Source organism: Wyeomyia smithii, chromosome 2 (assembly GCF_029784165.1).
Source record: "Wyeomyia smithii strain HCP4-BCI-WySm-NY-G18 chromosome 2, ASM2978416v1, whole genome shotgun sequence".
Lineage (NCBI taxonomy): Eukaryota > Metazoa > Arthropoda > Insecta > Diptera > Culicidae > Wyeomyia > Wyeomyia smithii.
In genome coordinates this window covers 186,821,056-186,882,003 of record NC_073695.1, presented here as the reverse complement: position 1 = coordinate 186,882,003, position 60,948 = coordinate 186,821,056, and the positions used below count along the sequence as shown (strand labels likewise).

The window sequence follows — 60,948 nt, the reverse complement described above, 5'->3', positions numbered from 1 at the left end:
TGACCTCACATAGGCAATATACAAAGTTTTGATAGTGTACGGGTCTTGAAAATTGTAGCAGAAGCGTTTGATAAACCCTAACATGTTGTTTGCCTTGTGTATGATAGTGTTATAGTGGTCGAGTAAATTAAGTTTAGAATCTAAGATTATTCATAAATCCCTAACTTTATCACATTTTTTCACATTCTGATCCCCTAATGCAATTACAATTTTGGGCGTTGTTAATTTTCTGCTAAAGGATATTACATTGCATTTTTTTACATTTACTTCAAGTAGGCTTTTCTTACACCAGATGTAAAATGTGTGGATTTCATTCTGAAATATATTGATGCCTTCTTGATTTTTTATTTCCAAAAACAGCTTCATGTCGTCGGCATATATTAGAACTTTATTATTTTTGAGGATGAAGGAAATGTCGTTTACGTACAAAATAAAAAGAAGTGGTCCTAAGTGGGAGCCTTGGGGAACACCTGAAGTAATTTGAATGGGATTTGGCTTTTTTCCATTAAATTTTATTATTTGTTGCCTGTTTGTCAAGTTTGATTCAATCCACTTCAGGAGACCAGACTCAATTCCAATTTTTTGCAGTTTAAAAAATAGCATTGGTATGTCAATACGATCAAATGCTTTGCTAAAGTCTGTATAAAGATGTAGAGCGGCCTTTGAAGAAGCCGTGTTGTTTGTCAGTTATCCGATTTTTGACTTGAGCAAATATCTTTTCATTGACAATTGCCTCAAAAAGTTTCGGAATGTTCTATCTTATTACTGTGCTAAACTGTCGCGTTATTGCTAGTTATTGTCATTTGCCATAAACTTTGATGAGTTTTCGACTGTTGGGATGTTGTGTACTTATGTTATACTTTCGGCTGAGCAGTCACAAAAATTTAGAACTACTTATTTTATACTATCCGACGTTTCGTCACTGGTCAGTGACATCTTCAGGGGAAACTGCGGGGATTTATTACAAAATTAGAGGCTTTTTAGCATAGTTTTACAAAAAGTTATAGTCTAGCTGATTGTCTGTGGTTATTGTGTCTGTGACTTACATATTATTTGTTCGTTCCTTGTCAAGATGCTTTTTAAAGCTAATCGTCAATACTGATTGGGGCGATTTTGGGTACATGCTATAGTTTTGGTGGTAACAAAATTGTTTTTAATATTAAATTATTTTCGACAAACCAATATTCTAAATTAGCTTACAACTCTGTTTGCTGTGGACCTATTGCGATGGCGGATGGGAACTGATGGGTACTAGTTTGGATTTGAGAGGGGTAGGAAATCGATATTGTTGGTGGGGAGATTGAAAGAAAAGAGAAAGAACTAATTGGCTGAAGTGTTTGTGTTGGGTGCGATACTTGACAAAACTGCTGCGTAAGCTGTGTTGAGTCCGTCGAGATCAACTCGTTTGTTGACTGTGTTGGGTGTGTTGTGTATATGGCACATTTCTAGGAATGGGAGTATATGGGTACGGTTGCTATGGTCTACTATCACTGTTCCACTGAAGTCGAAGTTGTGTTTGTATAGTATGCAGTGATTGATGAGTGCCGTCTTTTCCTTCAACTCATCAAGCTCTCGTTTGGTATTAGTGTTTGTGCTAAGAATTTGTTGCATTTTGTTTACATTCGATTTGTGTCCTGATATTCGCATGCATAATTTGTTCTGTGTCATTCCTATGTAGCAATTATTGCAATCGTTGCAAGGAATCTTGTAAATTATTTGGCTGTGATCTTCTTTTCGTATCGGGTCTTTAACTATTGTGTGCATTCGCGAGATTTTGTTGTGTTGTCTGCTGCTAATGGTGATGTGTGAATAATCCGGAATTAGTGTTTTCTGAGCGATATGTTGGTCGTTGTGATGATAGTGTTGCTGCATTTGGGCTTACTTGGTGAGGTGTTGGTTGGATGGCTGTTTCTTGGTGCGGTGGTGGCTGTCTTGAAGATTTTTGGTGAGGTGTTGGCTGGCTGGGTGTTTCTTGGTCCTGTGCTGGTTGGCTGGTTGTTTTTTGGTGCGGTGGCGATTGACTTGCTGTTGCTTCTGTGGTAGCTGCTTGGTGGTTTGCGTTGGATGGTTGACTCGGAATGTTATGATGATTTTTGTTGCTATGTTGTACGTTGTGTGGATGTTTTGGCTGGTTTTCTATTTCTGCTGTGGTTGATGCTTGGTTGGATGGTTGACTAGGAGAGATCTGGTGACTTTTGGTGCTATGTTGTATGCTGCGTGAGTGCTGTTGTGCTGTATAGGCGGCCGGGTTGGTTGGTGGCTGGTTGGCTACTATGTGTTCGCGATCTGGGTTATTTCTCCGTGCTCTCTGTTGCAGTAATCGGCTAATCAGGGTTCTCGGATAGCAGTTTTTTTGTAGTTGTTTGTAAATAATTGTTTTTTGTTCGTTGTAGGTGCTTGCTGTGGATAGTGTTGTGACTCTGTTGATGAAGTTGCTGGCTGTGTTTATTTTGTATCTCAAGTGGTGGAAAGAGTTATAATTCAACATCCTTCCAGATGCGATTGGTTTCGCGTACCAGTCTGTTGCTAGTGTTTGGTTTTTGTTCCTTATTACCATCAAGTCTAAGAATGGTAATCGTCGGTGTTCCTCAGCTTCCAGGGTGAACTGCAATCGAGTTTCTTGTCGGTTAAATGTATTTAAAACGATTTCGCTGGCATCTTCCGGTATGGCTAGTATCAAGTCGTCTACATATTTTCTAATGAACGGAATGCTGAATGGTAGTTCATTGATGGCTCTTTCTATAACGGAGTCTAGTACTATGTCTGCGAGGATTGGCGAGAGAGGACTTCCCATAGCGGTACCGTATACTTGAGAGTAGTGTATGTTGTTGTATCGGAAATAACAGGTATTCATACAGAACTGTACTATCTCCAAAAACAAATCCAGATTTATGTTAGTTTTGATTTCGTTCCATCGGCAAATAATAGTACTTGTTACCTCGGGACGTTGGTGAAAATCATTTCAGAATGCGACAGTCGATAAGGCGAAGCGGCCGGAGATCGGCACAAAAGACCATCCCTGTTGGTTTCTAGCCACACGAATCTCTCAAATAGAGAAGCGTACAGTTGAAAGTTGCTGTCACAGTCTGCAAGAGAGGCAACAGTCTTTTCGGTGCGGTGTTATGAAAAAATGTCAACTGTTCGACACACTGACCGAATCTACTATAGTGGCGGCAAAACAACGGAACGGGGCCTCGTAGTGCTGAGAAATCAGATAACAAGAGTCATCCGATGGAGGCCTGTAGAAGATATATATATATATGCGTGTCAAGGATTAAGAGCAAATTCTTCAATTACAGTTTCATAAACACCTACGCACCGAAAAACGGCAAATCCGATGACGTCACAGATGAGTTCTATGGGAAGCTTGAACGAACTCGTGACGAGTGGCCAAAACACGACGTAATAGTCGTCATCGAAGATGCAAACGCACAGGTTGGGAGGGAGGAGTTCTTCCGTACGGTCATTGGAAGGCATAACCTTCACTCGTCAGCCAAAGAAAATGGCCTTAGGCTGATAAACTTTTGCGTGGCCAGAGGGTGAAAGGCCATATGTAACTCCTATATTCCACGTTTGAAGTCTCGGAAACACGAGGAAACACCACCGCATCCAAATGGAGAAGCCTGCTCCCCGAGCGTACTGGTTGACCATCGGTACCTTTCAGGGACCAAATATTGACTTTGACCATTTTCTTGTCGTTTGAAAGGTCCATGCACGGTTGTCGAACGTGCTGAAATCTCGCACTGGGAGGACAATGCGTTCCAACATACGGCGGTTGAAAGCTGATGGCGTGACAAGAAAATCAGCTAGATCAATGGATCGCAGAACAGGAGGAACGAGTGGAAAATATAAATATGCTGTGGAGTAATATTTACGTTGCCATTTGAACGATGGCGAGATAGGCGGTAGGTACTACGCGTGGAAGAGGACTAGTTTGATGCTGAGTGCTAGAGAGCGGTATGCTCACTGCGGTTACGCGTCGGAACACAGAGCAATACAGGGAGGCAAGAGCTGTCGAAAATAGAGTCCATCGTCGGAAGAAGTGCGAACACAAGAAATAGCTGCTAGCCAGCGCAGAAAACAACTTTTTTAGAAACAACGTGCGAAGCTTCTATAGAACAGTCAATGGAGTTAGAAGCAGAAATTTCACTGTGCCGGTCATGTGTAACGACAAGGACGCTAACCTGCTTATTGATAAACCGACGGTGGGAGCCAGGTAGAAGGAGCACTTAAACGGTGAAGAGCGAAGGAAGCAAGAGTGGTCCCCGTGGTTCTGTGGTTAGCGATGTCGGTCGGCTAGCTCTCCCACACGGTTGTGATATCGGATTCGATTCTCGATCAGGTTGAGGATCTTTTCGAGCTGAAAATTTTCTCGACTCAGCACTGGGGCACGGCGTATCGTTGTTCTTATCCTACAACATGCAAAATGTGCCGAAAAAAATATCGATAACGAATTCTCTCAACTAATCTAGTTGATCGAGACCGCATTAGCCCCCTAGGCAAGCGTGCGATATTGTTATTGTTTGCGAGGGAAGCAAAACAGGAATAGGATGAGGATTATGAAAGACGAACCAGCTGTGGAGCCACTAACACAGGAGGAGGTTGGAAAGGCGATTAGTAAGTTGAAAAAACGACAAGGTCGCTAGAAAGGATGGTAATCCGGCAGAACTTCTAAAAACGGTAAGCGAGCGGCTGTACTATGCGATTCACCTGATCATACTAGGGATCTGAGTAAACAAATGCCGAACGACTGTTTGGAAGGCCTCATATGCTCAATAGGGTGGACAAAAAATAAATGTTAGCTCCCATGCACTTTTCGTGTTCCTTATGGGTCCCATAACAACTGTGTAACTTTTCAGATCGATCGGTGAAACACCCGATTTGCGCCCGATTTTTAAAGTTTCCATACGATTTTATATGGGAAAATTCACTTTTTCAAAACTTATTCTCTAGAAATTCCCAGTTGGGTCCTAAAAATATATCGATACATGATATTTGTAGGAAATTTTCCTGGAAAAAACTCTTCTGAAGACCGTAAGGCGCTGCGATGCTTGTAGAAACAGCTATTCACCCCAAACTGATTGAATGTCTGACGGACGGCTCACAATTGAAATTTTCCAGCAACACTGCTACAGCATGCTGCTATTGCAAACTTGCTTAAGTATGAGAAATAATTTCGCGTGGAATTGATTTTCAAAGTGTGATTTTTGCTCATAGTATCTTCGGGGAAGCCTCCACGATAAGTTTAAGCGATATCATTCCTCATCACATGGTTGAATTTGCAACAGCAGCATGCTGCAGCAGTGTTGCTAGTAAAATTCAATGGTGAGCCGTACGTTAGACATTCAATCAGTTTGAGGTGAATAGCAGTTTCTACAAGCATCGTAGCGCCTTACGGTCTTTAGAAGAGTTTTTCCCAGGAAAATTTCCTACACATATCATGTATCGATATATTTTTAGGATCTAACTGGGAATTTATAGAGAATAAGCAGTGGTGGGCACCATTCCGCTAATACGCTAATTCGCTAATTAGCGACGCTAAAATGCAGTTAGCGATTTAGCGATTTCGCTAATTTTTTAGCTGGTTAGCAAAACTGTTAGCGTCGCTTAAATTTTGGCCTTCGAAACGCTAATCGCTAATTCGCTAAATTTTGTAGAGAAGCGACAATAGAAATATTTAGAAAAACTGTGAATTTCTGATGGCTTACGAAAATTGCTTCGAAAGTTGAACATACTTTACTGCGAAAGTTACTTTTGTCAGTTTTTTTACCCTAGAATGGAGTCCCAGTTATCGTACAAGCCACAGGAGCATTTTGAAAAACAAGCACAAGGTCTAGATTGAATTTTCGGCACACCAAGAACTTTGGTAAATTGCAATGCGCTTTAAAATTATGACAACTTTGGTTCTACTTTTTGGATTCAGATAATAATTGAATTTTTATGAAAACATTCCTAAGAGTGTCTATTTTTAATGCAAGCTAAATAACTTTTGTTATTCTTGTTTTTACAAAATCAAATATGAATACCGTTTCGTGAACCTCTTACTGTAAATAGCTTTAAAAAGTAATTGTTTTCGTTTGTTTAACCAAAACAGATCAAAGTGGTCCAAATCTGACAAAACACGAGCAATAAATATAGCGATATGACTATTTACCTATTAAAAAGTTAGCGATTAGCGATTAGCGAAAGTTCCGCTAATGTGGGTTCAGCGTTTAGCGTTTAGCGATTATCGAGCTAAATTTTCCGGTTAGCGACTTAGCGATTAGCGTCGCTAAATTTTCGGTTAGCGGTGCCCACCACTGAGAATAAGTTTTGAAAAAGTGAATTTTCCCATATAAAATTGTATGAAAACTTTGAAAATCGGGCGCAAATCGTGTGTTTCACCGATCGATCTGAAAAGTTACACAGTTGTTATAGGATCCATGAGGAACACAAAAAGTGTATGGGAGCGGAAAAATAACATCATCGCTTTTTTTTCCATATAACCGTGTCCCAGTCTAATGCTCAATCTACAAGAAAGGTCATCGACTGGATTGTTCCGACTATCGAGGTATTTGGAGTGTGGCGCAGGGGCATAAATCACTAGTAGTCAGTGGGCTGGACAGGTAGCCAGAATGCCTGACGAGAGAACCGCCAAAACTATCTTAAATAGAGAACCAGGAAGAGGCCGTCGACTCCGTGGTAGGCTTCGCACGCGGTGGATGTGCGCGGTGGAAGAAGACGCACACTCTGCTGGTGTGAAAAGTGACTGGAGAACGGCGACCCAAAATAGAAGAAGCTGAGCATCTCTAATTTGTTCGGCCATAGACCGGTAAACGTTCCGTCGGTCAACAAAGTAAAGTAAGTAATTGAGTTATTGTTAAGGTCTCAGTTGAATATTACAATATTGTATGAAGTGTCGTTGCTGGCTTCATTCTTCAAATTTAATTTGATTCATATCTGTGGTATAATGAATTTCTTAAGCAGGCATTAGAGGAAGCAAATATTTGCTATCTTTGGTACGAATTTTATTTGCACAAAATAAAATTTGTACCAAAAATACAGTAAACTCCCTAGTAAAGGTCGCCCCACATCAAATTGCATCACGGGAAAAGCGCTGTAGAAAATTACCCATTGAAGAGCGAATTTTGACGGATTCAAGGAAATGCTCGGATTTGTCGATGGAAACACTGCGTTGCACCACGTTATCTGAAACTTTCACGTTCACTTTCTCCCACTTTCACAAGCCTATCTAACCTCTCTTGTTACTCGTTGGATTTTCCGACGGGGCCTGCAGCTGCTCGATCTTCTCTTCTTAATCTCCACAATTAGGCTAGCTGTTCGACGCTGTCTCTGCAATTTATTCCTGCCGTTCCTGCACGCGTTTCCTGCGGCCTTTCCCGCCAACTCTTTCCCACAGAGCGTAACCGGACCGAAACTCGGGGTGCTGCTGGAGTGGAGTGGTGGGTTGAGGTATCGTTCCTTTCTAAAAACCGCGGGGTTTTGTCGGATACAGCTTGTTCAATTCCGTTTTATATTCTGTGGCGAATAGGACATTGATGGAGGTGAGGAAAATGATTTATCTGACTACCAATTACGACTAGGGCACGCTATGCTTTCGCGAATTCAGGCGTAGCGGATTCAAAATTACTGTCTCGCTTGACTATTGGAATACAAATGTTCGAGTCAATCCTGCTGTGCTCACTTGTTTGTCTAGGTCATTGCCCTTCGCAAAAGGTCGCTGGCCTCGCCCTGTCGTTGATGATTGCCGATCGCGTTTTCGCCACCCCCGCTCGACTGTGAGCGATCTCCCGGATTTCACTTTGCATTTGATTAGACGGGTGGTGGGCTGCGTGCTTAGGGTCAGAGGACAAAAACCAACTATTTCCTTTCCTTCAAAAAACAACACGAAATAATTACAAAACACAAAATATGTCCATGAAACCAGAAGTGCACCGTTCGTGACTACCGAGATTGCAAATGGGGAGATCTACCTCAAGGAGTGTCTACAGAAGCGTCTGTTTCCTCTGGTCTAACCTAGCTAACCTCCTGAAGTGGCACGAAGCCAACGAGGCAACTTTCGTATCCAAGGATATGAGCAGGGGGGTTTGCCCCCACCGGACCTAAGGCCTATCGAAAAATGTTTGGCTGTTATAAGGCAGACACTACGAAAGCATCCCAAAGAGGTCAAATCTGAAAAGGACATGAGAAAAAGTGGGTTTCCGTGCAGAAAAAACTGCAGCCAGATGGTATACAGAACCTAATGAGTGGAGTTAAGCGGAAGGTGCGACCATACGGTTATGATTTGAATGAAATAAATAAAAAAAGCTTACTTATGGGTTATATTGTATTGTCTGAAAGTTTGGAAAGAATCTACTCTGCTCGGTAATTTTCTACAACATTTTTCCGTGATGCAATTTGATGTGAAACGCCCTTTAGAAACAACGAACAATTTTGTGTCAATCGTTATAGAAGTCAGTTGTTTTATAAAACATTAACTTATGGTTTTTAATGGTTTCATGGGATATTAGGAGGCACTTCAATGATCATAAGAGCTATTTGAACTGATTTGACTCTAAAGGTACTGTGCACAGTGGGGAATCGCTGGCCATCGACCCAAAAATGAAAATGCGAATTTCATTTTAATTATATTTTTCCTAAAATTGTATATTATTGAAATGTCAGAATCCAAATTTTTAGAGCATTACGACAAAATTTGAATTTTCTATGATTTTTCAAAGTGTACTGAGTCAGCGTTTTTTAGCGTTCTTGAAAAAAATGCCATGTTGCGAAATTTGCTGGAGCCTCAAGGGTAACTTGTATCTTGATGACGTCTAAGGAAAAGTTGTCTGTAAAATAGTGGAGAATAAATCTTATCATTAGATAATGTATAATCTCATTGTAGTACTGAAAAAAATTAGGCGGAATCAAAAAATTACTTATTTTTTGTATAAAACAGCGTTTTAAGTTTAGATGGCAGGGTTTGAGACTATTGGCACTAGTGTTAAACGATAGCTTGGAAAAAATTCTTTCAAAAGCATATAGTCTGATCCTGCGCAGAGTAGCGCAGAGTACCCTTCTTTCGAAGAGAAACAACAAGTATTCGGCACATATCGGATTTTAAAAATGTAAATTTGCACTGCAAACAGTCAACAGAATAACAAATGGCTCGTATTAGTCTGATAATAACAACGTTTTCAAACATGTTTTCATATTACCAAGTTTAACCCATAAATATTCCGTTATTTAACGCAGTATCAAAAACTGGTCATTGTTTATGTTTCGTATCACCAGCACTGAGTACCAAAATCATAATTTAAGTTTGTATCGTACCAATCACATGTAAAAACAATCGTGTAAACACAAACCATGACATAAAAAATCGCCTGCTAATTTCTACAGACAAATAGTGAATTGTTAGTTTGACGTTAGAAACTGTATTTTGAAAACTCTCCTTGAAGATATTAAAACTTTTTTAAAAAATGAACACAAAAATGAAGATGAAGATGGAAGTGAATAAAAAAAGAATGCGATAAAAAAAGCAATTTAATATAGTCACTTTGAAAAAAACCAAGTCAAAAGTAATTTTCATCACGAAGCATATTTTTCAATTGTTTTTTTTTTAGTTTTCTTAATAACTGAATAATATTTTTATGTTATTTATGGCATATGAAAGTCTTTCAAGCATCATGCATTTTGTTCTCCAAAAAATTGAAACCGACGTAAAATCCTCATATAATATATATAAAAAACATGAAAATTTCCCTGGCGTCGAAAATACACATTTTCATGCAAAAATAACATCAAATTCGGACTTATATAAAAACCATGTATTTTCTATGATTTGAAGAGATTTTTTTGCTTGGCCAGCATTTGTATGGAGTCGCCCCACTGTGCTGTGGTTCCACTTCGTTCATTCTTTACATTCGGTTTGTAAAATTTTTTAACCTTTATTGTATAAGTAACAAAAAAATTTTACAATATAATTTCAGTGGAATAATCGTTAAAATTCAAGAAAGTGACCACTATCGAGAAAGGCTCAATTATAAATGAATATATCTTACATGCTGTTGAGGAATTTAAAATCGATATGTCTATATTCAATTTAGATACGAATTTGGTATTTAATATTTCTACGCTAATGCGAATTGAAAACCAAGGCTATTTACCTAATTTTGATTTGATGATACAAAAAATAATCCAGCATATATTTTAACACCAAAAAACTAATCTTCCAACCAAAACTAATGAGAACATTTTCCAGATCAGATGTCTGCTCGTTAATTGTTGAAAAACTGCTTGCCATCTAAAAAAGCACATCGCCCCGGCGGATATCTTAATTCAGTTATTAATTCGCTTTTGTTATCACAGCAATTTCTCACACGCCTTAGCGCGCTTTTGGTGTTGGCAGGTGGAAAGCGTTTTTGATTAACAAATATAACACATTAGCGCAACACACACAAAAAAACGGAAACAGACAGCTATCTTAAGCGAGCACAAAGCGGAATCGCGTATTGGGTAAGCCACCGAGCATCAGCAAACGTAAGATGAGGAATATTTAAATTTATAGTGTCAAGACCATAAATTTTCGTTTTCACCAAATAGTGCGCCACACGCTGTTTAATAATTTTCGTATAACTGTACGGGGCCCACGAAGAACCGCATTGACACAGCACATCAACATGCGATGGGAATTCGTTGGTCTAATGTACTGAAATGCATCTTTCCCGCCGATAATGCAAATTTAATGCGAGTGAGTGCATTAAGCCTGCCACTATTGAACGATAGCTTTAATCCATCCAGGAAATACCAAATTTGGCTTTAATCGTCTGCGGTGTTGCAAATAAAGACTGCTTGTGTCGTGAACGGATCAGTAAACGGTCGAAACGATCCTAACCTTGGACGCGGATTTTGAGTTCACCACGAGAGGAGCAATTATGATGGGAATCTGGTATTTGGAAGGAAGGTGCGGGTGCGAGAAGCTTGCGTTGCGTTTCTACGGCACGAGGTAGACAACAGTCAAAGACCATAATCAACGCCATTTGTAGGTATTTGTTGTAAAGCTGCATACGCGATTTCGGTGCGGATCTGGCTTACTCCTTCCTTCAGGTATGAATTGTTGTGTGCGATAGGGAATAGTGAATGCTGTGTCTATTTCGATTAGCTTTAATTTTTTTTTTTTCATTTGATCAGAAAACCCACAAATTCAACGAATACTTTATTTAGACGATCCCAATCTTAAGACAAAAATCAATATAATTGTTTAAATTTGACCGCTTTAGAGAGCGTTGCTTGTCACAGTTCTTCAGCTAGTAAAGTTGGCTTCTTTTACCGTTTATCGACGAGAGCGGTTACGGTGCATCGGTTTGCAGTAGCGGCATGCATAGACGCGACGTGTGGATTGTCATTTTTGTTTTTATATAAGGCAATAACGAGTATCTTGCTCCTCGTTTCGATACCTACTGAAGCTGAGTGTGTATTTATTATTTGCTATAGCAGACAGCCCATCGTACAGCACAAGGTGAACGGAAGGTAGCGGTAGAAAACCAGCTAAACACCCACGTGCGTTTATTATTGTTGCCGTTTCGCTTTCGCGCGGGTTGGTTTCTTTTCCTTCCATTCTGTTGGTTTATTGTTTCGTCGCGATCGCGTCACGATGTGTTGACTAGTCGGACGCGGTGTTCAGGTTTCCTGCATCACAAATTTAGCTGCGGAATCGCCACCGGGATCTCAACTGAACCTAATCGGACGTTCTATCTACCTGTAAATAATAGCAGCGAAATTAATATAGATTAGTGGGTGTGGATTTGAAAAAAAAAGGTTCGTTCGGTTTTACAATAAATCAAACCATAACAACATCCATGAGTGGAATTCATAGTGTTGGTAATTAACTACAAAGCTATAATCAGAAGATCAACCTAAACATTTTGTATATGAAGTTCTAACCATTGTTATAATGCAAAACAGGACGCTCAAGTCATTCAAAGAATAAACACTTTTTAAAATTAGCGCACTCTTGTCTCATTTGATTTTTTTAAATATATAAATACTATGTATTATATTTGCAATTGAACATTTATTAAAGTAATAAATAAAAATAGCGACTCGACATTTTTTTTTCTATTTTTTTAAATTTTTTTCACCAAGGTATTTTCCTAATTCGTCATAATTCACCGCCAGAGCTAAAAAACAACAATTTAGCACTCACATAACATAGAACGTCTAATTTAATTCGGTGCTCCTATATTCAGTCTAATATTAGCCTGAGAGGATATAAACTGCTTCTAACCAGAAACTTCATTAAAGCCTCATACATCAGCTTCTCATAATAATTTCCTGAAGATTAAAAATCATGTTTGCTAGCGAGCAAAATCAACCCAAATGATCTATCGTCGAACATGGACCATTTTTGATTTGAATGAAACTTTGAACACATTTTTTACTCAGCAAACTGTGTTCCGAGTGTTTTCCGCTCGTGCAAACTTTTTTAAGCATTGTGACTCAGGAATCCGTAGTTGTACAGAAAAACTGTCTGAGAATGAACTGTATGAAATGGATGTTGATAAAATTCGGAATTAACTCTAAATGAAAAGCAGAATGAAATGAGACTTGAAAGGACTTACCTACTATACTTCACTTTTATGGCGACAGATCGTTGAGATCCTATGCCGAATTCAGAATACGCCTCCACAAATCTCGGTCATGGACTGCTCCTCTCCAGTCTTTCCTTACTGCTGCTCTGGCATGTTCGTCGACAGCACACATTCAGCGCGTGCGAGGTCTGCCACGAAGTCGTCGGCCTATATCCGGTTCTCTGCTAAATATTATCTTTGCCGGTCGCTCATCCGCCATCCGTGCTACATGACCAGCCCACTGTAAGCTGCTGTGTTTCATCTGCTAATATCAGCGTGTTTGTATAGTTCGTACAGCTCGTGATTCATGCGCCTGCGCCACACCCCATTTTCTAGTTTGCCTCCGAGTATTGATCGCAGAATTCTGCGCTCGAAGACCCCAAGCGCTCGTCGATTGACCTCCTTCCACATTCACGATCCATGTTCGTAGAGCGCTACCGGGAGGATCAAAGTTTTATAGAGCGCAAATTTCGTACGGATCTGTAGACTACAAGACCGAAGCTGGTTACAAAATCCGTAATAAGCCGTATTCGCTGCCGCAATACATCTCTTCACCTCGCGGCTCACTTCGTTGTCACATGTCACGAGAGTGCCAAGATAAACAAATTCGTCAACCACTCAAAACTATCCCCAACCATCTCCACCGGAGACCCATGTACTTCGTTTTGGCAGTGTGAGTCCAATTCTCGCAGCTTGCCTTCTGAGAGCCGTAAAGGCCTCCTCAACTCCTTAAAATGTCGTCCGCGGAGCCCAGAAGCATGTGAGCCTTCGTGATGCTGATGTCGCTCCTCTGCACAACTACTCTTCGTGTTGCACGTTCTAAAGCTATGTAGAACAGCAAGTCCGAGAGCCCGTCCCCTTGCTTCAGACCATCTAACGTCACAAACGCATCCGAAAATTCGCTCACTATCCTGACGCTTGATGTGGAACTGTCAAGCTTCGCACGCAACAGTTTAATGAGTTTTGTTGAAAAAAACATGTTCAAGCATTATTTGCCACAGCTCGTTGCGTTTCACTGTATCGTACGCCGCCCTCAAGTCTTTAAACAGATGTGTCTGCAAGTTGTGTTCTCCATACTTGTCGAGGATCTGTTTCAAGGTGAACATCTGGTTTGCTGCAGATCGTCCCGATCGAAAAGTGCATTGGTATTATCCAACAAAGGCTTCCTGCAACGGCCTCAGTCACTAGAACAGGATACGGGAAAGAATTTTATAAGCGGAATTTAGGAAGGTCATGCCACGTGCGCGTGCAGTTCGTGGTTCATGCACCGTCGGCATTCTCCGTCGTCCAAAATGAAAAGTAGGCACGATTTCCAGCCTGAATGCGTCTCTGGATCTCTGTGCTGGTGTTATTGTCGGCGATCCGTTCCGTATTTATATCTGGATTGTTCGTAGTATTTAATATTCGGTATGCTGCCTTACTAGGGCTGCGATACCTAGTCTCGCGACGGGGCTGCCGTCTTTGATATAGCTGGCAAGACACCACGTTTCATGATTCAGCCGTCCTCTCCAGATCAGACGCTGTTGTACGCCGCCCCTAACATGGGGAAAAAGTCGCGTCGGCGATCACCAATGACCTAAAGAACACGAACTCGTCTACAGAGACTAGAGTTGGGAGACTGATGTCTCCTTGAAGACTTTCGCTCGCATGTATTTAGTTTGCGAATTTTTTACACCCATAAGTTACATTCTAAAAGGGCGTATGCCTTTTGGCATAGGTTTTATTCGAAGCATTGTAGCCCAGAAACCGTTGGTTGTATAGAAAAACTGTCTGAGAATGAGTTGTAGGGAATTAAAAATGCACCATAAAAAAATATACACTGTACAAAAAACAAGTTTTTTGACTAAAAAAAATTAAAAATAAACATTAATAAACAAATTTCAATTTAAAAAAAAAAAAAGGTAAAATTATTTTTTATTTCTTTTTCAAAGAAACGTGACGTTAATACGCAACTTTTAAAAAAAAAGTCCAGGATGGAGAAATGAAAAATAATTTTTTATGGTAGATTAATTTTTTTATAAAAATTCTAATTTAAACATTTTTCAAAATATTTGTATTCTGATGATTTTTAAAGATGCAGAGAGTCATTTTGAATCAAAAAGCTCTTGGTAGTAAACATTCTAAAGTCATCGGTTTTCGAGTTATTTTAAATTTGAGCTCAATAAATTATTAATATTTCGGAAAATACACGTTTTTCTAATTTGTCCATGGCTCTCCAGCAAAAACCATACGTTCATTGGAATGCTTGATCAAAAATATACAATTCATTCTTTAACAACAAAACGATTGGATAAATAACTCAAGCGCTAAACCTTAGCCTACCTACGCGTTCCCCCTTGCCGAATGTTTTATAAAAAATATGTTTGCCGTGCAACACTACCTACTTGTTTACTAATAATAACTGTTTGTAAAGTACACAACCAATAACTACTGGGTTACCTATGATATCTGTTTTCGTATATAAATACGATTGCACTACTCCAGATGTGTTAGTAACAGTTTGCATTTTGTGAAGATGAATAAAGTGAAAATGGAATACACCAAGCCCAAATGCTGTAAACCCTTTCCTGATCATCGGTGCTCATCAAGCTTACGCAAATTAAACGAAAAAGTTATTGCAAAATTAAAAATATTGAACCGTCAAGCTCATATTAATACGTCTTTATCAATTTGTGATTCGTGTAGTTATTGGAATGATAGTCAAGTCACCATTTATCCCTTCGTTGTTTACTATTCAGAATCTGGAATACTTAAGAATATCAGCTTCATCATAATATCGGAAGTACTCCATCATGATACTGTTGCGGTTCAGGTGTTCATTGCCAAATTAATGAGTTTTTTGAAAACAACAATAGAGTTGAAAAAAGCGATATTATTGTCTGATGGAGCTGCCTCACAATATAAAAATAGAAAAAACTTTGCAAGTCTTTGCAAGTTCAAAACAAAATATAAGGTCGATGCAGAGTGGCATTTTTTGCGAACATCCCATTACAAGCGCAAAAGAATTGTATGATTGTAATAAAAATTCATCAAAAATGTCATTTAGTTGGGTATCATATGAAGAATATGAACAAGGAGTAACAGAATGGAGCAATATTTTCAAAAAATCTATAATAATAGCTGCCACACAAAAGTATTACTCTTTTGTTCCGATTTCAGAAAATAAGATACAAACGAAGCTGTTTTCAAAAGATGACGAATCATTTACTTATGATGTATATAAAATATAAGGTGAAACTAGTTCTGTGAAGTATCTATGTCATAGAAAAATATGTTCCTAAGATAATAAAACTCGAAAATACATATTTGATTCTTATATATATTTATATCACTTAGAACATTTAACTCTTTTCTTGAGAACCGTTCGCCCAATCGTTTTGCTGTCGAAGAATGAATTGTTTATTTTTGATCAAGCATTCCAATGAACGTATGGTTTTTGCTGGAGAACCATGGACAAATTAAGAAAAACGTGTATTTTTCTAAATAATTAAAATTTTTCGAGCCTAAATTAGAAATAACTCGAAAACCAATGCCTTTAGAATGTTTACTACCAAGAGCTTTTGTATTCAAAATGACTCTCTGCATCTTTTAAAATCATCAGAATACAAATATTTTGAAAAATGTTTGAATTAGAATTTTCATAAAAAATTAATCTGCCATAAAAAAATTATTTTTCATTTCTCCATCCTAGACTTTTTTTTAAAAGTTTCGTATCAACGTCAAGTTTCTTTAAAAAAAATTTAAAAAAATTCAACTCTCTTTTTTTAATTTAAATGTAATGTTTATTTTTAATTTTTTTTTTGGTCAAAAAAAATTTTTTTGTACAGTGTATATTTTTTTTATGGTGCATTTTTAATTCCCTACAACTCATTCTCAGACAGTTTTTCTATACAACCAACGGTTTCTGGGCTACAATGCTTCGAATAAAACCTATGCCAAAAGGCATACGCCCTTTTAGAATGTAACTCATGGGTGTAAAAAATCTCTCCACCTGTGAAAAATGCTCAGTTTGCTAAGCCAAATACGTGTGCAAAGTTTCATTCAAATCAAAAATGGTCGATTATACTTTCGCGTATTTCCAGGCGATTTGAAATGATTTTGCTCTTCCAACGCTTGGCCACTTGCGATTTAACGGTAATCAGGTTCTCCTCTGTCATTGCAGCTGGATGGAGGATGTGCTTCCACTGCTCGTTCAGGTCCTCTCCAGCTGATTCACCGATCCATCTATCAACTTTCCGAGTATACTCCGCAGCAACTCCTTCCGCTGATAACTTCAGGATGTCCGAGCGTATCTTCCTCGTCGATCTCAATTTATATACGTTGGACTCCCGGGTCCGAATCATACCTACCACGAGATAGTGATCCAAGTCGATGTTTAACCCTTGAAAGGACCGCACATCTATGACGTCCGAAAAAATCCGTCCGTCGATCAGCATGTGGTCAATCTGGGAGCAGGCCTCTCCATTGGAATGTCTCCAGGTGAGCTTCCGAATGTTCAGACGTGCGAAATGGGTGCTACAGATGGCCATTCCCCTGGCCGCGGTGAAGATCTCGAACCTCAAGCCGTTGTCGTTGGTGGCAGAGTGAAGGCTTTCGCTACCAATAACGGGACGGAAGAACTCCTCTTGTCCGACTTGTGCGTTCGTATCTCCGATGACGATCTTTATTTCATGTTGTGGGCACTCTCCATACGTACTCCTCCTTACTTCGTCGGTTTGATCGTTTGACGGTGCGTGCACGTTGATAAGGCTGTAATCGAAAAATCTGCCAATGATCCTCAATACGCATTAGATTAATAGGCCTCCACCTAATGACACGCTTGATTTGGTTTCCTAGTAGCACGAAACCGACGCCTTGTTCCGCTCTGTCGCTGCCACCGTAGTAGATGTGGTACTTGAAAGAAGTGCCAGCGGTCGGATTAACCGCCCGGAATTCACGTTCTCCGGTTTTAGGCCAACGCACCTCTTGTATGGCTGATACCTTTACTTTTGCCTTCCGTAGCTCTCTGGCCAAGATGCCCGCGCGTGCCGGTTCGTGAGTGCCGATATGTGAGGACTCTACATGCCAAGTGCCAAGTTTCTAACCGTTGTCCTTTTTCGTTTGCCTAGGTCCATACTGATTGTTCCGATTCGTATTACTCTCTGAATTGTTCGTAGTATATTTATTTCAGTATGCCTTACTAGGGCTGCGATGCCTAGTGTTGCGACGGGAACTGGGGAACAGACGCTCAGGCAAGAGAACAACTCCCCCTTTCCTGTCAACAAACGACCAAGTTCCCATCGATTCACCGATCTTCCCTTTGTTGCTCGTAGCTCAGTCGGTATCACGTGTAGGTAGGGATAGGAGGCTAGGCATTGCTTTGGACCACACTGGGGTCTATTTCATGCCAACTAGTACGGGTGTACTGCCGGTACGCACTGCCCAGCCGTTTACCAACCCTTAAAACTAAAACTAAAATTCACGAAAATTCACATAAATGATTGAAAATTTGTTATCCTTTATTTTTTTCTAATTTGAGCTCTGCGGCAAAACCTGTGTTTACCGTTATCATAAACCCTTTCTTAATCATGGGGCCACCTTTCGATTATCTTATATTGTAGTATACATTAACTTGTGGTTCGATATATGAGGAAGGTTATCGCTTACTTTCAGGTGAATTCAGGCAGTTCCTGTTTTCGTTTGCCTACTTCCCGCTGTTGGTTACAAGACTTACCAATTGGTGCCGTTCGTTCCATAAACAAGCAAGTTGTAAAGTGGCTCGGTTCGTGTGTAGGAAGACTTCCCAACAACTTGAATATGACTGCCAATTCCAAAATTGGCAGTTAATCGGCACCCTCGCCTCCATTGCATTTCGATTTTTTACACTCTGAAACAGACCGAGCTTACTGCCATCCACAGCGAGGTTTTAAGATAAACTACTAACTTACTCAAGCCTGGGTTCGAAGGGATGATATAGTACAGTAAACCATTCGAAAGTTTTTCAAAAATGGAAAGCAACAATTCATTTATCAGAACGATAAAAGTAATTAATCTGAGTTTGGAAATAAAATTGAACCAACTTTTTAAAATAATTTTGTCCATAATAATATTTTACCACACATTGCGAGGAACCACTTTCATTGAACAAGATGTGGAAGCGATTTTATTTTTATTGTGCTTAATTTTTATACTCATTTATATTCCCGACTCATTTCGAATTATACCTTTCATACCATTTCGAACCACGCGAAGGTGGAAATGACCGATATGAATCAGTCTGTGACTAGCACTAGTGTGAATATCTGCTTGATGGACACCGTTAACAATCCGATTAAACTGACATCGACTCTTTTTTTTCGCCTGCTTCGTTGTCGCTAACACTAATTTTAATAAACTTCACATTTACAGCAGATTTTTAGGGGGAAGTAGGTAAAGACGGACACTGCGGGTAAGATGGACACTTTCAATATTTCACAAACTAGAATGTATTATGATAGTTGAGTGATGCGAATACCTTCTTTATAGTGTGTTAATGCTTTTGAGTTGCATTATCGGTTTTCAGCAAGCAAACTGTCAAATTTGTAAGTAAAACAAAGAATATTTTCGTGAACGCGCAATTTCATGTAATTTTTATTCCACGGAAAATAGTGAAAAACTCGTGAAACTTACGTGTTTTCATTTGTTCACAATAGTAAAGTGATTAATTAGTCTTTCCTCGGTTTTCTAGTGAAAATCCAGCAGATTTTCGATGTTCCGATGAAGAGCTACGATCGTTTGAAAAATTTACAACCAGGTCGGGCAAGACGGACACACTAAGGTAGGGAAAGATGGACACACGGATTTTCCAAAAATTTTCACATGTAGCATCTGTTGTGTACTACAGATGTTCACCAAGTACACCCGCGAGAGAAACCAGCAGATATTAATCACTTAGCAGTTAGAACAGGCCATATAGGCGGAGAATTTTCGCCTTCATCGAAACCCATCCTCTCAAACTGTTCACGTGATGTATAGATGGACTTTAATAACGTAGAGTAATGTATGGCCATCACTTAACACATAAATCAAAAGAATACTTAACGTACTACATCTTTTTTGTGAGTGTCCACCGTTACCTTCGTAGTGTCCATCTTACCCACCCCAAGTGTCCGTCTTTCCCAACCATGTCAAAAAACAGCAATTTGTAGTCTTATTTTTGAAGACCCAAAACACATAAAACTTGGAGGAAGTTCACTAATACCAAAAATGATTATGAAAACAAATGACCTGAAGTTTCAATTTGTATGACTACTGCGATCTAAATAGCAATACCTAAGTAATTATTTAGATTAAACCTTAGGGTGTCCGTCTTTACCTACTTTCCCCTACATGCAAACTCTCTTTAATGTTTAACGTTGATTTAAAAGGTCTTTAAAACTCCATATCAACTATCCTTGGTGCAACTATTTAGGCTCAAAAACCATGCTGCAATATGTAAATTATATGCATGAAAGAGAATAACTAACGCTATCTAAGACAATTAATAACATATTTATATGCAGTGCAATGAAAGCCCGCTGACTGGTTAGACAAGTAGCGGCGAATTAACAGTCACCTGCTTCACAAGCTTTAGATTATGTCATTCTCGGGCGGAGATCAAGCCATTGGGCTGCAGCCTAGTTTATTAAGCTATGATGTACATGCATGCCTTCTACTCGCTAGGTATCCTTTGGAATGGAATTATGTCGACTGGTTCTGCTCTAAACCTGCGCTGTCGCTGCGACTATGCGCAGGTGCTAGAAACAATTTATTTCAATTACTATCAGTGCTAATTTGAATCGAAAGACCAATCGCATAAGTAATTATCGGTTGCTCGAAAAACCTTGCCGTTGCGTTGCTGCGTTGCGCAGCTACGAATTAGTCCAGCAAATCCTGTTCTGTCGGGCAGTGGCATTTTAAACAAGTTGCTCGAGAATAATTTGTCTGCATTACCGCTGGGAAAACCTGCTGGGTATTTTTTGTAAATCTATTTTTAGAAGACTTTAATTTCCAGACATTGTAGAAAGATTTGCTTTTTTATAGCATAAATGTTGGAGACGATACGGATCGCTTTGGGGTTAATATTTGTACATAGTCTGCAACAACGAATGTAACACTTCATCCTTCTCTGACCGATAGTAAAGCCGTAGCCAGCACCGTTATTGATTTATACAAAACGGAAACTAGGGTAAACAGGTATAATACGCCCCCCCTAAGGAACATCGTCAATATTGTAGCTATGTTTATCACAAACAACAAATCGTTCATGCAGTTTGATACACTATTTAGTTGGTAATGCACTGCTATTACTTTGTTTTGTAATTACTGTTACACAAAAACGCCATAATTTTATTAAAAAAATTGACTAAATTGCAAGCTTTCCAATCTATCGGGGCAAAACGCCCCAGATGCAGTATAATATGCCCCATGCAGTAGCTTCATAGGCCAGCTCAGCATGCGAAGTGAAACAGCGCTAAAGCAATGAACAAATCAGCCGGGCTAGCGGTGGGGCATATTGTCCGCGAGCTGTAGTGTAGCAGAAAGCATTGAATACTCAAGCAAATTATAAAATTTTTATCGTTTCTTCACTAGATACAGCTGCTTAGAGATTAATTTGAGATATATAAGTACAAAAACCAGGTAATAAACTTTATACATCAGAAAAAAACGTTACGGAAACGCTGCAAGAAATTAGATCTGAAGCAGCTCAAATCAAAATTGATTTTTGTTTATTTTTTGCTGCTAGTGACAATTATCAAATTTGCACAGAAGGTTGGTCCTATGACCCGCTACGGATTCTGAATAGTCTCATCTCTTATTTTTTGTGTGTTTCCGAATAAATGGACTGGGGCGTTATGCCCCGGGGGGCGTTTTATACATATTTACCCTACTGAATTGTTGTACATTGAAAATGGTAAATTATTCTCAAATTAGCCATCTTACAGTGCTTCTTTGTGCATTTTTATCAACTCAGAACAATCAAGAAGAAGCATTACAGGAATGGCTAAAAACCTACAATCTTTCTTTTTTTTTCTAGTTTGAGCTTTAGGGCCACACCTATGTTGACCAGTGTTATTTTCTAATGGTTGTCTTCAATTGCCACTTGTTCAATACCACTTTCAGTAGCGTTTCGGTTAAGGATAAGAATTGATCAATTTATCAGAAACCGTTTAAATGAATGAATACAAAATACGAAAATGAATACGAAATACGAATACGAATGTGTATTTTAGCGTAACGTTAATCAAATTGCATTGGCTGCTTGATTATTCCTTGAGATTCCTTGGGTTTTTTGTTTCGGTCTTCCCATACACTTGAGTTATTTTTTATATATAACTGTTATCACGTGGACACAAGCGTCTGTATGTTGAATTCAATAATTGTGCCTCAAATCTCACGATCCGTTGCAAATGCGTTAGGCTTTTCATTCCAAATCATCATAACCTCAGATTTCTATTGGTTCGTATCTGGAATGTTTACTCACCAATAACCAAATTAAGTTCTGTCCGATCGCTGATGCCGATACCCGATTGGTCATGTTTTTATTTGCCGTAAAGAGTGTACCACCAACTGCTATTGCACCAAATGCGGGTACATCACCTTCCAATCGCAATTCCAAATCTTCGACCGGGGACCACCCAGGTAACAACGCAGTACTCGATCTGGCTGGTCCACAAAGCACACTGTTATTAATAGTAAGTTACTTATAAATCACTGTCCGCTTGCTAAGCCCGGCCGGCTATAATCCCACTCACTGAAAAGAAAGAGAACTGCATGATTATATTCCAGAGATCCCTTATATTAATGAATGCGTGATCGGTTATTAAAATTGTCATCGTTGCACTTGTAAGGTAGTATAACATTATATGCTTTCGGTTTGTGATGCCAAACCAACGCATTCGTACTTGCGATACCAATATGGTAAAATCTACATTGTGTTGGAGTCAACCGGCAAAGCCTCTTGCCTTGCTTTTGGATATTGGCGATTCATAACGGTGGCAACCGCTTTCCTTAATCCAAAAACGCGCACGTGAAATAGAATTGATCCGCAAAATAAGCTCCCATTAAAGCTCTATTGGTGAACCCGAACCTAAGCAAACGAGCTCGCGTTGAATGGGTATGTGCTAGGTACTTATGAATGTAGCTTATTTTTGGCCAGTGGGAGGAAACGAATGGCAAGTCCCATTTTCGGCTTCATTCATTTGAAACACTGGGCACGGAAAAAAAAAGACAAACGAATTAGGACTGGGAGTCCGCTTTGGCGTTTGTGGCCACTCCATTATATGGTCATAGGTCTGTAATAATTCAATTTTCCTGGATTACTACTATTGCTCCTTACGAAATGGGGCCACAGCTTAAGTCGATTCTGTGATTATTCCGTCCGGAGGATACCGCATCTATGGAGGCATTGTTATGGATCCACCGTACGGTCGGACCAGAAATGGATGCCCCGGAGGAGACAAAACTCGTTTCATATGTGTATCAAAGAACCCAGCGCTATTGGAAGCATTCGACCGGATAGTTGCCGAACAGTGGTGTAGTCGATGACAGGTTAGATTGGGAAATTTTGTTTTGAAGTAGGACTACGTCTAACCGCACTATATCGAGATACTTTCCGCGAAAACTAAAACCAAGATGTAACGTCGGAATGAAAGATTTGAAACGGTTATACTGATCTTACCACATGATGGATCACAATAATCAATATGTCGTTGGATTGATAAAATGATGGACAATTTTGTGATTCTTCAATTTTCATTATCACTTCATTGTTAAACAGTGAAAATTGAATAAAAGTTTCAAGGTCGAATTTTCACCAACAATGTACCAATCATATGCGAGCACGCCTGGCACAGACTTCATGAATAGACACCAACTGCCTGCTGAGATATCCTGTATAGCAGTGGCAAAAAAAATTTAACAGAATCTCCCCGTCCCAATAGGTCAACTGATGTTAGTTTTCATGAGCCTAGACTATTTTGATGTCTTGAAGGTGAAGCTTTTTCGGAAAGTTCGTAACCACCTCCACTATCAGACAGTATTACGTTCTGTCTGTTAATAAATATGTCAATATTAATAAAACTGATGTCTTGAAGGAGAATATGATGGCACAGGTAACAGTACTGCACCGAGCAATGTATGAACAGAGCGCTGGTTACTCGTCGTCTATCAGTGCAGAAAAACTCGAAATTCATTTTTGTGCAGTCAAGCCAAGTGAAAACTAGATTGCCGCTGTTGATGCACAGTGGGGCGTGGAACACAATCGAATTGCCGTTTGAATTGTCTTTTTCTTCTTCATCTTGTTTCGTATAGCAGCAAATATCAGAATTCAATATGATTTTTCGGGTGCCGCAAAATACGCTGCGCCGCCCGGGACAACAAAATGCGTTGTTTATTTTTGAACTCTACACTCTGCTTTTTTCAGATTTATTCAAATAACTGAATATAGGGTATTTAAAAGACAATAGAAAACCAAAATGCTCCGTGCAGATCTTTGAATAGGTAGTTAAACGAGCTGTACTGATGATTATATTTTACTAGCTAAATGAATTTAGTCCAATATGACAATACTAGTTGCATCCTGCGGTGGCGGTATAGAGGAAAACCAAATTCGTTTCATCTTGATATTAGAGTTCCAACATTAGAGTTTGTATTTTTCAATTGAAATTTTCTTTTGAATTAGCATTTGCAAGAAAATATAACTTTCCATAACCATACTTTTAATGGAACAACGCTATGCAAACATTAATTGCTGAGGCAAATGTTGTGCATCACTCTAGCCCAGTTTATTTTCGACGATAACAGATATAAAACTTTCAAATATGGTATCTTCGATGCTCTTTGGTATCTTGGAACTGATTTTTTTTTCTGATTGATTCTGTATACTGATTAAATGTTTAAATTGATCTGAATTGAATGTTAACATGTTCATAAAATTCTATGTCAGTTTCAAATTTTTTGTGAATATACATTTTCTACTAAAATTGTAATTCGTTATCTATATTTTTTCCACGAGCTTGTAAGGGAACATACTTAAATGACGTAGCATTTTTTTCATGATTTTCAAACCCCCTCGGAGCATTTGGTCACAAAACTTTAACCCCCTCCTGGAAAAACGTAGCATTCGATTAACCCCCCCCCCCTTCCGCCCGGTTCTAAGAAAAACGTACAAAAATATAAGTGGTAACTAAATACAGAAAAAAATTACTTGAAAAAAACCTCCATGTGCAATTCAATTTATTTATCACTCATTCACTTGTGACAGCGTTTAATATGATGTTAACTTCGCTCTGGATTAATGTTTTCAGCTTCGAAGGGTTTGTGTTTTGGTACAAGAAGGAAAGATGTTTATACAACTTCTGTCTGACACTAACACAGAAAATGTTCCGGAATCCGCAAGAAAAACTAATCCCTGCACTTACCAGCTTTGAACGAATATCTTGTAATTTTCACTATTAAAAGCCACAACGAAACAACGATTGTTGTTTTCAAAACAGATTGTGTGTTTGAAAATCCGAGCGAATGTTTATGTAGCAGAGCTTTCAGAAAATTTCTGAATACCACAGATAAAAAGATTTCGGCAGCTCTCGCTGCAAAACTTTGTGCAATGTTTTAGTGTATTTTTACATTATTATTTATACATTTTTCCTGTAAAAAATCGATCTTTCAAAATAAATGCTTCGTCCATTTTAAGCCAACCCCCCCTCCCCCTTGTCACAGCTTGTCACAAAACGATGATATCCTCCCTCCCCCCATGAATGCTACGTCATTTAAGTATGGTCCCTTACCACCCGAACCAAAATACTTTCCTTTTGGAAGATGTTGAGCTTAAATTGGTTAAAATAAATCACGCAAACTACAATAGTAAAATGAGCTCGAATCAAACATAGCTTCAAAATAAAAATATAAAATAATTGTAGTCCTACGTCAACTATTCGGTCGTGTCTTGGATACCACCCTCCTACTATTATTTTTTATTCTTAACATACAAGATCAAATAGTAGCAGTTATTCTAATCAACAATTTTTGGTGATTTTTTATAGGGGGATGTTTGTACTGGTTTATTTGTTTACTCATATTATTATTGTGCCACAAATATGAACATATCAACACTGTGTCGGCGTGCCACCAGACCGAATCAAGCGTCATTTGAAAAAAATAGATTAACACCAGTAGAAGTAAAAATAATAATCTATCTTTTACGCAAAAGCGATATCATTTGTTCATGAAAACGAAATTATAGTTCATAATGATATTATAACAAAAAATGTTGCAGGAAATATATATGGGGTGGTTGACCGTTGAACGCAGATTACTCGAAATAATGTTTTTGAAGCTTGGTTCAGTTTGGCTGTACGCCAACCACATAGGGTATCGACTCTATTATCGTCAGGTTTGTCCAATTATCGTTGAGGGGGTTGAGAAATCATAGAGAACTAATCTTTTGCATGAAGATGCTCTGCATTATGGAGAATCATTATGCAAGAAATTAACGATCTTGGACATCATTTAGTCCCTTGACGATAATAGGTGAAGCCTGACGAGAGTCGATACCCTTACAACACTATTTTTTTGTCAATAGTGTTTTTTAAACCAAAACGTTAGTGTAACAGCAAAAAAATAATCAACATCCATATAAAATTTCGATTTTTAAGCATCTAAAATAACAGGTTGGTTTATGTAGAAAGACATCGCACACTGTTTCCAAAGCTGCAACAACGTAATGGAAATTGTTTTAACCCGAAATAATTGATTTCAAAGCCATAGTGCTTTCAGCAAAGTTTATTTATCATTTTTTTTCCATCGAATAGAAGCAATTTGTGATTAATACACTAAACAGTGATAAAGGAATTTTATTGTTTTCATTTTTGAATATAAGAATTCACTTTGTTCGGCAAAGTTGTTAGTAAATTAATGCATTGGGGGGGGGGGGGGGGGAGTTCTGGTCTTTAGATACATGAAATTTTGCCGGTTCCTCTTTATTTATTCATTTTAATTAAGAGGGGGTTTTTTCATCGATATTTTTCCTGAAACTTTGACCGCTTTGAGGCACGTGTTCCCAATGTCCCATCGAGCTGAAATTTGGCATGGGGACTCTATTCGAGAAGACAAAGCTTTTGAGCCCAGAAAGTTGATTTAAAAAAAAAATTTTTTTTGAGTTAACACCAAATCAAACGTAGGGATTGCATTTCTAATACATATGGACTATGGCACCTAAAAACAAAATTTCGATTTCGACTACCTGTGGTTTTTTTTCATCGATATTTTTTGTGAAACTTTGACCGCTTTGAGGCACGTGTTACCGATGCCCGATCGAGCTAAAATTTTGCATGGGGACTTTTTTCGAGAAGACGAAACTTTTGAGCGCTACCGTTAATCGATATTTGAAAAATCGATTTTTATTGGCACTCTAATGCTTATATTTCTTCGGTTATTTGCGATACTTAATAAATCAATGCACTAATTTACTAACATATATCTTCATAACCTGCAAATATCTACTTATTGTGTATAAGACCGCGCATTATACACAAAAAGTAATAATCAAAAAGTAACAAATATTATGACGGCCACACGCTTGTATGTGTTTCTGCGGCAGAATATATAGCCAAGAACCGCAATGTATGCGTTAGCAAAATTTCACTCGCTGCATTTGTATTGATTTTTTTTTATTCTGTATGCCTGAAGGGCACTGGGTACTGAAATGCCACTGCGACATTCTTGCTGATTGTCTTTTGTGGCGGGCCCCGATTGCTGTGCACAGGTTACGGATTGCTCTTACTCATTGATGGAGTAGAACTATTTTGTTGTAAACCTGTACCCCAATTAGGTACAACATAGTTGATGAAACTAATTACCTGTTTGGGATTAGAGCTCCACACTTGGTATGGAGTTAAATGGTAGCTTCCTAAGAAGTTGTACCTAGAGGAAGCAAGAGCTTCGCAAGAGCAAAGCAAATGCTCTGAACTCTCTGGTTCAGATTTGCAGAATCGGCAGGTGTCGTTCAACACTACGCCGATTTTCTTTAAATGATAAAAAGGGGAAAGTGTCCGGTGAGGAGTCCCGTGATTATCCGTAGGTCACTACGATTTAGACTAAGTAGCTTTCTGGCGGTTCCAGGGTTCGGATAGATAAACTGTTTAGCTTGTCTACAACCCTGTGCATGTTGCCATTGGGATACTATTTCTAGCCCTTCCCAAGTTAGTAGTTCGCTTTCGATAGCGGGAATGGACATACCCAGAAACGGCTCGGGGCCAATAAACCGCTGAGCTGATCACTGTCTTGCTAGGTAGTCAGCGTGTTCATTACCCTCGACTCCGCAGTGTCCGGGCACCCAAAACAGAAAAACTGAATTCTGTCGGGAATTTGTATTGATGCAAGGATCAGGTACATTTCTGTTTCCCTTATTCACACATAATAAGAATCTCACCCGTCAACCTCAAATGTCTAATTGGAAACACCACTGTTTCGTTCCCCAGTGTTTACTTGAAATGAAAATATGCAATACCGTGAGCCCAGAGTTGCGAATGTTGTACGGGATGGGCACGAGTTTTGTATCTTCAAACAGGTCTTTGAAATCATCAACGGTTGCATACTGTATGACGGGAAAAAATGCTGCAACTCTTGTCATATTATTTCTTTATTTCGTATGCGTACAACAAACTAATACACGCACACCGGATGAATTGGAGATAGAAAGAACGGCTTGAGTTGCGATGACGGTTTGTCTTGCCGTGAGTTAATGTACAGCTCTAAAAAACGCTGTACATTAATCTGCGGCAGGGGGAGTCGCCCTCGCAGCGTATGTACAACATATACGACGGTGTTGTTTCTTGACTGGAGATGAAAAGGGAGCATTTTTCGACAGAGAAAATTTTGCATGTGGTTAAAACGTCCATTATTAGATAGTCGTACTCCCGTAACACGTGCTAAATATGTGACAGTATGTGTTGTTACTTGACTGGAGATTAACTTTACTGCTTTTTAAGTAACAGATTTGTTACCTAAAGAGTCATTTCACGTTATTGCTAATTAAGTAATACGGAAAAACTTTGCGTGTAGGACATTGAAAAATTTTAGAGAATCACAATGAAAAATTACATTGAAAAAAAGATTTTTAAGGGCATTCTCAAGAAAACTTCACAATAGTTCATTCAAATGGGCAATAAAAAATACGGTGTCTTCGACAAAGTTGTTTCTTATAAAATGTGCAACACCTTTACCAACAAAGCAGATTTTTATATGCAAAACTGAGAAAAATAAAATTCGTTTCTCACTTTTAGGTAGAATAATCACAAAGATTTAGCATTTATAAAATGGAGATTAATTGACAAAACAATTTTGCTGAAGACACTACGGCTCCAAGATCTTTTTTTTTTTTGAGTAAAAAGTAATAAGTGTAAATTTGTGCATTATTCAAGTGAAAATTGTCAATCTCCAAAGAAACATGTGAGATGAAAATGAACTTTTTTCGAAGAAATTGTTCGTTTCGTTATAGCGAACAATATTGTAGAACATTGAAAAATTTTAGAAAATCACAAAAAAGTAAAATTCAACACTATTGATTTTAGAGGTTTTTTTTTTGTTCACACAACATTTATTTGACACGGCTTAATTAATTTTAGGGGTTATATAAAGAAAACTTTACAAAAGTCCATTAAAATAGGTAGATAGAAGTAGAATATCTTCAACAAAGTTGTTTTTTTTTTATGTGCTACAACTTTGCCGAAAAAAGTGGATTTTTATATTCCAAAATGAGAAAAATAAAATTCGTTTCTCTCTGTTGTGTGGATTAACCACAAAATTGAAACTTCTTTAACACGGAGAATAATTAATGGAACAACTTTGCTGGAGCCCCTGTGGCTCTAAAATTACATGTGGCTAGTTCTTTATTCCTCCAGTTCTGGTATAATCATTAGTGGTTGGGGTTCCGGAGAACAAAAATGAGAAATTTCACTTCAAGACTTTGTAATTGTTGTAGGCAAAAAGTTACTAGCAGGACTAAACACGCGGAATACCGTATCTTTTAAGACCTCTAATCTTGGAACCATGAATAAGCAGATCCTGAAAATTATTTGGTTTTCGTTGTTTTTTTTTCGGGGATTAATCGGAATAACTCGAGGCGTTTTTCTCTCCCGAACGAGTTAATGTTTCTCGGAAAAACATTTTTAAAAGCAAGCCAGATTTGAAACAATTATAAATTTTATCGGTAATCCATACCATGTTTTATCATGTAATTCTTTCTTGAAATAAACGATTAGGTATCTGAAAATCTGCTGACAATTTTTCTTCGCTAAATGTGTAAATTCATGTTTATTTAATATCTTTCAAGTATCTCAAAAACGTGATAAAAGCGAAATGCTTTTTGTGATAAATTTGAGAGAGATATTTTTTACAAATTTTGAAAAAAAAAGACTAACCGTGATAAAATCGACACGTTAGTAGGTCGTTTCAAAAATTCTACAGAAATTTTAGAATCGTTATCAGTTATACTTAAAGTAAAATAGTAAAATTGGAATCATTTCTTTGTGGTTTAAGGTCTCAAAGATAGTTTTAAGTTTATGACGCAGAATTACGTTTTTCTTTAGCCTGCTACATAGCGGTGTAAATTAAAAATCTATTAACGAAATTTGTCCTTTTTCAAATGATTATAAGCCGGTTTGTTTCCAACCAAATTCCTTTATTTTTACAGCAAACGATTGTAAAATTATACTTGCATGTAACCATTAATGCAGAAAAATGTAGCTGAAATGTTGAAAACTGCCAAGCCTTATTGAAACGAAAATTACGTCCTCTGGCTGGTCGCTTGCTGGCTTTCCTTGAAAAGGTCGACAGAATAGTACACCTAGTTAACCGAAGCGTAGCGAACTAGGGCAGTAGCAGCAGCGGATTGCGGCAGTAGCAGCAGTGGGTTGCGCCAGTATTAGCTGGCTTTCCGAATTTGCTTTCGGCCTAAACAAAGCACTTGCCGGTCAGTCACATATCTCAGCAGCAGTGCGGTAGCATCGTGATGATTTGAGATTTTGCTTTTTTTCTGTGTGGACTCATCACTGTGACCAGAGCTTAGATCTCTATATATTGCCCAGACGTTTTCTGTACTCCGCACTTCATAATATTGGCAGTATCACTATTGAAATAAGTGATACGCTTATCATTCATATCCGTGCTTGTGTGTAAGTTTTTTACCCTTCCGTTTCAAGCTTACTTCTTTACTATACCAAACCTCTGTCCATCCTATCAATATCGCCTAATTACAATTCCCTGTAGAGAACTTTTATACGTTACTCACACCAGTTTTATTAGAGAGCAAGTCCACGATACTTTGCAAATCGATTCTGATCGACCATTTCCGATTTCGCTGAAACTTTGCACAGTTGTTTCCTGTTGATAAAGAGGTCATTCTATACTATCAGTTCTTCATGTAGACTCACGACTGCTGTTTCAAAAGGGCCTATCCAAAAATGTGACTGAGGGAATAGGTAATAAAATTGCAATTTAAAAAAAATATATACACTGTAAATTTTTTTTTCTAGGCCAAATATTTAAAATTGTCACAAAATCTAAAATATCTCAGTAAGTATCTTTTTTAAAAATCTAGTAAAATGAAAAACAGAAAAGTTATGGACGTTTGAATATTTTGTCATTTTCACTCAGAATTTTTGTTTGGGTGTTTTTTTCTGTTATTGCTATAAAATCTATAAATTATTATTTTTCTGTTATTGCTATTAAATTATATAAATCCAACGCGCTGTTTTTGTAACATAATCAATCATTTTGATACTGGCCCTATTGAAATCTAATATGCGTAACTCAGCGACGATTCCCGCTATCACACGGTTTTAAAAATAAGACGCGTAGAGAGAGCTAGTTTGTCTACATGCAGACGTATAAATACGAAACTCGTTAGTTAGTTGCGATGACTTGGAATACTTTATCGCTTTCAAGTTTTGGATATTATTATCCGATAGTTTCCGCAGCTGCTTCGAAGACTCTTTACCATGGAATTACTGCTAAGATGCCATTAACCAAAAAGTAATAAAGTTACGCGCTTGTATGCATTTTTGCAGGGGAACATACAAGCAAGAGCCGCGTTGCATGTGTAAGCGAGACATCATCTGCTGTGTTTGTATTGATGCAGCGATCTAATTCATTCAAGTCACGACAGTGTGTGTTGTAAATCGACTGGAGATGAGGATAATTTGTCATCTACCTTTTCAAGGAGTGAGTAATAGTTTTGCAAGTAGTTGTAACGGTTATTATTAGATACTCGTGATCTTGCAACATGTGCAAACTATATGACAGTAAGGGTTGTTACTCAACAAGAGAAGAATTTTATTACTTGTAAAGTAATAGATTTGTTACACGAAGGAAAATATTTTTTAATTACCCTCCAAGTAATAAGTTAAAGTTCATTAAGCAGACAATGTGTGCAGTAGAGAAAGCGAAAAATAAGCGAACTGGAAATATGATACAGATTTGGAAAAATATACCGCGTCCCGACGGGACTTGAACCCGCAATCTCCGGGATTACGGATTGGCGGGTTCAAGTTGGGAGATTGCGGGTAAAAATAAGTTTTTCGCTTTCCTCACTGCACACATTGTCTGCTTAATGAACTTGAATGTTAACAGGTAAAAGCCGTTGTTGAAAATAAAAATTCAGTTCGAATAATAAGTTAAACCGCAGACAGACGTCCAAGCTGAGTTCCAAACTTGTGCAAAGTTTTTTGTAGTAGCAATCCGTAACCAGATAGCGCTACCAGTACCGCCAGCCTCGTGCACCAGCGAAAAAAATGTATTGTAGAGATAAGGTCACCAGGCGGCGCTAGTGTACGAGTGATTTATAACGCAATTTACTTTGAAAATTTACACGGAAATTTTGATCAATGTTGTTCTTGCTTGGACGTCTGTCTGTGGTTAAACTTTTGCGTGTAATTATAGCAGCTATTTGGCTGGGAAATAAGATAGGTAGATAAGATAGCATGGCAGGTATGATCTATTGAATAGTTAATTTTACCATGAAAACAGCGCATTGGATTTGTATCATGCTCTTAGCGATAATTTATAACAACAACAGAAAAAATCCTCAAAAATGAGTTCTGAGTGAAAATGGTAAAATATTCAAACGTTCATAACTTTTTTATTTTTCATTTTACCATCACCAAATTTTGAAAAATAGTAGTACATATTGTCGTCTTCAATGCGTAAAAAGATTTTCAAAATAGGTACTTTTTTAAGATATTTTAGATTTTGTGACCATTTGGAATGTTTGGCCCAGAAAAAAAAATTTTACGGTGTATATGTTTTTTGTAGAATCGCATTTTTATTACCTACAACTTTCCTGAAGACACGATTTCAATCAAACAACCCTTACTAACACGCAGAGAATCCTGAGTAAGAATCCCCAGGATGCCTTCAACTCGATGACGGAATCGTGAAAGGAATCGCAAACACGATCCAGAGGATTCCCACTCAGGATTATTATTCAAGAATCCTAGAGCCATATATAGAGTATTCGCTTACGAATTTAATGTGAGGAATCCTAGAGAATCTATGCGAATCGTATGTGTTCGTCCGGGAAGTCGTTTTTCTGATACAAAATATTTACTTCATCAGTCACATTTTTGGATAGGCCCTTCTGAAAGAGTAGTTCTGAGTCTACATGAAGAACTGATAGAGTAAAATGACCTCCTTATCAACTGAGAACAACTGTGCAAAGTTTCAGCGAAATCGGAAAGGACATCCTAAAAAAATATTTATTTTTATTAATTTTTCATGGAATGCCTCTATAATAAGGATTTATTTTTGTTAGAAGGAGAGTCAACAAGAGTACTGTAGAATTCAGATTGAAGGAAAAGGTAAGTGGTGGGGAGCCTGAGGATAAACCCATGCTAAAGTCCTTCGACAACCAAATGGCCTGATTCTACTAAGATTCGAACCCACGACCACCTGCTTACCAAAGCGGACTCTGTAACCTTGCGGTTACGGAGCTCTCTTTGGGATATTGCTTAGTGCTTCGCAACCACTTGAAGGTTTCCGATGACAGACATATATTACCTGCTACAACCCGGCACAAAACGTGCCAGTTATCTCTTACACCGAGTAATGCAGTATTTTTTTTTTTAAGTGTTTTATTATTCTCATACAGTAGACACTCAGCGTTAATTTATTTATTTATCTGAGCAAGCAATAGTATTTTTAATGACTCATTGATGAAACACTCTCAACAACACATTCGTTAATAGTGTGCGCAATTCTGAGTCGGCTATGCGGTCGTGTCTTGGGTACAATTTTCTACCTTTTAGCTAATTTGAAATCATTTTTATAAACTTTGTTATAACTCGTCGAGGCACTTTTAACTCAACTGTGAGCTAACATTGCGATCAGTTTTGTCTTTCGTCTCATCCATCTATAGGACCACTTTTCGCTAAATTCGAAAACAATGCCTACTTTACCCTTTACTTCCACTTATAGTATGCGGCAGAACAAAATACGAAAATGTTCAAACTTAGACCATTTTTTTGTTTGGGCAAGATTCGAGCCCTAGACACAGACAGACACCCTAACTTGGGTAAAGTTTTTAATACTAACAACATGTAACCAGATAGCGCTACAAGTGACAGCCTAGTACAGCTGCGAAAAAAAAATAATAATAATAAGGTCACCATCCAGCGATACACACAAGTACAAGTACAAGTGATTTGTAACGCATTTCTCTTTGAAAGGACAACGATAAACATTTTTTAAAATCACGCTTTGCTGAGAAAATAACACTTTTTAAGCTTACACTGGGGTCGCTTTTTACGCAGGTTGTTTTTGAGCGTTTTTTAAAGGGATATTTATACAATAACGCGGATTATTTTTACTCAGTTCGGAAAATTATTTGTACGCGGTATCAAATAAGTTTGGTATAAATTCATCGAATCTTATCTTTTAAATGCGGTACATCTAACCAAAGCGACCCCAGTGTATATATAAAAATCAGAAAACCGTGTAAAACGTTAGGACCCAATTGCTTTTCTTTTTTTCTCTTTATTATAGAGGCATTCAGCTTGTGACTGGTTCGCCTTTCTTTTCTTTTTTTTTCTTACTTTTAGATGCGTTTCTAGAATTTTTTTCCTTCAACTTATTTCTATTCACCAATGTTATATTTGAGATTATTTTTGTGTCGACTCCTTCGAGACTTTCAGGGTATTTTTCAGCATTAATTTTTGTATGCTTTCTTTCTAGTTTTCAGAGACTGTTTTCAATTTTTTGAGGTTAATTTGGGATAAATACTTTATTTTTACCTGAGAACTCGCTGAACTGAAATTGAAATTACTCTTTACTATGTTTTGAAGCAATATTAAGCCTTTCGTAGCGTTTTTATGCATTTTGAGTTTGATTTGGTGTGTTTTTTAAGTTTTCAGGAGTTTGAAAAGATTTTAAAATACTTAATAACTTCTACAGAAGCCTCCAGCCATCTTGAGCTAACTTTGGAATCCTTCTTGTGTTTGATTTTTTCGACAATGAACAGCCGAAGTTATGTGCAGCTATCCGGTTTCACTTGCTGCCGTATCCAGAACAAGAATGCAATTGAATTGTTTTGAGGCTGTCTTTTGTATCAAGTTGCACTAAGATATCTTAATTTAGGCAGTGGCCACGAAGAGGTTATAGACACTAGTGCAAATAGTGCATTCCCCATCTATAGTATAACAGTTCGAATAACAATTTTATGCATTTTACAATAGTGTAGATAATTTTACAACTGATTGCTGCAAATAGTAAGACTTGAGCGAAAAATTATGTGATTTAGGTTTACTAGCTCAAAAATTCTTCAGATAAACTTTGAGGCTTAGCTGAAGTCAAAAAATGGTTAATTGTGTTTGTCAATGCCATTTATTGACAACTGAATAATTTTTTTTCAACATGGCAAATTTTTTATTTAGTTCTGAATGATTTACAGTGATAATTAAATTCAACATGAGGGGACTTATCTGCAATTAAAAATTAAAAATTTTATTCGCTATACTACTATCCACACACGCTATATAGCAAGCCACACATGTACTAAAGACATTCATACACGCTATAAACATACACACACGCTATACAGCTAGCCACGCACGCTATATAGCAAGCCACACACGCCACATAGCAATCTACGCATATAGCAAGCTAGGCACGCTAAATATGCACACGCTATATAGCAAGCCACACATTCTGTAGATCTTCACACACGTTATGTGCACACACCTTATATATACATACGCTGGATGATGGTGGCTTCTTAGACCACCTGGCAGTGCGAGTCTCTTTCAGTTCCGGGTTGTATACACCCAACGATATCTGAATTGGATTACCGCTGGTGAGGTTCAACTCAGATCGGAGGGAAGCCGAACTGAAAGAGGTAGGAACTGTAGGTAACCAATACCACTGCCTGCTGCTGATCCACGCTGCCTTCGCCCACTGCCATCGGTTTGATGTCCACTGCTGCTGCCTGTTATTAGCTTGATTGATTGATTGATTGATTTCTTTTGAAGGGACTTTAACCCCAAACGGTCATTCATCCCTAATGATTTGCTTGAGGAGAAACAGTCTCTTATATAGCCCAAAAAATGCATTCCCGGCTATTTAGGTACTCCATTCGGTCGTCCTTTTTGGGGAAAGGCAGCAAGCGACCAATCAAAAGTCGATATTTGCGTTTCGACACTATTTAACAATTTTCAATAGTACAACAGTTCAAACAATCAGATTCCAATTTGGCATTTGGACGGGTGCTTAAATGATTTTCCAATCGATTGTCGCAAGAATGACAGAAATCGGTTGGAAACTGACTGAATTTAAAACGTTTGAAATTGGACAATTTTCGTGACGTTCTCGATGTTTTCGGTTTTGAAATTGGATCCCTGTATTGAAGTTGGGTCCCTGTATATGTTACCGTAAGACGTATTCTACGTCAATAATCACAATTCAACGACATATTTCAAATATCTTCAGTTATGATCCATAAATTGAAAATACCTTTCCTGACAGTCCACTGACAAACATTGCAAAATCGTGAAGTCAAATGGCAGATTTTTTTTAAATGAAATTAAGAAATCTCATAAATGTATCTTCAAAATAAAACATTTTTTGTTTAAAACCCACCAGACGAAAATCATACGAATGGAAAGAAAGCAAATTATCATGTTGAGAAAGGTCTTCACAGATATAGGGTATCGAACGTCTTCGTCAGTGGTTTTCTTCAGCAGTTTTTCTGCAGCAATCTTATGCAAAAGGGGGCCCGAAGAAAACCACTGACGAAGACGTTCGATACCCTATTAATAAATTTATGCGTTGCATTTATCAATGAAAATCTCTACTACCTTAAACTTACCAATTCTGAGTTCGTTTTGAGAATACATAACAATTTTGAAACATTTACACTTCAATGACATTTGACTGCAGGATACATAACAAATTAGAACAGGAAATTGGCAAAACAATTGTGTGATTGAATGACAAAGTTACCGTTTACCGTTTTAGCACTAGTTAGAATAAATTGGATTTATTATTATTTTACTAGTTCAAGTTTCACTTTAAACCAAACGTTTGCCAAAACTCAAAAGAAATTTTGTTCAAAGTGTTTTAGATTATAGAAGTATACAACTTAGAACGCATTCTGTTAGAGTGTTATTACATTCATAACATTGACGCAAGAGTATTGATGTTTTTTTTTTTCAAACTGCAAACGAATACAAAAAACTCAATAGTCATAAAAACTATTAATAAATCAACCCTGATACCCTTTTCATGGCATACAACATATTCAGCAAACATTAATGACAAGAATTTCATCCCTGAATAACTAATTTTCCAAATCCAGCCAAACCTAGTCGAAGCCCACCGCACCTTGAACTGCTTACGATGTAACTGCGCAACGACATCTCTTTCCGAGGATGTTTCTTTACTGCTTCACTCCACAAAAGCTTTTTTTTAACCCAAAAGTTTTCTTCGATCGCATCGACCGGCTGGATTTGCGACCGATCGGCGTTCCGCTGATGTACGACCTGCTGAACTGCTTCGCGCAGCAATATCTACTGCGGCCTATAACGTCCGCGAAACACACCGAAGACATAAAGAAACATGTTTTTACACAACAATTTTACCGTCGCACCTACGCACCGTTACCCGTATTTGGCAGAAAAGTTCAACTTCAAGAATGTATAATTTACCCACGGGTATTTATAATAAATATCGACAACAGCGCGACACAGTGCATTAAATTCAATGAGTGCATACTCGCGTGAACGAAGTTTATTAGAAAAATGCGATAATGCAATCAATTGCCATCCGGATGGTAAGGCATACTGTCGAATCGAAATGCACGAAAAACGAATAATGGATAATCAGATAAATAATTACAAACAATTGTCAGTCTGTTGTGATTACTCACCTCACCTTAAATGTTTAATCTTTCACTGTTCGATCATATACAAACACCATTTTTGCGAATCTTTTTCGAATCTCAGATGCTTAAGCTTCGCCTTAGTTTTATTGTCAGTTGAAGCTGGGGCGCAGAAAATATCGGCCGGTTTACCAATACTGTATGGTAAGTACAACTTCTTTAGTCATTAGAGGCGCCCGGGCGGGAGAAGTAAGACATCCATCAATCTTGCAGACCGGAGTACAAAAAGACACCTTATTTTGCTGACGGAACACTTGACAAGTGTTGCTTTAATGAAATTGGACCCTCTTTGTTCAACTTTTGGAGACCAAAGCTTGTCCAAAATCGACGTCGACCCACGCTCTCATCAACCGGTGCGGACGAAGAGCTCTCCGTCTACGGGTATTGACAACACAATAGGGCACCCTGTTTTTGGTCTATGTTATTTATAGGTTCTACAACTGGCGGAAGCTACTTTGTGCGTAACCAACTCTTAATCCCTGCGGCTCTGTGGTTAGCGGTGTCGGTTAGCTCTCCCACACGGCATGAGCATTGGGTTCGACTCCCGATCAGCTGGAGAATAGTTTAGGATTAGAACCAGCTTTAGCACTGCAGTACTGGTTGTTTGGCCTATACGATTCAATGATTTAAGTTATTGTTTCTATGTTTAGAGTTTCCAAGCCAACCCAACCAGTATGATTCTATTGTAACCAACGAAGAACTGCTGAACAACGACAATTATTGCAAACAAAGCAAAGCCTAGGTAATATTAGCAATATTAGCTGTTGACCTTCAGACACAACACAGATTTCGCATCCAATTGTTAGAGTACAGGGAAAATAATGAGGATAATCGTGATACGGTCCCACTGATACTAACACATAGTCTATCCCAAAACGAACGAGATTCGAGCATTTTGATGACTGACTCGCTAGGCCAGTTAGACCATCATACCTCAAAACCACGTTTTTACCGCTCAAAAAATGCAGAGAACTTTTAAAATTCGAAAATAAAAAGTTGAACAAATTTTCTTTTTTGACATTAGGTCGTTTTTCTTGAGATTTGAAAAACTTATGCCTTGTTAGCAGTGGCGTTAAGTGGAGCTTTTGCACCCGGTACGGAGCTAGGACAGGACGTGACAAGAGAAACCAAAAATCACCCAAAGTTCTGTCAAAGCGAAAGCCCTCTCTGATTGGTCGATTTCACTTAAATTTTATTATTAGTCGTTACGGTTGGCCGTGCTGCGAAAACTATCGGTATTTTTTGTTCACACTGTTTTTGCTTACCAAGTGAATGAACAGCTTTTGGTTCAACAATTTTTTGAAACTTCTTCATACACTATACTGTGTAATGTCTATAAAAATCAACATTCGAAATGTTATTCATGTTTTTGAAACTACGTATGATAAACAATAGCAGATTCATTTCATGAAAACCAAGAGGAACCCAAAATGAGTTGAAATTATGGCTGGTTCAAATAAATTTAACATATATCTTCTAACCAATTTAACTAGCATTATCAAATGAATTGATTAAAATTGAAATCCAGAACATGGGAAATCCTTGATATTTATATTTTGCTAATTAAACATTTTTGGAAACACTGGCAAGCGTCGTGCCGAAAAATCACAATGTTTCATGAGGACAATTTTGAACGAAAAGAAGAATAACTAGAAGCCACTTGTCACGTCCTGTCCTAGGTGCGGAGCTGTCTGGTTGCACTCTCCTCCTCCTCCGGATACGGATTCGAAATTCAATGTTATTCAAAATAAAATATAAATATTTTCTAAAGATTCAGATATACCGCAGGGTTAAAATAAACACTTTATTAAAATCAATAATAGTCGCAATTTGCCTTTTAGACTAAAATGAAAGCAAAATTCTCTACAACTTCTCCAAAATCAAACACCTTGGTTGGTTCGTTTTCAATAGACAAGATGGACAAGTTATTCAGGTGAGACTGCTTCGAAAAACGCCTTTGTTTCCATAAAATTCCATTCCACGATAAATGCGTATGGTCCACGTGAACTACAATTGAGAACGTCCTCTACTGCAGCTTCTGCAGCGATGTCATCGAAATTCTTGTCCCGAAAAGTCGTTGTAGAATAACGATAGCTCTCGAATAAAATTTTCCATTTGTTGTTCATTCTCAAGAACAAGTTCTTTAGGCGGAATAGCTGAAAAAACCCTTACAATCCCCTTGATACCTTTCCTTTGAGCGATAGGTTCTTGTTTAAATTTGTCCAAACATTCGCACATCGCCGTCTGAGCTTTCTCCTGCAACGTTCAAGAAGCTGTACGAGCTCTATCGCCGGGTATTAGTTTTATTGAATCTGATTGTGTGTTTTTGGCACATACTATGGATTAACCTTTGCTCGGTTCCTCTCCTGTTGATATTTTGATTTAGTAAATAAGCTTATTTAAAAAAGTCCTGATAATTTCAAAGTTTTATACATTACTATCGATTTTTGAACTTTAGAAAAATGTGTTGACATATCAAGTTTCAAAGGAAAGAAATTAGAGTGTATCTTCTAATTCATTGAGAAAAAACAGATCACACCGTAAGATGGATCAATTTTTGTTTTCTATTATTTCATTACTATTACCAGTGGTGGGCACCGCTAACTGAAAATTTAACGACGCTTAACGCTAAACCCATATTAGCGGAACTTTCGCTAATCGCTATTCGCTAACTTAGTTATTAATACGTAGATTGTCATATGTCATATCTTTGGAAAAACTTGTCATTAATATGCATGGACAAGATGATGAAATCATTTTCTCTTGTCAATTTGTTTCAACATCGCAAGTGTTGAAACTTGAAATTCCATCCACCACTCATGTTATGAAAATATGAAAAGTGGATCATAATCAAAGAAGGTATTGTTTTGATTATGGAGGCAAAAACAATACCTCAGTTATTAAATCGAACGCAAGTTCGAATGTTTTAAGTTTATATTTACAGCAAAAAAACTCCAATTCGCGGATGTTTAATCAAAACATGCGACCGAGCGGATTTGCGAAAAAGTCAACAACGATTGCATCAGCCGTGCACGGGCACGTTCGCGAGGAAAGAGACGGAAGAGCGGCCCGCTCTCGTGAGAAGACGACGCCGCGGGAAAATTCGGAGTGACCGGAGTAGCGGCGAATACTTAAGCTGGGACTTCAAGGAAGTCCGGGGTCGTTATAGTGATACCCCTCGTGAGGCAGGTGCCTACGTCGTTATAGATAGTCCGCGGTTCGTTTAGGTGTTAACTCTTAAGGTTTATTCCGCGAGGCAGAAGTGATGCCCGTTGTTTAAGTTTCGGTTTAGTGTTTAAGTGATTTAATATTTTTTTCAACTTAACTGATAGATTAAAAGTAATTAAAATCGAGCAGATGTAGTGCAGTTAATCAAAGGACATATCACATCCAGCAGTAATAGTGTCTAACCACTCGGTACGTATTTCGCTTCATTGGTGACAGCGGAAAAGAGCCTGAAAAGATAGGCTCAGGTGCGCCGTTTTCTGGCTGGGCCAGTAGTGAAAAAGTAGAAAAAACTTACGAGCTTAAGTGACTTTGACGTATCGGAAAAACAGACCCAAATCAACGAAAGTGAATGCCACGAAACGTGCAAGTCCAATATTTCTAAGGGCTCCTCCTCGAAGTTGGTCGAAACCTAAAAGAACAAATAAAAAGGATTAGAAGAAGAAACAGTGAAAGTGTTAGAGGAACAATAATAACAATCCGAGATCGACTGTTGTTACGCGAATTCAAGTTTTCGAAATCCAATCGCAATAGATCCCACGGACAGGGAGCAGCTCACAGGGCACTGGAACCAGCAACAGGATTCAACCTACAAAAAAATGAAAATAAGGAGCATTTTTCTTCTCGTTAACCTATTCTGGTTAACGAATGGTGGATTCATTTTAGAGGAACAACACGAGCCGTTGATAAGAATGGGCACATACGTGTTGAAGGTAAGATTCCCGGTATTAGGATTAGAAGAAGGAGGGAAGGCCTTATTAAAATCTAAGGCAGATTATAATTATACTTGTGTATTATTACAAAAAATAATAAAAAATACACATTGTAATGTCATGCTGAGTGATTTAGAAATGGCATTCAACAAAAGCATGGATATGAATAAGTTCATAAAAGAATTTTTTCCATCCCGAAGAACTCGTGGTTTTATAACAGCCATTGGAGGTATGGATTCTGATGATAGAATTCGGGTGGATACAAATCTGGACAAATTAAGAAGGAACGAGGAATCCTTGGTCTTATCACTAGATCATCAAACTGCGACAATTGATGCTATGTACAAATTTGTAGACAGCTCAATGTTGCATATAGATGATAAGATGAAAAACGTGATGAATACGTTCAACACATTAGGGAAACTGGTCCAAGACGACTTAAGTTTCGCTAGTACATATAAAAAGGCACTACAACTTGAGTCGGAATTAATTGAAATTGGATTTAGAATTCAATCTTTAATAAATGACTTAAATAAACAACAGAATATTATACTACAAGTCTTGCTTAATAAAGACAATAGTATAACATGGTTTATTCAATTACTAGAGCCAGCAATTTTGTTGCAAATATTAAAAGAGGCTGAAAGTAAGATCAAAGGGGGCCTCGAATTTCCAAGAAGACAAAATAGCGGAATATTGTCAGAGATTTTGAGAATAACGGATGTATCCTTTAAAACGGAGAACAACCAAATGTTGTCAATTGACCTGAAGATACCGTTAGTTTCAAAGAGGAAATTCAAAGCATTTAAGGGAAGTTTTATTCCACAAATAAATGGAACTATTATCATGACCATTAATTTGGATCGGAATATAATAATTGAGGAAATTGATAGCTATTGGGGATTCCTATTAACGGAAACTCAATACGAAAACTGCAAAATATACATGAATTTTAGAATTTGTGAATTAAAACTGAAGGAGGAAAATTTAACTTCAGAAAACGAGTGCCTATTGAATCTCAGATTCAGAAATTCAACAGAAAATTGTAAGATTAAACTTCTGAGAGTCAATCACGACGCTTGGTTTGAAACCGAGGAGTCAAATGTTTGGGAGTATGTAACCCCACAAGAAGTTGAAGTAAATATTTTCCATGGAGAAAATAAAACAAATTTGATTGTTAGGGGTACAGGTCGAATGAGGCTAACCCCAAACATGAGGATTCAAACAAATAACACAAAAATTTGGTATTCAGATACTACAGTATCGGATAACAAAGCATTAGTAAACACAATGAACTACAAAATAATGAATTTTACGTGGGAAGAAAGTACAATGCATTTGATCCCAACATTGAGTGGAAATTTCTCTAAAGTTTCATTCTATGATCGAAAGAAGCTTTTTGATTTAGGAATCGATGTTGAAGTTCTCAAAAAGCAAAGACCCTTCCTAGAAAATTTAATTTATTCTCCACTTTCATCAGGCTGGACTATAGCTAGTATAGGGACTGGAGCAATAATTATGTTGGCAACGTTGATAGTACTTTTTATTTGTTGCTTTAAAGGGCAGATTTCTTGCCCACAAAACAAAAAGTACGTCTCTTCATATTCCAAGGAAAGGAAGTCGAAACCTTTTAAACAAAGGAATCCAAAGGTTTCAATTCTGAAAAAACCTCGTTCATCACCTCCAAAGATACCGTTGAGAGGACAAAAGATTACCCATTTAGGGCCATTGATCGACCCACGGGAACCGAATTCAGACGCTGAGATGCTTAAAAGGATGAAAGATATTTTCGCCAATCCAAATTTAGAACATAATGGAGAAATCCTGCTCATGCGTGAATTAAATCCACAAGCGAATTTACCAGCAATTCAAAAATTAGAAGAAGAATATATGGAACCAGATATATTTCAAACCTCAACAGGAATAACAAATGAAAGCGATATCCAGGGGATATCAGAAAATAAGACAATTATAAAAACACAAACTAGAAGACCACCAGTCAGAATTCGGTGGTAGAAAAAGTTGATACAGAGCGACAACCTACAGCTAATTATAACATAATGCGTTCGCCAATAGCAACAAAAAAGCATTTGAATGAACCGAAGAGCTGGAAATCCAGGATAAGTAAATGTCTTGTCAAAGATTGTCAAAAATGTCTGCACGTAATAATGTCAAATAGATGAGCACTATAAAAGAATTAAAAGGGGAAGAGGAAACATACCTCCCATAAATAACGCGAAAGAGTAAAACTTTGATTAATTAAATCGGAAGAGACCCCACATTATTTGAAAGAAGGGCCTTTCAAATGAAAATAGAAGAAATGAAATATTGACCTAGAGCGGATAAAAGTTTCCCTCGTTACAATCAGTATCCCATGGGAAATGTTAAATGAGATCGTACTTACCGTTCGACAATAGTAAAATTGAACATTGTCGATAAACTGAATTTTTTTTTTACGATTTTTTATGTTTGAATGGATAGTGAATTATTGGACAAGGGAACACTACCTAGAATGACTGTGATTTGAATGAAATAACAAGGGAGTAGTGACCCAGAATGGTAGTTATTGAGTATACGAATTGTTAATTATATTATATACAGCAATGTATTAAGAATTTATTTTACTCATTTCTTTTTGCAGACAGAGCAAATGAGATACGAACAGGCCTATAGCCTAGGAAATTGAGGTAAATATATATAGAAAAAAAAAAAATAAGAAATTAAATCCTGTTTGTAGTAGTCAACAAATACTTTTGACACTACGTAAAATGTATGCCAAGAAACATTTAAACAAACGAAGAGGACTAAAACATAGTGTAACGCCTCAAATTACAAATATGGAAAGACCGAAAAGACACGAAAATTATGAGATACCACAAAGATTAAAAATTTTGTTGGAAAGACCAACAGTATCTCTGGAAGAACAGATAAGACATTCCTGGAATAAGGAAGACTGTTCTGAAAACATATTTGTAGAAACTAATGGTCTCACAGCCCATCGAACTTATGCAAGAAACAATACTGATTGCATAAGAGGTAAAGTTGGGTTCACAAAAGGTCTCCATGTATGGGAAATAACATGGCCTAGTGAACAGAGGGGGACACATGCATACGTTGGAATAGCAACGTCTGATGCAACCCTACAATGCATGGGTTATCAAAGTCTATTAGGACTAGATAGCAATTCTTGGGGCTTTGACATAAACAGGGGCATGACGCTTCATGATTCAATCATTGACACGTACCCGAAAAAAACAAAATGGTAGAGAACGAAAATCTTTTGAAAAGTTCAAAATAAAGTTCGAGACTATTAAAGTGATACTGGATATGGATAAAGGCACACTGAGCTTTTTAGCCAATGGCCAATACTTTGGAGAAGCCTTCGAGGGTCTCCAAAATAAGACACTATACCCAATAATTTCAACAGTTTGGGGCAGAAGTGAGGTAAAAATGGAATATTTAGGTGGTTTAGAGTCTAAACCAATTACCTTACAGGAATTGTGCAAATACACAATCTGTAAAGGAATGTGTTCAATACATTTCAAAGAAAATGTCAAACTTTTCCAATTACCAAAGTCAATAGAGAACTATTTGTGCCTTCAAGGAAAGGACTTTTGGAAAAGGAGTCTGAACACAGACAGAAAACATGAATGCACAAATTATTGTGTCACAAATAACACGATTGGGCTCCGAGTAAAAGACGTGTGAAAAAAAAAAATTATGGATTTACACACATCTGTCAGCATATTTTTTTTTAGATATATAACTATGTAGTATGATAGAGTTTAATTTTAATAGTACATAATTATTTTTGGGATTATTCTACATTTTATTATACAATTATTTAATAGAAAACAAAATGAGTATATTTACAGATTAATCCTGCCTAAAACCTCAAATCAGGGGGGGTTTTAGGTCAACAGCAATTTACCAGGCGATCCACAGAAGACGAGAAGGAAGATAAACCAGAATGGTGAATAGAAGGAAGGTAAAACAGAATGATGGTATGGTGAGTATAGATTGCTGCTATACGGTAATGCAAGTGTAATTTTGGGTTATCCTTTTCGGTATTAAATACTTGCATTGCTGTAGACCTGTTTTTTTTTTCATATTTCCAATATTTTTACTTTTAATTTGGTATAAGATTTTTTGGCTTAATTATTGACAAGAGGGGTGAATTATCATGAATTCTCAAAATTATATATTTGTGAGAAAAATATTTTTCTTGACTCTATATTTTGAGTAAGAAAATGGAAATATTAAAATTAAAATTGTTTTCATTATTAATAAATATTAAAGACATATATGCTTAAATGGGAAAACATGAAAAAGGTATCAAATTGGGAAGAAGTTGACAATAGGAGAGAGTAGAGAATAGAAAAAAAAAAAAAAAAAAAAAATTTTATTTAAAGTTTATTACATTAATTAATCATTTGAAAAAAAAAAAAAAAAAAAAAAAAAAAAAAAAAAAAAAAAAAAAAAAAAAATTATTATAATATAAATAAAATACACTAAAATTAAAAGTAAAGTAACATACAATTTAAAATATTCAGAGCGTAAAGATAGGGATATAAAGTTAGGAACTAAGACTAGGGTCAGACAGTAGGAGAACGATAAAAGGATCAGTACTCAACGAACGGACGGCGGAGATAAAAGACGGAGGGAGAGAGATGAATCTAGAACGGATTCAGTAAATATATATTTGACTGAATCAGAAATTAATATAGCAGTTGAATAAAACGGAAGAGAAAAGCAGTCTTTCATCATCAATCAAGAAAGATGTTTAAGGAGATAAGACTATTCTATCAGCTAGGAGAAGCCGGATAATTCATTATATACACACACTTTACACCACTTGCAATGGGATAGACCTGAAGAGCAGGATCGATGAAAACGGGTTTATGTCTTCAGGGAACAGGAAGAATCCCAAATTTATCGGCAGGATTATAAGTGTAGAGAAACACCAGATCAAGTCTTAGGACTACGTGCAACAAATGATCGGTGTTATATCCGAGCATAAAGATTAAAAGCTGTAACATCTAGGATATATCTCAACAGAATTCAGGACTTAGGTCAACCAAGAAAGATCCTGAAACAACAAATATTCTTCGTGTTAATGGGACGGATAATACCAAGGAAGGAGGATAGACAGGAGTGGATAGAGGAGCGAACGAAAGGGAGCGGACGGCTCTCAGGAAAGGAGAAGGAGAAGGAGTACGGAATAGTATGGATAGAACAGTAGTAGCTAGAGAATAGAGTAGTAGGGTACAGAGGCAAAAGATCTTTCATTTCCAAATTATCCAAAAATCAGGTTCCTTCAAATTTTTTTTTTTGTAACCCATGCCAAATACTTTCATCAGGTTTTTAATGAATTGCATTAATTAAAAACTCGATCAGTGGGGGTTTTATGAGCCGACCTGATTTTAGGCGGTTACAATTAATTTCCATTCTCTTCCAAAGAAGGATTAAGAAAAATCCTAAATGGAAAAACATCTTTGGAAAAACTTGTCATTAATATGCATGGACAAGATGATGAAATCATTTTCTCTTGTCAATTTGTTTCAACATCGCAAGTGTTGAAACTTGAAATTCCATCCACCACTCATGTTATGAAAATATGAAAAGTGGATCATAATCAAAGAAGGTATTGTTTTGATTATGGAGGCAAAAACAATACCTCAGTTATTAAATCGAACGCAAGTTCGAATGTTTTAAGTTTATATTTACAGCAAAAAACTCCAATTCGCGGATGTTTAATCAAAACATGCGACCGAGCGGATTTGCGAAAAAGTCAACAACGATTGCATCAGCCGTGCACGGGCACGTTCGCGAGGAAAGAGACGGAAGAGCGGCCCGCTCTCGTGAGAAGACGACGCCGCGGGAAAATTCGGAGTGACCGGAGTAGCGGCGAATACTTAAGCTGGGACTTCAAGGAAGTCCGGGGTCGTTATAGTGATACCCCTCGTGAGGCAGGTGCCTACGTCGTTATAGATAGTCCGCGGTTCGTTTAGGTGTTAACTCTTAAGGTTTATTCCGCGAGGCAGAAGTGATGCCCGTTGTTTAAGTTTCGGTTTAGTGTTTAAGTGATTTAATATTTTTTTCAACTTAACTGATAGATTAAAAGTAATTAAAATCGAGCAGATGTAGTGCAGTTAATCAAAGGACATATCACATCCAGCAGTAATAGTGTCTAACCACTCGGTACGTATTTCGCTTCAGTTATCTTTATTGCTCATAAAAATAAACGAGAAAAAATTACTTTCGAGTGCTATTTACGATAAAATGTTCAAAATTCACAAAACGGTCATAGGTACTTGAGGATTTTGTGAAAATCTAAGGGTAGACAGCTGGTTTCTTACTCTTCTTACTCACCCACCTCGAAGATCCCTGTTGTATTTTTCGTAAGTGATGCCATTCACTCGGAAAATACTTGAATGTTTTTAATGCTTTTTATCAGCATTATGCACAATTCCTCCTGCAGGCGATTGTTTTATAGTCTAAGGGTTACCGGAGAATCTGCATCTTTAATATCCTTAAAATCAAACGTGTCATCCATCAATGATTATGATTCATTCATTGATCCATCTGAATTGTACTCTCCGCACAAGCAATATGCCTCAACAGGTGTGTTCCAAACTTAATCCAGAACGGATTTAAAAGTAGAAATAAGCTTACACTACACAATTTACTTCCGACATTGAGCAGCGGTATGCTTGTCTTTTCTCCTCAGAAAACCTCTAGAGTGCAGGAGAACATCTTGCACTGCGAAAACAACTGCTCTCACACTGAAGAGCTAATCAACGCACATACTAGAAGAGAACGACGGACGATTTTTATCTGGTGAGCCTCCTGAAACCACCGCGGTGAAATCTCTCTCCTTCGAGACAATGTACTATGGTGTACTTTCTCACACGTATGGACATCACGCACAATAATTACACAGCAGAGCTATCTGTAGTGCGTTTTAGAGGAAAAGAGATTGGAAGAAAAAAACAGACTGCGTTTAGAAAATCTATAACGAGCGTCTTAGCAGAGTGATTGAGAAATCAAAGAAATAGTTATCGGTTTCCGTTATACTCTCCTAAATTTTTTGGAAATAAATATTGAAATTCAGTCCGCAAATATATAACCAATATAACAAGTCCACATAAGCACTGAGGAAGACTGTAAGTCACAGTCGAAATATATATTTGCGGACTGAATTTCAATATTTATTTCCAAAAAATTTAGTAGAGTATAACGGAAACCGATAACTATTTCTTTGATTTCCAGACTGCGTTGCTTGTGCCGGTCGAGTTTACTCTGGTCGAATTCGATACTCGAGGACTACACTTTTGCCCGGTAGGATTTTTTTCACATTCGGGACTACTCGCCAGTGGACACTGAGGAGTACTTCTGCGTTTTCTCTGTAGAGTGATTCGCCCCTCTTGTTTCTATCAGATGTGGGGTGAGCTGGAAGTGTGTTTGTCTCTCTGGAAGTTGTTTGAGACACTTTGGAGTGGAGAAAGAAGCGGTGTGGTGAAAGCATTTGCTACACGTAGGCACATACTGAAAGGGAAGTGCGCGGTGAATTTACTCAAATATTATCTGAATTGAAAAGGTAAAAGCGAATTGCAAATGCAAAAATTTTTGACATTCCAAAAAATTAATCTAGACCACCTTGAGCTTCTCAATAATACTTCTGTGGCTTATACGATAACTGGAATCCCCATTCTAGAGTGATAAGACTTTTTTATGTACACAACATTTATTTGACACGGTACAATACAACCAAATATTTAACGGCGCCGTTAAAATCTAGTGTCTTAATTTTTAAGGTATCTTAAAGGTAATGAGACTTACTTGCACTTGCGTCGTGAAGAGATGAATTCTAGACAATTAAGAGCAGTAAGGTATGTTCATCATTCGAAGCAATTTATGTACGCCATTAGCGAGTCACAGTTTTTGAAAATAGTTTTTTGTCGCTTCTTTGCAAAATTAGCGAATTAGCGATTAGCGTTTCGAAGGCCAAAATGTTAGCGACGCTAACAGTCCGCTACCAGCTCGAATATTGACGAAATTGCTAAAACACTAGCTGAATATTAGCGTCGCTGTGTAGTGCAATTCACCAGATTATCCTTAGGTGAAAGGTCTGAGGAACAACTACCTAGGAACTGGTTGGAAGGACTCATATGGCCTATCTACAAGAAGGGACATAGACTCGGCTGTAGTAATTATCGAGGCATAACCCTTCTCAATTCCGTTTATAAAATTCTCTCCCGTATCCTGTTCCAACAACTGCGGCCCCTGCAGGAAACCTTTGTTGGTGAATACCAATGCGGTTTTCCAGTGGGACGGTATACAACGAACCAGATGTTTATCTTGAGACAGATCCTCGACAAGTTTCGAGAACACAACTTGCGGGCACATCATTTGTCTATTGACAGTGTACGATACAGTGTAACGCAACGAACGGTGTCAAATAATGCTTGAACATGGTTTTCCAACTAAACTAATTAAACTACTACGAGCGATGCTTGACGGTTCTACATCAAGCGTCAGAACAGTGGGCGAATTCTCGGACGCGTTTGTGACGTTAGATGATCTGAAGCACGGGATGACGGGCTCTCGAACTTTTTGTTCAACATAGGTACAATACTAAGGGCCGGTGTGCAGAGGAGTGGCACCATCATCACGAAGTCTTACATGCTTCTGGGCTTCCCGGACGACAGTTTTACAATTGGTGTTAACCGTAGAGCTATTGAAGAGGCCTTTACGGCTCTCATAAGGCAAGCTGCGAGAATTGGACTCACCATAAACACTGAAAAATGAAATACATGGTGGCTGGCAGAGAGCGTGGTAGTTCTGCGGGTGTTGGTGCTGCGGTGGGGATTGATGGAAATACTTTTGAAGTGGTCGACGAATTTGTTTATCTTGGTACTCTCGTGACATGTGACAACGAGGTGCGCCGCGAGGTGAAGAGACGGATTGCTGCAGCGAATATGGCTTATAGCGGATTGCGTAGCCAGCTTATTACCCGCAGCCTATACATCCGTACGAAATTTGCGCTCTATAGGACTCTGATCCTCCCGGTGGCACTCTACGGACATGAATCGTGGACGTGGAAGGAGGCCGATCGACGGGCGCTTTTGGTCTTCAAGCGTAGAATCCTGCGATCAATACTCGGCAAACTAGAAAAAGGGTTCGCAAGCGCATGAATCACGAGCAGTACGAAGTATACGAACACACTGATATTGTCAAGCTGATGAAACACGGCAAGTTACAGTAGGCTGGCCACGTAGCACGGATGCGGATGAGCGACCGGCGAAGATAATATTTAGCAGGGAGCCGGATAGAGGTCAACGATTTCGAGGCAGACCTCGCACGCGCTGGATGTGTGCTGTCGCGAGGATGCCAGAGCGAATGAGCAGAATGATGCTTACCACTGACCATTACGGACGATGTTTCGAATTTTGAAGCAAAATTACGATAATTTAATGTCTAAAATTACTATTTTACGTTAGTTTCTCAATAGTATATTATAATGTAGTAATTGTCTGTATTCAATTCGAAGCATTAAAATTACTTTTTTCAACTGTCCTAAATAATAACGAACAGTATTTTAACAATTACGGCGTTCGAGTGAATCGTAAATATTTGCTGCATTGCTGAGTTAAAATTAAATCATAGCAAAACAAAAACAGGCTGTGAAAGGAAAGGCTTGAGCCTAAAGCCTTTAGGCTTTTGATTTTGTAATATTTTTCAAAAGCGGCTAATGACTAAACAATACAAAACATTGACTCAAATATGAAGTTTAATTAAAGTTGAAAAGTGACTCGTTACCACGCCTAACAGTGGTTTAGTCGGTATGTTGTGATTTTAATTTTAATTGATTTAAATTATGTTTTCGCATAATATAAAAAATCGTGTGAATTCATACACGGGATGAGTAGCGGAATACATCATGATTTGAAACATTTTGGAGCAGTGCATATTTATAAAAATCAATATTAAGAATAAGTTTTAAAAGACTCTTCGACTCTTGCACTTTTTTCATCCTGTATCAGAAAATACATTACGTAAAAACAAGTTATTGAAAAAAATGAAAAGCCTAGTTCTCAACTGTTGTTATAAATAGCTGATGGTTTACACAACATATATACTAAAATATTTATTCAATTAAAAGGTACATAGGTGAAACGCGGCGTGGATTGTACTATCTGCGACTCGTAGATGTCTTTCTGTGGTGTGTGGTGTGACTGACAGCTCACTTCCTCGGTAGACGTCATCACTCTTACCGAATGTGTCAGAGGATGAGTTCACCAGAGGGGATTCACTGCTGTCAAATTTCATATATGTGTGTGTTATCGCAGATCAACTCTGGTCCATGACGTTTGTTGGTCCATGACGTTTGTTGGTCCATGATGTTTGTAACTATGAACAATAATGGGGGAAAAATGTGAATAGCTAAACAACATTCATGAAAGTTTTCCGCGGTTTCTCGAGTTTTGATGAAAAACATTCCAATTCTATAATATTTCACATCGATCAATTTCATGACCAAAAGGAACAAAAACCAAAACAAACACCATGTTGCCGAATATGTTGGTTACACGATTTTTGACAGATAGATCCCCCCTGGAGTTCACCGGCGCTCAAGTGGTGCACTGTTGGTTCGCAGGGTGGTCCTCCCAACATCAACAAAATAACTGAATATTGAAAAAAGCGTCAATCAATATTCCGCAGTGAAATATATAGGGTGTGGGACTAGTTCGTCAGAGGTTTTCTTCGTCATAATTTTTGCTCCATCCTTATGAGAAATATATTAAAATATCATTAAATCGCTTTAAAAAATTATTATTATTAATATTTTGGCTCATCATTACAGCGGTTCAAAGACTATAATAACAACTAACAGACGTAACATTGAAACCAAGCTCCATCGCAACAAAAAAACGGTCATTTCAAATTTTTATTCAAATAATAGTCGTCGCGCGACAACGCCGTTTGAGGCGCTGTAATGCAATCTCTTACATTTTTCGTAGTTCCCAATTTGACACATACACGTACGCCAGCGCTGTTGTCGGAATACAGGACGCAGCGCGAACACGGCAGCAGGTGGTGCTACTGTTACTGGCGTAAACTCCTGGTATCATTCGAACGATGGATTGATTGAAAAACTTGTTCGAAGTGTTATGTCTGTTAGTCTGTGCTATAATCATATAATCTTTCATTTATTGTAAGTTTGAGCTCTAGGTCAAACTTGTGTTGATGTTGTGTGTAGTTATAAAGGTGAAACCTCATTGAATCAAAAAATGGCCGACTTCGAGTCACCACTTCGAATTTTCAAAAGCACAAGACTCGGAAATACTCATTGCGTTCCCTATGAAAATTCTATTTTATGTTTGCTTCACCACAGCAAACACAAAATAGCATTTTCATAGGGAACGCATTAACTATTTCCGAGTCTTGTGCTTTCTAAAATTCGAAGTGGTGACTCGAAGTTGGCCAGTTTTGGATTCAATGAGGTTTAACCTAAATGGTCGGCAAAAGTGGTAAAAATCCATTGAGCGCCACCTGGAAAAAATGAAAGATAGCTTTTTAATTGTTCCTGGGAATTTTGGTGCTCTTGGCCGTTTTGGAATTGCGTCAGTCCTTCAGAGTTATTCAAAGTTTTTCCGTAAACAAACGTAGAAGCGACGAACCCGGCGAGAAATTACTCCGCAGCCTTCTGATGCACTTTCGAGCTCACTAGATATTTCCCACCCAAAAATCCCAAAAATGGTTACAAAGCTATAATCTTTCATATTTTTCCAGTTTGAGCTCTAGACTTCTAAGACAAAAGATGGATTTGAATACGTACGATTTGAAACGGGTCCCCGCATAAAACTTGGCCACGACCTCAACAACAAAGAAAAGGCATAGATTGGAAAGTTTTCAACAGATTTACGTCATTTTTGTGATGCTAGCCTTAGTACTAGAGAAAAAGTAGTAGGGTGGTATTCAAGACACGACCGCATGACGTTGACTACCGTATTCTTATATTCCATTAAAACAAATAGTAGAGGGAATTGCAACTCCAGTATTGGAAGAATGGATCTCTCTTATTTAATCGCTGTCATTTCATACATACCGCATGACGTAGGACTCTATATTTTTCATCTAACAGTGCTTTCTTATTTGCTGACATTAGAGCGCTTTGAACAACAATTAATAAATAATATAAATGACATATATGGATGAAACCTAATTTATATCGGCATCCCCGCTTCCCAGGTATTCAAATTAGAAAAGCATTTGTTCGTAGTATAATATCTATAATACACAATTCACACGAATATACAATTTTGACACATAAACATTATGCCAAATACTGTTAAGTTTGTTTCCACAAAAATCCGTTCAAAAATTTACAAAAAAAAAATCAGAATTGTGAGTAGAAATGCTTTTGCTGCTAGAACCAAAATTTCGTGATTAAGGTAGTTAAAATTAAAACACGGTTGAAACTACTACAACGTGCTCATAATATGTACACAATAGACACAGAAAGTTGAATGACGATTGATAATTTTGAAATCGAGTTTTCTTTTAAGTTTGAACGAAACTTTCCAACGCGTTTTCCTCAAAATTATAATTTTTGAGTTGTGGGTTATTATCAGTAAAGTTTATGAACAATGGATGGCATAATACACTTTATAGTAACTCTATAATTTAGTTAGGCCGCTGTCATAGTAGCCGCGAAAAGCGGCGCGAACCGATTCGCCCGGCCGTACCCGATCAGTCAAAAATATCAGGATTATAACAAATCTTGATATATTGTAACGCACTTTTCGCATCAACTTGTGTTCTAAATTGGGTCTCGTTAATAGTTAAAATATCAAAATTTCTATCAAAATCATTTACTGATTATAACAAATTATAGCAAGTTTTGTAGATTTTCGGCAGAAAAAGATCAGAATTAGTTAGAATGTACAATATTTTCTTGATTGAATAACAAGTTTTGTTTTAAATATGCTTTAGAAAAACACACTTTTGAACATTCAAGTGTATGGTAACAGAATTTGATATAATTTTGTACTTGTTGCCATTCTGGCATATCAAAAATATTACAGGGTTTGTTATTTCTATCAAGTTCAGATATGTTTGTGTTACCCGTTTGTTATAATCGTTTGATCGGGTAGGCCAATGTACAGCCGTAAGTAGAGCTATACATTACTGCCTTACTGTGAATAAGAGGCACAAAAACCGAGTATAATATAGATATTATCAAATTTATATGCTTGAAAACATGTTATAACAGCGACAAGTATATGCAGTTGTGAAAACTTGCTGACCTCATTATAAACTGAATTGAATTTCCTACCTCGAGTCGAGGGTCCTTCTCCAGCGTCCCAATCAGTTGAAAGCGTATTACCTTTAACCTCTAGCATGTCGTCTTGATCTCGTTCTTGCCCAGCAATCGTTCTTCGTACTTTCGGAGAAATCGTCTTCTGCCGATCCTTCGCACGCTTCCGAGAATTGCGCTTATAGATCATGTTCATGTGTCGAGACATTGCGAAGATTCTCAATATGTTCGTTTTAGCACTAGACGAAACTGCTAGCAAATTACTATAGCTGTAAACCTTTATAACAAAAATCCGTATCGTCCGTATGTCACTGGTGCGGTTTTGGAATCAAAATGATGGGGTGAAATGTTCGAACGGTACGTTTTATACCAAGACTTCGTCAGATAAATAAAAAGGAGGGGCTACATAGGTGATGGAATGGTAAGGAAAAATTTTTCTTGAAAGCTGCGCTGGCCGCTGTCGTAATATTAAAACCAACACAAACATGCATTTATGCAAGGTTTTTTCCACTTGCAGCAGCATTTGGTAAAACAGAAAATTCAATTAGCCGCTTCTGTAACAAAATTTCGAGGCACCAAAAGGGGCCAGGTGCCGAATATATTTTTGTTTTTGGTTATTCCGTCCAGAATTCCAGCCATTTTAGTATTTTGCAGTGCCATTTATTACTAACAGCCACCAGCATAACGAGTAAAACCGGCACGAGATGACCGGTACTCTTGTCTTTCCTCCTTTCAGCTGCTATCACCTAGCGTCCGCATGTCACTGGTGCGGTTTTGGAATCAGAATTATGGGGCGCCGGCCGCTGTCGTAATATTAACACCAACAAAAAAATGCATATTTGCAAGGATTTTTCCGCTAGTAGCAGCATAAACATCGGAAACAGAAAGTAACAACAACAATAACAACAAAGTCAGATCGATTGTATCCGTTAGTGTCGACTGTGCTTGAGAAGAGAGGTAGTGATTGGCTGCGCGGTATGATTTAGACAATCGATATTAATTACAAATTTTTCAATAATGTATCTCAAACAAAAGTTTGTTTTTGTTACATAAATTTAACCGTAAAAGAATTTCTGATCGATTGATGCCAAAACCTCGAAAACCTGATTATAGATGACTGCAAAATAAGCGCTCAAAACCTGACCACTTTTCTCTGGTTTTCCCTGGTTGAATTACTAGATTTTCAAATTCAGGGGCCTAACTTCGATATAGACGTTAGTCAACGTCAAAATGTAGAGACTTGCTTTAAACGCAAAATTCGACCAATCAGAGATGACAGATGAAATATAATCCAATATTAGTAATTTTAGGACCGGCATGATATCAGAACCCCGAAACTGGCCCTAGACGCCATTTAGAATTTCAAGATAGTGTGGTGGCTTCCGGTTTCGGGAAAAATGATAGTTTTTTTTAAATTTTATTGTCATAAGGCTCATAAAATATTTAATAACCTGCATCGCAGTGTTTCTAATTATTTACGCAACTTCGTTTAAGCTTGACGTTATAATACATTGATTGTTGTGTAGAATCATGGTTTCAATGAATGATTTCATTAACGTATATGTTATATAAACATCAAACGTCTTACTTATTTTCTCACTGTTAGCTATCTTTTTGAACTAATAAATGTATGTTTAGTTATTTTGAAAAGGTGACAGCAGGGTCGAGCAGTTTCGCAGACCAAAATAAAAAATACTAAAATTGGTCAGGCGAGTAACTCCACAACTATACCACAATAGATCTACAATCAATGGTCGCAGTAGTTCAGTCTCCTACAGGAAAAAAAACTAGCCGCTCGCCTCGACTTCTGTAATAGGCCCCTATATTTGTACGAGAGATTTATTTGATAGAGATTGAAATGTATGAGTATAGACACAGTATACACAGTATAAATTTTCTTTCAAATTTAATTTTTTTTTAAATATTTGTATAGTTAACCTAGCAGATGGCATTGTAACTAACGTTTCACTTTGAGCAGTAAATGTGCTGATGCGGATACAATGAAAATGACAAATGCTGTAATTCGTCTTATATTGCCGTTCTAAACATTTTGTCCTCTTTCTTCTGAGCAAAGGAACCTAACCGGCGTCCTCGGTGAATTTGATAGGTGATTAAAATCTCTTTCTATACCTCTGTGATGGCGGAGCTATTTGTACTTCGCAAGAGGTCAAAAGGCGAAGGCAAATAGGTTGGGAACAACTGCTTTATTGTTATTACAGTTTAACTAATTTTATCAACGGCCGGAAAAGCAATTTAACAGAAAAAGGCATTCAAAATTAAATCTTTCTACGTTTATTATTCTAAGCAAAGTAAATTAACGACATTCAAAAGAATCTCTCAACTTGTTTTGTTTCATCATGCTCTTCGACACCATTCGGGTTAATCTCTATTGAGTTTATCCGAAGCATTGTCTGTTGAGTACGATAAAAATTAATGCGCATGTATTGCTTTCTTCGCTTCTTCTTGAAATGTGTCCTCGTATGCGATAGTGTCTTTTCGATGATCGTTGCCTGAACTTCTACTAAACCGGGTGAAACGAGCGGTCGACCAATCAAGGAAAAATCTTTCCCACCAGCAACAAGTACTTTGTCCAATCGAATGCGGTCTCCATTTGTTGGAGGCCAATATCCTTCGACAATTACAATATCTCCAGTTGTGATTTTGAACTGTTTACCGCAAAGTTGAACCACTGCGAACAAGCGCCCTTCACTGCCGGATGCAATTTGCTGGTTAACCTGCTGCACTACAGATTTACCGGTGAGCTGAGGTACGACCGCGGTCGAAGAGAAACGGCTACATACAGCCGATAATGAAAATTTTTTCGACGCGCCAGCCAAAGCCGTCGATGGAGCACTAGGATTCAGTGAAATATTTTTAAAAGCTGAAAATAACCACATTCAGGTAACATTCACTTTGGTAGTAGCAAAAACTCACCTGAAAGCAACGATGACCATTTGCTGAATAAAGATATTTGTTTAGCAAACATTTCGAACGTATTGAATAATATTCAAAATGTAAATGCCTTTTCTGAACTTATAATATTTGTGAAAATATTAGCATGTTCTTAGATTTGATTCCAGGCTGATTTTGTTTTGATGAATGTATTATAACAAATTGACATTTGGGTTTAAGATATACCGATTACCACAGTTGAAATGTGAACAAAACAAGCCTATAACATGCCGACATTTTTTTTTCGTGACATGAAACACGCCAACCAAGAAACATGCATTAAAATCTTGAACTGATTAAAGTGACCAGAGAGTAAGGGCTTAAGCGCGGGACACCAATTCAATTCTTAGACAAAGGGGGAGGGGTTGTGTGGTTTGGTTTTAATACTTTTCTTCAAAATGAAAACTAAATACTCGTGCATAATAGGGTGGCAATGACTTGACTTGTAAGGGAAAAATTTGACGATTGAATTTCATTGTGCAGTAAGGTTCAAAAGTTTCGTATGAACAATTTTCTTGAACAATTTTCTCATACAAAATGCATTTTTAGGATATTTGGCATTAAAAAATTCCATACCGACAACCGCGTCAGTGAAAATATAAGACATCTGGTGGTTAAATTTTTTTCAGAAACCGCGAAACTTTGCAGAGGCGCGCATAGCTGGCTGGCATCGCGCCATGTTTCAAAGGTTAACATCTTAGCGTGTGTGTAAACAAGATAGCATATCACCGTGACTTTTTATACATAATACCGCATAACAAAGCATATTTCAGTGGGGCCGCAAATCGTGGATCCGCTGCGATGAAGCTAATAGCGAATTTCTTTATTCCACTGTGTGCGGGCAAAACTGCCGAGGAATAACAAAACGTCGTCGCCATTTAAGACGCAAGTAAGAAAGAGCTGCCAGATAATTGTTTACAAACTTAGCACGTGCGGTGTTGGGTTGAAGCTGAGAAATTTTACAGTGGGCTCCGGGCAGCACGGCAGGTCAAAACTGGGTCAAAATCGAGCGAATAAAGAAGGGTTTTGACAGCAGTTAGTGCGCTTCCAGGTCAAAACGAGGTGAGCTGGTGGAATAAAGAAATTCGCTATAAGCAAATAAGATAGAGATGACAGCTAGCTGGGCGTGCATTTAATTCAGTTAAAGTGACCACGCGGGACATTTTGTTAAAACGCGGGACTGTACTGCATAGTACTGAATAAGGTCAGGAAACTTCTTGTGCCGGAAACACCAGAAATGTAATATTTAAACTGCAGGCAACATTAAATAACGAAGCGTTACAAGTGCAATAATGAAATATACAGAGGTACGGAAAATGGTTTGAGTCTAAAGTTTAGAGGGCTTTTGTTTGCTAACGGTGATGACGTAGAACTCCAAAAACAATGTAGAAAAACCAATGTTCGATAGGTTTTTTTCACAAACTTTTCTGCGCCATTCAACAATGCGGAATACCGTTTCAATTGACATTCGCTCGTTGATGAAGATCTACGTCACAACCCAAAAGCAAATGTTTTTGCCTATTTTTCGCTACTAATACAGAAGAATGCCTTCTTCTTCCTAACCAGTTCATACCTCATTGGTATAAGTTGATAGAAATAAAAATACACCCACCAACATTATTTGTAGTCGTAAGAGCATACATGAAACAAGGAAGTTGTGACAGCTTGTGACAAGGAGGAGGGGGGGAGTTAATTTTTTCCAAATTTTGCGTGACATCATTAATGGATCATCCCATTATCATGAATGCAACATGTTGGAATTTCATGTTGCAATTTAGCATGTTGGCCTCGCGCAGTGTAACGCTTCGCTGAAATATTTCTTAGTGCTATTCGCTTTTTGGTTTGAAAATTTGAAAATGTAAGGTGGCTTCATGGTTCTTTACACCGCCAGACTATAGTAATGCAGTGACTATGCTGCAAAACTGGTATACATTTAAATGTCGTTAAAATAGGTTACACGCTCATTCTGGATAACTCAAAACTGAGTCAAAACCTAACCAGTTTCGCTAAAACCGTATGTACTCAAAATTGAGTAGAAGTTGTTTTACTCATTTTTGAGTACCACCGAATGTTATAAAAATTGAGTAAATATTACCCATATTATACCTGATGCGCGCTGCGTAAAAGTTACTCATTTTCGACTCAAAAATGAGTACTTTAAGCTTCAATGAGGGAATTTCGGAAAAATTATCATTATTGGCTCGATATTATTATATTTTGCATTTTTAATGGATTTTATTTTAAAATTTTTTATTTTATTCCGAGAAATTTACCTTTGTTCGCCGGAACATGGGAGATCTTTGAATTTATTCGCCGAACATCCAACCAACGAGTCCTGGGAAAAAGAAAATTTGGCATTAGTTGCAGTCAATTATTTCAAATTATGAATTACCTACCGATAACAACTAATTTCAAACATTTCTATTTCCTCCTTTTTTCAGACGGTTTGCTTGGTTTGCTGTTTGCTTTTAATTGCAAAATAAAATAACAAAAACAACACGCAAGCACCAGTTACCCAATTTTGAGTAAATTTGCCGCCATGATCAATTTAATTCTACTCATTTTTTGACGTCTTCGAACAACTGAAAAAAATGATTAAAATTCAACTCAGCCGCTGAGTAGCCCAGAGTGAGCGTGTAAAATGCATACGCACCTCCAAGTATAGATGACAGTTTTTAAAAAGGTATGCTATTTACGTCG

The 60,948-nt window shown here is 37.7% G+C and overlaps 3 protein-coding genes and 1 long non-coding RNA gene across 5 annotated transcripts; 1 reads left to right on the top strand and 3 right to left on the bottom strand.

Moving 5' to 3' along the window:
* Positions 1–1,320: 1,320 nt before the first annotated feature.
* Positions 1,321–2,794, bottom strand: LOC129720269 (uncharacterized). Its single transcript, XM_055671722.1, has 3 exons — positions 2,555–2,794; positions 1,883–2,308; positions 1,321–1,830 (listed from the first exon to the last, which is right to left on the bottom strand). The coding sequence occupies exons 1-3, from the start codon at positions 2,792–2,794 to the stop codon at positions 1,321–1,323; spliced, it is 1,176 nt and encodes a 391-aa protein (XP_055527697.1).
* Positions 2,795–11,258: 8,464 nt separating this feature from the next.
* LOC129723646 (uncharacterized) lies at positions 11,259–37,690 on the bottom strand. The gene is made up of 3 exons (XR_008727782.1): positions 37,479–37,690; positions 22,093–22,362; positions 11,259–11,740 (listed from the first exon to the last, which is right to left on the bottom strand). It is a non-coding gene; the product is annotated as an uncharacterized LOC129723646 (long non-coding RNA).
* Positions 37,691–41,866: 4,176 nt separating this feature from the next.
* LOC129724133 (uncharacterized) lies at positions 41,867–46,366 on the top strand. 2 transcript variants are annotated; one of them, XM_055678780.1, is made up of 2 exons: positions 41,867–44,659; positions 45,848–46,366. In XM_055678780.1, the coding sequence occupies exon 1, from the start codon at positions 41,952–41,954 to the stop codon at positions 43,986–43,988; it is 2,037 nt and encodes a 678-aa protein (XP_055534755.1). In that variant the 5' UTR covers positions 41,867–41,951; the 3' UTR covers positions 43,989–44,659; positions 45,848–46,366. The 2 variants fall into 2 exon arrangements, with proteins under 2 accessions (XP_055534755.1, XP_055534754.1); XM_055678779.1 differs by having other exon boundaries at positions 45,824–46,366.
* Positions 46,367–57,572: 11,206 nt separating this feature from the next.
* LOC129723220 (39S ribosomal protein L21, mitochondrial) lies at positions 57,573–58,422 on the bottom strand. Its single transcript, XM_055677292.1, has 2 exons — positions 58,231–58,422; positions 57,573–58,177 (listed from the first exon to the last, which is right to left on the bottom strand). The coding sequence occupies exons 1-2, from the start codon at positions 58,280–58,282 to the stop codon at positions 57,621–57,623; spliced, it is 609 nt and encodes a 202-aa protein (XP_055533267.1). The 5' UTR covers positions 58,283–58,422; the 3' UTR covers positions 57,573–57,620.
* Positions 58,423–60,948: the final 2,526 nt, after the last annotated feature.

What these genes read in the sequence shown, in the direction of transcription:
- LOC129720269 (XM_055671722.1), bottom strand. Translation starts at nt 2,794, where the DNA reads ATGGGAAGTCCTCTCTCGCCAATCCTCGCAGACATAGTACTAGACTCC. An exon ending in TACCATTCTTAGACTTGATG is followed by an intron (nt 2,309 to 2,554) that starts GTAATAAGGAAC and finishes TTACTGCAACAG; the next exon opens with AGAGCACGGAGAAATAACCC. An exon ending in TCCAACCAACACCTCACCAA is followed by an intron (nt 1,831 to 1,882) that starts GTAAGCCCAAAT and finishes CATATCGCTCAG; the next exon opens with AAAACACTAATTCCGGATTA.
- LOC129724133 (XM_055678780.1), top strand. Translation starts at nt 41,952, where the DNA reads ATGGGCACATACGTGTTGAAGGTAAGATTCCCGGTATTAGGATTAGAA.
- LOC129723220 (XM_055677292.1), bottom strand. Translation starts at nt 58,282, where the DNA reads ATGTTTGCTAAACAAATATCTTTATTCAGCAAATGGTCATCGTTGCTT. An exon ending in ATGGTCATCGTTGCTTTCAG is followed by an intron (nt 58,178 to 58,230) that starts GTGAGTTTTTGC and finishes GGTTATTTTCAG; the next exon opens with CTTTTAAAAATATTTCACTG.